General features: G+C 42.3%; 3 protein-coding genes across 6 annotated transcripts; 2 read left to right on the forward strand and 1 right to left on the reverse strand.

The window, feature by feature from the left end:
* Positions 1-6,200: 6,200 nt before the first annotated feature.
* Positions 6,201-10,116, forward strand: DUSP12 (dual specificity phosphatase 12). The gene is made up of 6 exons (XM_052703008.1): positions 6,201-6,486; positions 6,577-6,690; positions 6,763-6,881; positions 8,082-8,178; positions 8,864-9,050; positions 9,622-10,116. Exons 1-6 carry the CDS (start codon positions 6,236-6,238, stop codon positions 9,781-9,783), a joined length of 930 nt encoding a protein of 309 aa, XP_052558968.1. The 5' UTR covers positions 6,201-6,235; the 3' UTR covers positions 9,784-10,116.
* A 464-nt stretch (positions 10,117-10,580) lies between these two features.
* Positions 10,581-38,104, reverse strand: ATP6V1A (ATPase H+ transporting V1 subunit A). 3 transcript variants are annotated; one of them, XM_052702976.1, is made up of 15 exons: positions 37,992-38,104; positions 26,495-26,589; positions 24,248-24,376; positions 22,511-22,725; positions 21,678-21,815; positions 21,078-21,229; positions 20,074-20,236; positions 18,877-18,985; positions 18,014-18,136; positions 17,810-17,924; positions 16,427-16,490; positions 15,381-15,584; positions 15,005-15,099; positions 13,683-13,854; positions 10,581-12,814 (listed from the first exon to the last, which is right to left on the reverse strand). In XM_052702976.1, exons 2-15 carry the CDS (start codon positions 26,574-26,576, stop codon positions 12,722-12,724), a joined length of 1,854 nt encoding a protein of 617 aa, XP_052558936.1. In that variant the 5' UTR covers positions 26,577-26,589; positions 37,992-38,104; the 3' UTR covers positions 10,581-12,721. The 3 variants fall into 3 exon arrangements, with proteins under 3 accessions (XP_052558936.1, XP_052558945.1, XP_052558954.1); XM_052702985.1 differs by having other exon boundaries at positions 37,914-38,032; XM_052702994.1 differs by lacking the exon at positions 37,992-38,104 and adding an exon at positions 29,272-29,445.
* Positions 38,105-38,196: 92 nt separating this feature from the next.
* On the forward strand, positions 38,197-60,306 carry NAA50 (N-alpha-acetyltransferase 50, NatE catalytic subunit). 2 transcript variants are annotated; one of them, XM_052704355.1, is made up of 5 exons: positions 38,197-38,433; positions 51,643-51,776; positions 52,222-52,341; positions 53,983-54,049; positions 56,381-60,306. In XM_052704355.1, the coding sequence occupies exons 1-5, from the start codon at positions 38,426-38,428 to the stop codon at positions 56,559-56,561; spliced, it is 510 nt and encodes a 169-aa protein (XP_052560315.1). In that variant the 5' UTR covers positions 38,197-38,425; the 3' UTR covers positions 56,562-60,306. The 2 variants fall into 2 exon arrangements, with proteins under 2 accessions (XP_052560315.1, XP_052560306.1); XM_052704346.1 differs by having other exon boundaries at positions 38,198-38,433; positions 51,640-51,776.
* The last annotated feature ends 642 nt before the right edge of the window (positions 60,307-60,948 follow it).

Here is a 60,948-nt window from a genome sequence, read left to right on the forward strand (position 1 = left end):
ACACCTCAACTACATCTTAAAATTGAACACCTGAGATGTTTTCTGCCTTTTCTGCTTTGCGTTGACCACACTTCAGTGGAAGGGCAGCACTCAGTGCAGTGCATGTAAAACTCCTGACAGTACACCTGCTCTTGGCAATCGCAGCCCACTGGTCCTACAGAAAGGCCAGAGGGACGAGATCTTGACATGCCATTTAAAACTTGCCAGTTCAGAGTTGTGTAGGTTGCAGGCAGAAAGAGGAATGCAGCCTTGAGTAATGGACACCTGGGAGATTGGGCCCATATACCCCCAGTAGAGGCCAGCAGTCTGCTCTCCATGTCTGTGTCGTGGATTACTGCATGATGTGGATAGAAAATGTGGAAACACAGCTCCACTGGTGAGACAAGAGATAAGGGCAGGGGCAACTGCATGAAAACTTTGCTGAAGTTGTTCTGACGCTGTCCCAGGGTACAGCCATGATGCCAACACTTAGGCAGGGCTGACTTTCCATTTGGGACACATTGTGGAAGTTGTTTCAAGGGGAGGATGGACAAGGACCAAACAGATCATCGAATGGTACTGTAACAGAGGAAAATGAGAGTCTGGGACCACCAAGAGAGAGCTAGGTATGAAATGTTATAAACACAGTGCAGCTTATTCATTTTAATCCAGTAAATAGGGCAAGTTTGGTGGAAGAAATGCACTTTTAAAACTTCTGAGTCAGCTCAGTGACCTGACACTATCAGATTAGTCTTCTTCCGTGTTGCACTGCTGAAGGTAATATGTCAACATAAATCTTGGTTGCTGCAATTATTAAAGCCATAAAGTGAAGGAGAGTTATTAATACATGGTAGTAAGAGCTGCCGTGCTCTATTCTGTAACTGAGCATCAAATGTGCCACTGAGAAACTCTCCCTTTGGTTTGACATGCAGAGTCTGCAGTACTAGGAGCACAGAAACAGATAGAAACATCCCACCCATAAGGGGTTATTCAAAAATCCTCTGTTGGAGCCCCAGAGAGAGCTTCTCTCTCAGTTGGTAGCCATCTTTGCAAGTGTTTGAGGTTTCCTTCACGGTGATGCAGCAATCCTTCCTCTTGACACAGTAATGTTAATTAATAAAAATAGACACGGGAAGTCCTGTATAGATTCACAGGATCTAGTTCTGGGAACAGCAGTCTTACAGAAATCTGAGATTATACTTGTCTCTACAAGCAGAGCAGCATCCAGAAGGTTCTGTTAAAGGGGTGAGAGGTTGCTTTGTAGGGCTGACCAGCTTCCACCAGAAAGCAAAGAGCTGAGTAGCACTTTCTCTCTAAGGGGCAAGAAATTCCACTAGAGCCCTTCAAAAAAGCGCAAAGATGGTTCTCAAAGCTGAGGCTGCATTGAAATCTGAGGAGGATACAGAAACTCAGTGTTATTGACTCCTGTGAATGACTCAAGATATCGCTACCTATCAGCCCATAGAATCATAAAATCATAGAGTCATTAAGGTTGGAAAAGATCACTAAGAGCATCCAGCCATCAACCAACCCCACCATGCCCACTAAACCACGTGCTTCATCTACACATTTCTTGAACACCTCCAGGGATGGTGACTCCACCATCCTGGCACAGCTTTGCCACATGCCATCTGGAAGCTGCAGACTCTTCTTCTCATGAGTTGGTTTATGTGTACATGAGGGTTTTCCTTTCCATGAAGTTTCTCCTGCCCAGGCCTTCCCTCAGAGCACATGCTGAGGTGGAACGTGCTTAGTGGAGGGAGTGGGCAGCAGTCTGTCCTCCGATTTGTTTTGCCTTGCACCTGAGCTTGCCCAAGCAGCTTTAATCAGTCACAGTTTCCCAGAACCCGGGGGAGGACAAACGGTTAGAAATTTTGGTGGTGTAGGAGAAGACAAGAACTGAAGAGGGGAGGAGGCAGAGGTTGGTGGAGAAGGTTGATTTGCAAATCAACCTTGCAAACTGAAAATAACATTTATTCTATTTTGGGAGCTGTGAGCAAACTCGGGATCCATCACCATATGTTCAAGCTGCAGGTGGCAAGCACAGCAAAGGGAGGCAAAGAGAATATATTGTTCAGGGTGCACAGCCCCAGACACACAAAGCTGCCCCACAAACCATGTACTTTCCCCCACTACAGATTTTCACTTTGAAATTGCAGGTTTTTCACGTTCTCTCACCATCCCCAGCTTTGGGAAATGATGCACTCAGGGTGCGGTGCCTGCACCACACCTCCCTTCTGTGCATGAGCCCTGTCTGCCGCTTCTGTCACTGCAAAAACAGTCACAGATGCTACTGTTCACCCCCACAGATTTACAGTTTGAAGGCCCACAGACACAACTGAACATCTCTTAGTACTCATCCAATCCCTGTATAATATGTCCCTGCCATCAAACTCATAGTCCCTTCACTAACATATAGTTGCCTGCTGACTTTATTCAACACCTCAAGACTTAAATAACCCAATGTTTCACCATAGTAGTTTGCCACATCTGTTACTTAAATTTGCAGCTACAGGGCCATACAGTTTTATCTGGTTTTAACTTCCACCTCTCCTTCTTTTCAGTATGTTTTGTTTTGTTTTTTTTTCCCTGACAGATTACAGGGGCTTTTATTGGAAAGTAGTCTGAATTCTTTAAGGATTTTTCAGCAGGCCTTTTATTTCTAGCTGGTGGTAACCAGACAAGGAGGTTTTGCATAGATAATGCAGTTGTGTAGTTTAAAATAATCTAAATTAGACCTGTCAGAGTCTCCCTTAACCCATCCTCAGAGGTCAGGTTTATGCCACAGGGCAGTGAGGCAGCTCAGGGAACTGACCCCACTGAAAATTGATCCAGCCACAGAGGTCAAATTCAGCAGGGCTAGCCAGCTGGTAGGGCCACTACATACTTACATTCCAGCAACACAAGCATGGGAGGTGAGGCAGAATGACAGCAAACTTTAAGCTGCAGTGAACTTATGCTTTCAGAAGCCTTTAGGCTCACCTAAAGTACAAAGAGATGCCTTGGTCTGCCCTTTGGGCTACTGGGAAGCTCTACAACTCTGGAAGGTGCTGTGTTCCAACACAAAGATGACAGCTTGAAGAGCTGAGCATAGGGTAGCATCTTCAGCAGCTCTCTGCTGTGATCTGTCCCTCAGCATGACAGCTGCTCCCCAGTGCCCAGTTCTTTCCAGCTCTCCTGCTGGAAGGGGATAACAATCTTACCACCAGAATTTAGTCTCACGCTATCAGATCAAAGACCACCATTTTCACATCCTCCCTTCCATCTCCACGGCTAGATGCTGTCCTATAAGGATCCGGGAGGGCCCTGCGGACTGTTTTTGCCTACTGCTGTCTGGTATAGAGTACTGCAGGAACAATGCTCCCAGTGACAGATAATTGGGGCTTTCAGGCTCTCTTATCTAATACAGAAGAGGTAGGGTAATATTACACATCTCATCTGATGAGAGAACATTACCATACCTCTTTCTATGGTAATCATGACATTTTACCTCTCCTCAGAAACTTGCTAAGCAACATGCAGGCCTTTCTGTCTGTGCTGTGAAAATCTTGCAGCTATGTGATTGAGATAACTATGGAAAAAGATTTGAGGAGGAAGTGAAATGATTGGATATTTTGAGAGAAGAAGGAAAAGTTCTGGCTGTAAATGTGTTGCATGGTAATGTTTTGCACAGGTATCTTGCTAACACAGAGCATTCTCATCTATAAGAGTGTCTTGTTTTTGGCTGGGATAATTTTCTTCCCAGTAGCTTGTGCTTTGCTTTTAGGATGAAAATAATGTTGATAGCACATGCATGTTTTAATTGTAGCTGAGCAGCGCTGCACAGAGCCAAGGACATTTCAGCTTCCCACACTGCCCTGCCAGCAAAGGGCTGCACATGCACAAGGAGCTGGGAGGGGACAGAACCAGGACAGCTGACACCAAGTGGCCAAAGGCATGACCGATAACATATGGCATTGAGCTGAACAACAAAACTGGGGGGAGCTGACCAGGGGAGGCTGTTGCTGCTCACAGGTTGTGTGGGCATCGGTCAGTGGGTGGTGAGGAATTGCACAGTGCATCACTTGTTTAGTGTATTCTTATATCCTTGTAATTATTATTTTACCTTTCTTCTCTGTCCTATTAATCTCTCTTTATCTCAGTCCACAGGTTTTGCCTTTTTTTTTTTCCCCTCAATTCTCTCACCCATCCCGCTGCCAGGGGGGTCAAGTGAACAACTGCAGGGTGCAGAGCTGCTTGCTGGTTAAATCACAACAGTCCTTTAGGTGCTCAACATGAGGCTGTGATCATAGAATTAGAGAATTATAGATTAGAGGATCATAGGATGGCTTGGATTGAAAGGGACCTCAAAGATTGACATACCTGACCCCAGCATGTTAAAACAAAATTGTTATATACATATTTTTATTTTGGTAGTTACTCATTACAATGCTGTTGATTTTGTTGTTGTTTTTAATCAGACTTGTGCTTGTTCTCAGAATTGTGTTATGTAGCACCTTACTGTCTATGTCCCTGCTGTGCTGTCAATCATCCCTGTAGGCTGGATTAAGGTTATCACTTTGTACTGTGCAAACCTGTGTTGTTATATGATAAAAGTACAAACTGTGAGACTAACCTGGTGTACATACTTGACACTGCCATCATCTCTGTACTTTGGGAACCATCTCTCTGAAACATATCAACAATTACACTCTTCACCTTTTGTTAGCAGGAAACCAATCTGTGAGAGAGACAAGGGGAAACACTTTCCCCTGCTTCTTCACCATCCCCTTCCACTCCAACCAAGTTACAATGGTTCTTGAGAATTTTGAATGTACTCCAGATCTTCCAACCAGCATGTTCCTATTGCTGTGTCTCCTGAATGTGCTCCAGGTTTTAAGGTTAAGCAACTATTTAAGTGTATCACCCAGAGATCTGCCTTAAGGCAGGATAGTTATGAACGGCAGAGAGGGTGGGAGGATTATGGGCAGACACCTAGAACAATGGGCACCTCCAGTGCCTTGGAACTTCAGTCCCGAGCAAGTGCAGAATCTTGAAAAAATAGTAAAATATTTGAAAAAGGTATGCCATCCCCGTCAGTTCCAAAGAGACACTGCAACATGCCAGGCTTTGGTCTATGCCTATCAAGCTGCACTCATCCAAAATCATAAACACGGTACCACATCATCTGCAGGGAAAAAAAATTGACTCTACCCTCATCTGAAACCAGGACAAGGAGTAAAACTGAGTGCTCTGCCTCCTTTCACCGCTCAACAGTTCTGAAACTCATGATGGGCAAAAATATGGCTGCACCAAGATCTCCCCATAAACTTCCATGTCATCACTTGCAACAGATCTTGGAATAAAGGGAGATTACCGGAAGACCTGTTAGCTCTGTCTACAGTGGATTGGATTTTGGTTATGAATGCAAGCGATAGCCTGGCTATAAGTAAGAGACTGGAATAGAAACCTGGAGTTAGTTACAATTCCTCTTTTGCAGTTCAAATTCCGCTTGTGTGACAGCCAGCATAAAACAAGAGTTGTGAGACGGGTTTCACATTGGGCCAGGCATTTGACTTTTAGAGGCAAGAAGTTCTTCATATGTTTCACACAAGGCCTGTAATGAATTATTTGGTCTGGATTTGGTTTTATCTTGCAGCTAGAAGCATTACTAGCCTGGCAATTTTATAATAAAAAGTTTCCCAGAAATATAAAACCTGTGACATTAAAAATGTGCTTTCCGTTTGAATCCTAAACGAGAAGCCTCAATTTGGAAAGAGTTAAAGCCTACCAGTGTTTGCTTTATTCTGCAAGTCAACCTGCGTCACTTATGTAGATGCAATCACGTAGCAGATCTTACAAGCAAGCTGGTTTAATTTCCCAGCAGATTTTTCTTGTGGCTCAGCTCAGACGAAGAAAGAACCCTGCTTGTTGTGAGCAGCTGGGTATCTCGCCGTGAACGAAGGGTCCTCGCAGCCCTGCTTTAATCTCCAAGAAGGTGATTCACACACTGGTGCCAGTTCCAGAGGCTTCCCAGATAAATACTCCTTCAGGCTTCCTTTCCTCACCACGCTAACTTGAGGTGCAAGGATAGCAGAAATCTTGAGGAAAAGCATAGGTGCTGGATCTTCCTGCAGTGACTTATCTCACCTCTACCCAGTTCAGTCCAACACCCTGTTGCCAGCCCGCGTTCAGGCTCCGCCATCTTGGGACCGGCGGCGGCCGCCGGAAGCCGCCATCTTGTAGGCGGGGCCGCGGCCGGTGGCGGGGTGGCGGAATGGTGCCGGTGCTGCCGGGGCTGTACGTGGGCGGCGCGGAGTCGTGCTCGTCCTCCAAGGCGCTGGCGGCGGCGGGGGTGATGGCGGTGCTGACGGTAGACGCGGAGGAGCCGCCTCCGGTGCCGGGCGTGCAGGCCTTGTACATACGAGCGCTGGACGAGCCTGGCGCCGACCTGCTGAGCCGCCTGGACGAGTGCGCTGCCTTCATCGGCGCGGCGCTGGCTGGCGGCGGGGCCGTCCTCGTGCGGTGGTGAGGGCCGGGGTTGGTTGGTGTGGCGGGGCCAGCCGGCCGCCCCGGGGCTGCTCTGAGCCCTCGCCTCGTCTCGCCTTTCGCCTGCAGCCAGGCCGGAGTGAGCCGCAGCGTGGCCGTGGTAACCGCGTACCTGATGAAGAGCCAGGGGCTCGGCTGGGAGGAAGCCTACGCCGCCGTCAGAGCCGCCAAACCCGACGCAGAGTGAGTGCCCGTCCCCCGGCACCCCGGCCGGACGAGCTCGGTCTCAGCCTGCTCTCCTCTCCCGCACCGCAGGGTGAACCTCGGCTTCCAGAGGCAGCTGAAACTCTACGAGGCCATGGGCTGTGCCGTGGACAGCAGCAGCGCCCTGTACAAGCAGCATCGCCTGCAGGTGCTCACGGAGAGGTTCTCCGGTGAGTGGTGCAGCCTTGGGACCGGGGGATGCCTTGTCCAAAAGCCACACCGTGTCACTGAACCCTGAGCTTGGGATGAGTCAGGTTGCCCAGAGAGATGCCCTGTCCTTGGAGACGTTCACAGTCAGGCTGGAGTGCGCATTGCGAGGGTATAGGACTGGATGACCTTCAGAGGTCCCTTCCAACTCAAATGATTCTGTGAGTCCTGCTGCTGGCCCCTGTGCAGTGTACTGAGTGCTCGTGTGTGGCTGTGCCCATGGCAGCCACGCAGTCTGCTTTATGCTGCATTGGACAGCACCAGGCACCCACTTTCTGATGTGCTTTAAATTATGACAGTTACCAGTCGTAAGCTGTATGCCATGATCCGTGACCTTTGGCGCCTGCTGCTGTGGCTTGTAGCTGTATTTAACTGGCTGTGGATCAGGTAGATTCCTTGTGTCTGGTGTGCTGCGTGAGGACAGCATGGGGCTATAAGCAGTGAGCTGTGGTTCAGAGATTGTTAAAACAAAAAGGAACAACAATGCAGAAGACTCACTGCAGAGCTTATTTGCTGTTTCTCTGCACAGACAGCAAACTGGTGAATGTCCTTCCATAGTCATATATCTCAGGGGGGATGAGCATGATGTGTCTATTCTTAAATGCAGAGAAGCATATAAGAGGGATGCCATCATACAGAGCTTGCTGTTGCTGACTTGGATTGCTACCCTCAAAGTACCTGAGCCTTGAATTGGCCAGACAAATGTTCACATCTCTGATAGCTCATTATCAGGCTCTTTGAGGCATATCTAAGAAACAAATCTGTGATTGACTGTTTTCTTTGTCAAGATGCAGAAATAATGGCCAAATTGCTGTTTCCTGATTATTATTTTTATGCACCTAGCAAGCCAAATCTATCATCCCCCAAACAGAGCAAAAAGCAACCATTTACCTTTCTTCAGGCTAGATCTTGAATTCCTTTTCACCGTGTTAAATGAATCCCTATTTTATATGTGGTGGGATGAGGCTGTTTTGCTTTGAACTCACCTAATGGAATGGGTGAGGTCTTTAATCTATTTTTTGGATTTATTTTGCCAAGGCAAAAAACGGTGAAGAAGGTGACTTCTGTATATGGTGACCAGGGCAGAATGCTGTCTTCTCTCCCTGGAATGTATTGGTGCCTTTATCAGCCTGACTCACAACTCAGTACTGTCCCCTCTGCAGAACTTCAAGACTTACCCCAAGAAGTCTTTGCTGTTGATCCAACCAATGCACATCAGACTCCAAATACAGAAGTTCTGTATAGATGCAGGAAATGCAGGTACGGAACCTTTTGAATTTCCCACAAAATGTCATTTTGAAATGATCATGAGAGGAAAATAGCCTGTGTAAATTAGAGGCCATGTTGTTATTTTTGGAACAGGGATAAGATCTTGTGTAAGTTTCCATACAATGTTTGTGCCACAGAAATTAAACACAAATATGTTATGAAATCACAAAACTTGAAGTTGTGCAGCACTCGTGCATCCTAATTTGCCACATTATGCAGGCAGGTGTAATTCTGCTTGACTGTGCAAAGCTGCTTGATCTGCAGTCATATATTCAAGTTCGTTTTTGCAAATTGCTTTCTCTAGGGGAAAAAAAAAACAGACCCAATTTTAACTATTTTTTATACTAAAATACAGGTAGAAGATCCTGTTGCTCCTTATGTGTAGATATTTTTTTTTTCTCAAAGGTATGAGCTTAGTTTTAAAGTTTCACTGGTAGGGAATTGTTTAAACACAGATCTGTGTAAGAAACAGCATACAGTGGTGAAGTGGAGCCCAACACTACACAGACTGTAAGGTTTGTTAAGATGCAGCCCTAAATGGAGTCAGTGCCTGCCTATGAAAAGATAGGCTATTTATCTAGTTACTGTCAAAAGGTCCTTGTCCCTGTGCTCTCTAATCTTCACCCACCATTAAAAAAGTGTTCCACCTTTTTCCCCTCCCTGTCACGGAGAACAGGCGCGCTCTGTTTCGTAGTTCCAGCATTTTGTCCCACGTGGAAGGAAGTGGACCAACAGCCTTTGCTCACAAGAGAATAACGGAGTCTGTGCATCTTCGTGGCAGCGGCCCTGATAAGTGCACCTCTTACTTCATTGAGCCTGTGCAGTGGATGGAGCCAGCACTGCTAGGAGTAACGGAAGGACAGGTGAATGCATTTTTGGGATATTCTAGCCAAGGTAAAACGAACTGTTGCTGTTCCTTGATGCGAAGGCCCCAGGGCAACATTCTAGATCTCCCAGTCTCTACTGCATCAGTTTTGCAGCTTATGAACAGATTCTCAAATATTAGAATATCCCTGTATAAGGAAATGAGTTGGTGATCTTGCTGGATTTAGTACACTGGGAAGGATGTTTGACTGTTTTTTTGTGTTTTTAGTGTAATAGAGTTTGTGAGACATGTAAAACCTGTCATGGTCTTACACTGATCAAGGCTGTCAGATGTGTGAGATTGGCAAGTGTCCTGGAACCACACCAGGTTGGAGCAGCTGCATTTCCACACCTTCCCTTCTGCCAGCACAGCTGCCTATCACACATGGGGCATGGCAAGCTCCAGCCGTGTCTACATAGCTGTTGTAGGTTTTTTTTGGACTGTTTTTCAGACTGTTTAGCTTCTGTGAAATAATACAAGAGCTGGCTTTAGTGCAGGTTGCCATAACTTAATATACCATAGAATACATTTGCATGCATCTTACAATGGATCATTTGTTTTTCTTGCAGCTTTTGTGTCCCAAATGCACATCTAAACTGGGTTCTTTTAGCTGGTGGGGTGAGCAGTGTTCTTGCGGCCACTGGGTGACCCCTGCCTTCCAGATACACAAAAGTCGAGTGGATGAAGCGAGAACGCTGTCAGTTGGTAACTTCCAAGCTACCAAAACCTGAACTCATAGCCTCTTTCAATGGACTGACCACAGAGAAATCCTAACTACTGTGGGTTTGCCAGTTCAGAGCTTGAGACTTCAATCCCTTTGTAAGCAGAGGAATTACTTGAGCGCCTGATCTGTTTCTGCTTTCAGTGTATCTAAAATACAGGATGCATACATTCATATATATATATATATATGCACATCTACATATAAAATAAATGCATGTATATAAGGATGGTAATGCATGTCCATCAGAGATGTGTTAAGCAGTGGTCAAAGATGTACAAAAATGCCTGAACATGATGTTTATAGCAACAGACTGAATAAAAGTGTTATTTACAAATTCTAATCCTTATTTAAAAAAAAATAAGCTATCATGTTATTGTTTTAGCTTGTGGACAACCGTACTATTTGCCTTCTGCTACAGAAGTTCATGTGGTATACAGGGGAGGGAAAGACCGTAAGGCTCAGTGAAGTGCCATAACATGGCACTATTACCATTGTTGGATTAGCACTGAAAAGCAAGATGCATTTCTACTTCTCTTATGCTAAAGTTCTAAAAAATCTATCCCAAGAGCATGTCCTACAGTGTAATTCTTCTCTTCATGTAATGCCTGAGGAGACTGTGTAAGCTGTACTGAAATGGGGGACCTGAGGTTAAATACCTGCTAAGTTGTCTATCCCCATTTAAAGAGATCCCAAAATGATGAATTAAGATTTCAGGCAAGCAGTAAGCTTTGCCCAAGGTGGTCTGTGTATGCCACTGCAGCACACAGCTTTGGTTTGACATCACAAAAGAGAACAGGTAAGATCTACGTTAAATCCATTTTATTCTCATTGACTCCCAACAGCTTTTTAAATGTTTTTTTTTTGTTTGTTTTTTTACACAATTTCCAGCAACATACATTATGAAATATACAAGAAAGTAGGTGGTTGGGTTCTGCCCATCTTTTCATTCCTCCCACAGCTGTGGAGGGAAGACTTGCAGTACACAGTGAACATTAGAATCTCAACACTGAAAACTGAGACACAAAACAAAAAAGACAAAAATATATATGAAACTGTTTGAACTGGTCACACTTCAGGGCCAGGTACAGCACAATAAATATTAGAACTGTATTATCTTAGACATCTTCTGTAAAGTTTATAACATCCTCTATTTAAAGAGATAAGAACATCTGTTTTCTAGCATGAAATGCTACATAGTACAGTGGTGAAGGGTACAAACAATGAGGAATCCAGCAAGGGCTCAAATGGTGACCACTCATTCACACATGCTCATTGTTAAGTAAGCAGCATACACTGAAAGTTTGGTGAACTGTATGTAAACTTAACTGTTCACTACCAGAATATCAGCTGGAATAGTAGTTTATTTTGGGAGAGCTAAACAGAGTAAATCCACTTAAAGTTTCAACTGAGCTCTCCGTGGCAAACAGCGAGTTGATTTCATAATGGAAGTGGCAGCATTTGGTCCTTGGTGCCAAAATACCCTTTCACCATTGCCATTCAAAGCTGGCAGCTGGTGGAAAAAACACTTCAGTGTGGAATTAATGCAAAGCCCTGCCACTACCAGTGGCATCTCCAACTGTTACTGTTTCATGACCATAACAAGTTTAGATGTCAGCTGGCACCCAGCTGGGCATTACAGTGTTGTGCAACAAAGTATTAGATGTCATCAGACACAAGAGAGTCAAAGACCAGCAAGTATGGCAGCATCTTCACCTCCCTCTGCAGCAGTGATAGGAATGCTGGCACTTGGAATTTTGACAGAAAAGCTGCTCTACGCTCATTTCTCATCTCATACTAGTTTTGCCAACAAGCCCAAGACACAGCAGAGTTCCAGCTGCTTGACAGACTGTGCTTCCAGAGCATGGTGCAGAAGTCGCTAGCTTCTCTTGCATCATTATCAAGAAGGCAGAAGTAAATACATTTTGTACTGTCAATCTTTCCCCTCTTTAACCCCCACCCCCAGAAGTTTAGCATCTCAGAATCTTTCTACACAAGAAATGAGGACCATCTGTGCCACTGCCAAACAGGCACAATGAGCACAGGTGGAGCAGGAAGATTAAGCACCACCTGGACACTGCACTAGTAGGCAAGAGCTGGTAGAGAGCACCACCTAGGAAAGACTATATTCCTGGTCCACACATGTGGAATCTTGTTACGGGTCATAGTACAAAGCAGCAGTAACAAGCTTCACAAACTAAAGCAGCTGAGTGTTGTGAAACATTATGGGGTGAGTGGGAAGCAAGAAGGCAAAAATATTCTGGAATTTGAGCACCTACAGCTTCAATTTTAGCTGGTGCTCCATCCAACAGTCCTATCTGTATTAAGTAGGAAAATAAAGTTCTATTTCTCCAGTGTACAAAAGCGTACTGGCTACTCGCACATGCTCATCTTCTAGTCAGTCCTTCCTTGGAGAGATCCAGATCTACCACATTTCAATACCAACAGACTCAGCCAAAGGCTGCAGAAGGGACGCAGTAGGGAAGAACTTTAGTTATATCAATATGTCATGTCAGAATACGGTCAAAAATTCTGTTTCATGATAGTCACTTAGCAAAATGCTAGACCTAAATGCCCTTACCACTGCCAGCTCAGAATGTACCGCGTGACTGCATTGAAATCTACACCTCCTCTGCCAGTGCAGGTCAGTTGGTTGTGTTACCAAATGATCTGGGGGAGGGCAAGGTGAATTTTTCCCACCCTAGAAGTGTACAACAGCATTTCATCACTCAGCCAGGCCCACTCACACATCACTCACTATTTCAGACACACAAAGCAATGCCGAACACAAACTAAGGAATGTTTTGTAAAGACACTGAGTATGAAGAGGGAAACATAGGGCTATTTATCAACTCAAGTACTGTTGCATCATTCTTGTAAGGTAGGGAAGCAGAGGAGCTGAGATGAGGAATTCAGAGGACAAACCAGAGTGGTCACAGAGGTTCAGTCTAGTCTTCCAGACTGCGAAATGCATTCTGCATATCCTCAAACAGTTGAGCATAGTCTGCCTTGATTTTTGTTTCACCATCTTTGACGGGGTCCTGAAAAACAATACATCAAGTGTACAGACCAGTCTTGAAAAGCCTCTGATCCTTAAGACAACCCTGTTTTGCCACTGCTATATTGTTTTTAACCTCAGGATTAAACACCTGCAAACAGGCCAAATGTACTTACTTGTGTGGATTACACTAGTACTCATTGTCTTGCTGAGGCAGACTACAGAACACTTACATTCTTACGTTTCTTAGCCTGTTACCCAGGAAATAACACTTTCTTTCATAACTACTAGTGTATTAGAGGGCCATCTCTACTTAACACGCATTCATCTTCTGGTTTCCATTTTTCAGCCAAAGCTATGCTGCATGCTAAGTGTCTTCTCACAGCCAGGGTTTGTAAATGAAAGGATTACTTCCCTATCTCTACATAAACAGCTCTCAAGCAAGCTTACGTGCCCAGGTGTACCTTGTTCTGCTCTTGCTGTTCTAGAAATATATACTAGGGATCTCTTTGTTGCAGAAACAAGCCAGTACCCAGCAGGAGTAGAAGACATTGGTACACAAGAACACTTTACCTTTGCATGCAGTTATCTCATGGTATTTGTTCCTAAAAGATTGGTGATACTAGCGATGGCTCAAGAGAGTTTACACAAAACAACCATCATACTTTATATTCCTTAGCTGCTTCAACATCAGATTGCATTACAGGTTAATGTCCTAGCAGTAAATGCTAAAACTCATCCAGAGGATGCTGGCATTAAGCATAGGGGTAGGAAAGCTGCACTCTACATGGATGGGTAACCCAAGTACATAGACATTTATCTATGGCAACTGATAACCACTTCTAATTACAGCCTTTTAGAGGCACTGAGAACTCCTCCAGAGTAACCCAAGCTGGTTCCTTAGAACATACCTTGAATTTCATGGAGGTAAGTCTATAGAGGATTTCACTCATGTTCTCTCGGATGATGGACCACGTGATCTTATTGTCACTCTGGGCTGTGGTTTCTACAGCACGGCGTGCCATATCATAAAATGCAATCATATTGGAAAGCATTCCCACTGTTTTGTAGAAAGGGCAGAATCTGATGAAACAGAAGAGGATCTGTAAGGCACCTTGGAGCAATTAACAGGACTACTCTTTGCCCCTGCCTTTGCAGCAACTCTGAATTCGCACCTGAAATAAAGTGTTAGTCTACTTCATGTCAAAGGAGAGAGACAGCCTATTGACTGACCTATCTAAAAACCTGGAGCCTTCCTGAAGCAAGGTTTCTGAAACAGCATCCAAACACTGGACAAAATGGGACAGAACAGTAACCACTGCTATACAAGTCTGACATCTCAATCTGTGCCACTGCAAATGAGAAAGGGAAAACACTAGCAGTCAGCGGAATTCCTCCATCCTGTTTTGTCCATTATGGGAGCAGGCTTCCTGAAAACAGCATGGGAGAGCCTGACAGCTCTGCAAGTTTCTTTGCTCACAGGAAAGGAAGCTTTTCTATGATAAGAGCACTCCAGAAGCTTCACACAGAGTCGTTTTTGTTTTTTTGTTTTTTTAAATGGATAGGTGACTGTGATGGAAAGTACCTCACTATTATCTATACAGTATATCGTGATACTTCCTGTGCTTCTCCATCATATAAAAGCATGCCTTACCCCAATAACATAATTAAAAGCACACACCATACAGAATGATGCACATCTAAGTTTTTAGAGAATATTTCCAAATCTCCTGAGCTATCTGGGCTGGGGAGTAAGCAGAAGTTCAAAGCACCCCTTGGCAGGCTGTTAAAAATGAAAGGATAGTGAGGAAGGAAGTAAAAGTGCAGGAAGATGATAAACACGGCACTAGGGGAGAAAAAAAATTAGTAAGTTTTTAACAGATCAAACTTCTCAGTTACTTGCAATCATCTGCTGCTAGAACAAACAGGAAGACTTTGAGTGTTGCCTGTGAAAACAAAGTGGCTGTCTTCTCCTGAGGACACGCTATTGCAAAAACTAACTGAGCTGTATTCATTTCAGTGGTTGAAGGCTGAAGAAACTCAGACTGCATTTGGAAAAGGTCTGCGTGCCTTGGGGTAAAACAGTATGAATACTTTGTTCAATGGCTTCTGTTCTATCATTTGTTTATGGCAAGTAAAATTCAATTCTGCACTGATTAGCTTCCAAATAAAATAGCTATCGAAATCCAGACTGCACATGAACGAGGCAGCACTGTACCCATTTAGATCTTACCTGTCATAAGGTGTATAACCATTCTGTTGCAAGAAGTCATCTTTTATCAGCTTGGCAACCTCCAGAGTAATTTTGTCTGTTTCTGCCAAAGAAGCCTAGAAAGGTAAGGTCCACTGTTAGTTCAGTACTTATGTACATGAAATCACAGATTCAGAGTGGTGGGGCTGGAAGGGACATAAAAAGATCACCCAGTTCCAACCCCCAAACATGTTTCCATGCATTACCACCACCTTGTAAATCAGTAGAGCTCACCTAAGCATTGTGAAATCAAATTCCTCTCTAGCACACACTATGTACCTGTAAACCACCATTTTTATGGTACTATGCTAAAACAGTTCTCGTGGAATCCCACACTTTCTCACAGCTGGTTACTCACCTTCCCTACGAGCTGCACAATCTCTGCAAGATCCTCCTCTTCCTGCAGGATCTCTTTGGCCTTTGTCCTGAGAGGGACAAACTCTGTAAAATGCTTGTCATAGTATTCATCCAGAGCACGGGTGTATTTGCTGTAACTGATCAGCCAGTTGACAGAGGGGAAATGTTTGCGTTGTGCCAGCTTCTTATCCAGGCCCCAGAAAACCTACCAGAAGCCAGTGAGATCAGCCAGCATTCAAGAACAAAATAAATGAAAGCAAAACAAACCATAAAAACAAACAATCAAAACAACCCCCAGTATGACAAGCAGGTTTGAGCAAACAACACAGCAAAGGCTACCACAAATCTTCAAACAAAAGCCTGAGAAAGAAAACCTGCCTTTTACCCATTTAACTGTAGCAGTGACTTTCAAATATGAATCATCGAATGAATCATAGAATGGATTGGGCTGGAAGTAGAAGAGACCCCAAAGATCATCAAGTTCCAATCCCCCATATATTCATCTCAAAAAAAAAAAAAAAGAAGTTGAATTTAGGTTTATCCAGCTTGAGATTCCTCCTAATTGAGGAGTCACCAGTAGCAAAGAACACACAAGCCTAATTAAGTGGAGCCCTTTTTGACATAGCTCATTTTACCAAAACAGGGATGGGCAATCACTTGCGAGCTATCCTTCTCCCAGTCATCTGCTCTGAGGATTTTTTCCATGGTTTCAATGCACCTGCCAAAGGTAGTTCACTTTCCATCCTACCTCTGAGAGTGGCCACACTTAAACTGCAGCTCAAAAGGCTGCAATCGAGAAGCAAAGGAATATTCCTGAGCAGTCAGTGCTAGAAGGAATTATTACTTTTTCTCTCTTTTCCAAACACATCAGTTCAGAGATCTCACAAGAGATTTCACGTCCTACACTGTTGGAATACATCCTGAAAAGTTGTCTGTGTAAAATCAAAGCTCTCCCACCACAACCAGTGGCACTAATGTATTAAAGTACAATCATTTTGTCTAGGTCTGGCAGCTTACACAAAAGGGCTGCAGCATAGCGAGACCTACCTGAACAATGCCCAAAGTAGCTGATGTTACAGGATCTGAGAAGTCACCTCCTGGTGGAGAGACACTGAGCAGAAAGATATAGAAGGAAAAGTAAATCAGAATCATTGGCACACTTTAATCTGAACATATGACCACACAGGTCCATGATATACAAACAAGAAAGGCCAATATCTCGTAAGTAATGGACTACAAATTCTTACTTTAGTGAGAGTGGCAGCATATCTACTCAGGTGTGTGATATCAATTACAGTTATATCAGTAACTGACTGGCAATATCAAGGTATCATTTCAGTCAATTTAGTGCCAGGTTGTCACTCCAGCTTGGATTACCAAACCTATCTCAACTGGAACGGATTCAGGACATGTGCTGATATGGCAGCTTGAAACACAGCGGCAAAGATTTTACGTAAAATACCCCAATTTGAAATGATTTTAGATAATTATCAGATATTCACCTACACAGCAAGCACTAACTTCCTTTGGGCTTGACATGGCAATACCTGCTTCTCCAACAGGTAAAAGCTTCCCAAACTGAAAAGCAACTGCATTTGTTGTGGACAACAGAACTAAGAACAAATAATGGATTCTGGGAGAAGCTGCAGGTGCTAGAGGCTCTGCTAAAACCTATGGAGAAAGAGCCATTTTACTCACAGCATGTTAGACTGACCAATACAGCCTACAAGAAAGTGCCTGCCTACTGTGTAAGCTTCCAGTTTTCACTGCTGCAAGACACCTGTCATTACATCAAAAAGGAAAGCAGTGATGATCAGTTTTCTCTTCTCTTACAACAAAAGTTTCAAGTGCCTCTGCTTTCCTTCCTTTTGGTCACTCTTTCACTGCAGTAAGAAGTAACTCAGTATTGTCACCACAGCTACACAGGAATGCTTTTCAAACAAAGTCCTCATCTATCACATTAGCTGAAAAATTTCATGTGATTTGTCTGGGCACTACATGCTTTTCACAGCCGTGCAGTTTGAGATATCCTGTTCCTGTTCCCTGTAATTCTGCTATTTAGCAAGAGAATCATAATACATTACGCTCCCACACTGTTGCTCCAACTGTCCCCTCTTTCCCATTCTGAGCATGGTTTGACATACTTTTCAGTGACAGTGCTAATGGCTTTTTTCCTGGAGCCCTTTTCTCAGACAGCCATGACTGTGGTTCTACATCACACAGAACTACCGATCACGTTCATTCTCTCTTCTCCTGTGCACAGTTTAGCAACAGTTGAGGGTGATCAGACATTATGTATTTATGCACATTATACATTCCTAGCTCTGTAGCTGCACACAGCAACAAGACCCTCTTGTTTGAAAGCATTTTGACATACAAAAAGATAGAGGAAGAACCGCAGCAAATACAAAGGAAAGAAATGCAACTCACGCTCCAACAATGCTGACACTGCCTTCCCTTTCAGGATTTCCCAGACACTTCACTCTGCCAGCTCGCTCATAGAAAGAGGCTAAACGGGCACCAAGGTAAGCTGGATAACCACTGTCTGCAATTATGAACGTACAGAAACCGAGTCAAAAGCTCTGAGTTTAAAGGATGTATTTACAAGTTTGGATGAAGAAAAGAACAACTCACCAGCTGGCATTTCAGCCAGTCGTCCTGAAATTTCTCTGAGGGCCTCAGCCCATCGGGAAGTAGAGTCTGCCATCATACTGACATGGTAGCCCATGTCCCGGAAATACTCTGACAGGGTGATTCCTGGAACAAATACAACAGCACAATGCAGGATAGCAAACAAGATAAGTTATTCATGTTTACAGTCTGATGTCAGTAAAGACTGAAAGTTACTGTTCCTTTCCACAAGCCCATGATGGAATTTTTTTATTTTTTTTTTCCTTTTGTTTATTTCGCTCCACTCTTCTCATTTTTGCTTACAAACCATTCTGGCAAATCTTATGTTCCTGTGCATTTCTTTAAGGAGACAGGGCAATATCATTGACGCTACTATTTGCCTCACAAAGCCTCTTCTTATTGTAAAATGTCTCCTTCCTTTCTAAGTCACCAGAACATATAAAGATGTTTTATCTGACAACTTTTCATGAAAAACTATTAAGAAAAAAAAATCATCTGAGAGGCTGCAGTGGAAAAAAGTACTTCTTAGAGAGAGCTATTTCTACCCTTTGAGAAGCTGCACTTGTCAGCAAAAAGCTGCTCATGAAGAACACAATTACATAATTAATACATGGGGCAGAACTACAGGAGATCCAATGTGATTAAGTTTAATTTATAAGCAGAATTTATTCAGCATGTGGAGATCATAGTTGGGGATAAGACAAATCCATTTGTGATACTAAGACTTCATGCAGGCATAGCTTGAAAGGCTTGATTTATGTAATTAAGCAGGGGTCCTGGTACTGATCATCCCAGGAACTGAAAATACTAGAGCATGATGACTTGCTCCATACATGCAGCCTCTTTCAGCCTCCTGCAAATCTTACCAGTATAGATAGAGGCCTCTCTGGCAGCCACAGGCATATTGGAGGTGTTTGCTACCAGAGCTGTTCTCTTCATGATGCTTTCTACCTTGCCATCAACTTCCATTGTTAACTACAACGCAACAAAAAAGACACAACAAAAACTATAAAGATTCCCACAGATTTAACAATTTATTTATTTAAACTCTATTACCTTATATCAGGATAGCCTCCTCACAGCTAGTCTAACAAAGCAGTACTTAGATTAGAGATCTCAGGATTCTATACTGTTTTTCCTTCCAGAATGAGTTGTACACGTGCCTCAGCCTCATCCCATCTTCCGCTAACAGCAATGCCTTTTAATCCCACTGCTCATCACAAATAAACGGGTGATGACAAATCTACTCCAGGAAGTACATTATCCTCTTTCAGCCCCACTTTACTAGGCTGAAAGAGCCAAAAATCCTTAAATCCACTAGGAAACAGAGAGTTTTTTTCCTCACCTGTACTAATCTGAGTCCATTTTTGACAACTGGACGTAAGCCCAGGTACATAACTCAGATGATCTCTCATATGCACATGAACAGCAGAATGCATATCCTGACATTTGTGTAGCACTCTACTTACTGAGATTTACCTTCATCCATTGTCGCATTGCAAATCAGCACGTAAAAATTATTTCTAACAGTGGTTTCAACCTAACAGTTTGGATCTGCTCTTTATTTTTCAGAGCTCTGCACCAAAACCAACCCACTAACATATAACAACATTAAGGTGAAACTAGGCATTTTCAGCTTCCTTCAGAAAGTATTCTGAAGCCTAACTAGCAAAATTCGTATATTATAACAGCACATACCACCACCTTGCACCTTGTAAATACAGATGCCACATCTGGCATACGTGATTACGCTAGAAAAGTTAGAGATAACAACAACAGGAAACATCCTTGTAACGGTGCTAAATTATACTTAGGCATTCAGTTTGGGTTTCTTTTAAACAAGTTAAAAGGTATGCCCAAACACTAGGCCAGATGTTTCTTGAGAGGCCACTAAAGACATGCTTGTATATCCAAAAGTGATTTCTGCTGCTACAGTCAAAACTTACAGCCAATAGGATTTTTTCAAATCACTATGCCAATAAGGTATTTTATTCAGTTGCTGTACTAGTATAATAGCAAGTCTTTCCAAGAAGGTTTACTCTCCATGAATTTTCCATACTAACCTCAGGAAAATCTCTCAGTACTTCAGACATTTCATTTCCTCGTTCTCCACAGCCTACATAAATGATGACATCACTGTTGGAGTATTTTGAGAGAGACTGTGAGATCACAGTCTTTCCACAACCAAATGCCCCAGGAATTGCTGTTGTACCCCCTTGTACACACCTGAGTAAAGAAAAGAGACTCTTAGCAAGGAACTCAAAAACAGCTCTCTTCCATTTCAGAATATGTTTTCTAGTAAGGAAACAACTGCATAATTAAAAGCAGAACAACAGGATTCACATTCAGTGTTCTGTCTGAGAAGCACAGTGGTGTTTCACTAAACCAAAGACCAAAGGAATAAACTATCCTTTCTTTCTTTCTACTGCCTTCGAAATACATGAGGTATGCTGGTACAATAACTGCACTTGCAGGCTTGAGACATAGTGTACAGAGCTGGAAGCACTGATGGAACACAAACATTAAGAAAAGAACATCAGTGCTACTTAAATATGCATTACAAGAATGAGCAGAACAATATTTTAGGACAAAAAATTACTCCATTCTGCACCTTGGAACTCAGCCACTTACATGAGAATTTTGAGTTAAAATTCAACATGACAGTTTCTGTCAGTGGTAACTTCAGACTCATTGCAAACTACACATCCACAAGAACATGGAAGGAGATCCTACTCATGAGCTCAAATGCAAATATCCAATCTTGAAAGTCCTAGCTTTTCTGGAGGTTTGGTATGAATAAATCATTTTTACATTTGTCATTTATTTCCTGAATTAATGTAAAAGAACCATCCTCTTAAACCTCCTTTTAACTTTTCCCCACTTCCATTTTCCATTCATAGTTTCCTCCGTCAGATAGAAATATTATCAACTCAGCTAGATAGCTTCTTTTGAGATTATGCTGTGGTACACAATGAATGTCTGGGGTCTGTTCACCCTTAAAGAAATTAACACTATCCTTTCTCCCAAAACAGATTTCTTGTATAGGAACAGACAGAATATTACTTACGGGAAGAGGGCATCTAGCACCCGCTGGCCAGTTAACAAAGGATGATTTGCTGGTAACTTTTCAGTCACAGGACGGACTTGACGTACAGGCCAGACTTGGACCATAGTGAACTTTTCCTTCACACCTTCAAACTCCAGCTCTAAGACAACATCCTAACAAAGAGCACCAGACATCTCAAGTAAGCCAACAACCACACAGCAGATCAGCACGCAAATTCTCACCTCAACTGCTCCACGCTACTAGGACTTCAACGTGACCATAGATTTTGCAGATCTTAACACCCTATCACCTCTCCCTGAGGAAAAGCACGTTTCCACATTTACAATACTATGGGGGAACTTTTCATATTCATTGGATACTGTAGATGCCCACACAGAACGGCAAATATAGCATACGTAATTGCCACGTGTAAGTCATAAACACAGAAAGTAACTGCACAAGAAAAGCCACATAATCCCTGCTAGGAGGGCAACAGAAGCCAATTTGAACATTCTGTTGCAGAAAAGGCTCTGAAGGTGGCATCTCACAGAAGAGAAAGGGTCCTGTAACCTTATGAAAGAAACATGGAACACCCCAGTAACTGTTATTTGGGAGACTTACTGAAGTGTCATAATTTCCCGGTGGAGCAATGTAAGTAACTGTGCCCCTGTTCCGTGGGGGCAGCATGATTTTGTGTTTGATAAGAGAGTTTTCATTCACCACACCGTAAATGTCTCCACCAGTGATGTGGCTGCCAACCTGAAATCAGAAAGCAACTATTAGCCATAAACAAGAATTTCATTTTGAAAAAAGAATGCTGATGAAGAATCACATAAAATAACTATCAAGTCTAGCACCATTATGACTTCCTTTACAAATGCACTGCTACACGCAGTAGCCCATTTACATATGAGTATTTACATAACTCATTACTCTAACAGCACATTGCTAGCAATACTAAATGCATTCAGGAGCGTTTCAAGGCTTGGACTGTAGCATTTACTGGTTGATGCAAGGAATTCTCCTTGCTTCTTTCATACCTCTCAGCTTAATGTGCTAAGTAGAGAATCTGCTAACCTGCAGGACTGAAAAAGAAAGAAGATGCCAAGGGCTATGATTTTTTTCTAGCTCTAAAACTATCTTCACTGTATTCTGTTGTTATTCATTTTGCAGGTAACACCTGTTCCTGCTAGTGGAACCGCACTAGGCAGTAAATTCTTTATGGCACTGCAAACACATTAGAATTTTGCAAGTTTCTCATATGCAGCAATACAGGGAGTCACATGGACTAAGTTCTGGTGATCCCTGTCTGGTTCTCACTCTCACATATCCTTAAAACACCATATTACCTCTTTTCATGAGCTTGATTATTTGTAACTACAGTTCCTAGCAGTCACAGCCTTGGTGCTCTGAGAAGGAAGGAGAGAAGGGAAGACAGGCTTAGCAGGACCTACCCGCAAGTTTCTGGAAGGTGTGAAATCCCATTTGACATCTCGGCTCAAAGCTGACACATTGACACCTCTAGGGATATAGATACTTTTGGTCAGGGTGCTGATGTCTGACAGCGGCCTCTGGATACCATCAAAAATAGCTCCCATAATGCCAGGCCCCAGTTCCACTGAGAGGGGTTTCCCAGTGCGGAGTACAGGATCTCCTACGGATACACCAGCTAAAGATTTGCTGAGGAAAAGTTCATCCACAGAAATTACAGGGTAGAGGGCATCACACCCACATCATCATACCCTTACAGCACCTTTCTGACACTGATGTGATAGTTTTGATAATATATTACATATCATCATTTGGGAAGCACGTAGACATTATACTAAACTCCAGCTGAAATTGCTGAAGCAATGAAGTTGTTCATCCTCTGGAGAGGTAAAGTTGAGAGCATATGTTCTGAGTTACAATCATCAGTTCAAGTCAACTATATGCATAAATTTCTTGTTGTACAAGACAGCATGATGGCAAAACATCATCAAAGCATTTCATTTATCTTCAAACATGTTTTCTAGGTTTACTGTTAAAAGCAGACAGTGGCATGAAAAGATTTTTTTTTTTTTGCTTTACAGTTTGCTAGAAACACACATCACAACAGTTTTAGCCTTGAGCTTTGCAGAGCTTTTTTGACAGGAGTCTAATTTTAACCAGAATTTGTCATAGACCAGCATCTCCCTTCTCTCCAGCACTGAGTTGTCCCTCTTAGGTACCACCTGAGCTCCAAAGATGCTCAATGGGCCTCTCTACGAAGGGCCAGTAGTTTAACAAGCCCTATTAGAATAAGGAGACATTCTAAAAGCTTATGTATGACTCACAGAGAGATTAAATGCAAGTCGTATTCAGAAAGCTCTTGCTATCCTCTCATTAGAAATATAAGAGTAAACTGTACTTCAGTACTGGACTTGTTGGATGTATTGATGGAAGACTACTAAATATAACAATGAAGAGACAAATAACATTTCAAGTGAATAAGTACAGACACAACCCACTGACCAGTTTACCATTCAGCTCCCCAAAATAAAACACTGGGAGCCAGTACAGGCTTCTTCCTAACATCAACGGGTAGACAAAATCAACTCTTAAGTTCAGAAAAATATTGAGGGGGAGCGGGGGGGGAAGCTATCTAAGTTTCATGAATTGCTCTTATAACACTCTCTTATATGCTTTCAACAGAAAATACACTTTACATCAACTAGATTTTAAATACATGCTGTCCATCTCTCATCTGGATGAAGATTCTGCAATCACAATGCAGAAACAAGAAAGGAACAGATCATATCTGTTAGAACAGTCTGTGCAGAAGAAGGAGTCCTGCCTACTTTACATTTCCTACAGAAGCATGCCACAGGCAGAGTTTTCAGAAGCAAAGAAAAAAATACAACATACTGCTTGGTAGTTTTGCCATTCATAGCTGACACCTGTCAAATTTCTCACCAAGGAGCTGCAACATTTCAATGCAAGTGAACCCAAACACGTTGCTTGGTTTCCAGGAAAAACAACAAAGAAGTTTCCTTCTTACACAGCCAACCAATATAAGGTGTACCTCAAAAATATCAGAATTTACAAGAGATGTACAGAACAGACGCTGGATGCTGGCACTGGAAGTAACAACTGCTGATCTCGGTCAGTTTTGTTCATCTTCTTTAACATAACCACCACCACGTTCTGCCTGGTCCAAAGGGAAAGGATACATGTTTCTTCATACACCTGGACAGTTGCCAAATCACCTTCCAGCCGGATAATTTCCCCCACCAGTTCACTGTGGCCTACTCGTACCAGCTCATACATAGCAGCACCCGCCATGTTGCAAGCAGTGACCACTGTAGAAGACAGACACACAGAGATAATTTGTTTTCCTACAGTTAAAAAGAAAATTCTGATCAGAAGCTACTAAACTCTGGACAGCATGAGGCTAGCATTCACTCAGATCAGGAGTACACCTCTGATTTAACACAGGGGTAAACTGGCTGCCACAAGTCCTGGTGTTTTCAGGATATTTTACAATTTGTGATCAGTATTCCACAGCACAACAACACGCAGTGCACTGGGAATTAACAAGTTAATGCTGCAGCTGCAATCTCAGAAGAGAAGAGTGTACTACAGCTCCCAGAAGAGTTCATTATTCCATTTCCGTTTTCCATTCAGACAGAAAGATCAAACTGACTGGGAGTCATGAGACTGTTCTCTCCTCTTCCTGCTCATCTCTGCAATGTGTGCTCCCCAGCCACCTTGCCTACAGCATTAGGGTGAGGCCTTTGCTTTCAGTCACTCTCTCATTTATTTGACTTATGAGCTTCAATTCCAGTTATACTGTATTATATTGTGTTATCTCACATTCTGCTACCATATTTACTAAATTAGTTTTCTCCCTTAGCTTGCTGCTGTTGCCTCGTTTCTAAGGTCCTTTCTTCCACCACTATTTTGTTTTTAGGCCCATCTCCCTACCTTTTCCCTATTTCCCACTCCTTCAGCATGGGTCCCTCATTAGTCACAGTACTACGCCGAACTGGGCTGGAACTCTGACATAAAATCTAAAAGAAAAAGCTTTCCTATACATTTCATGGCTGATCCTTTATGCTCATAAGAGTACATTACCAGAACACGCCAGCACACAGAAAATTCACACTAATTCCTCTGACATATTGTGATAGATGGTGAATGTTAAGGACTTTAATGATAGTGGCCTCTGTAGACATTTGACTAAATTAAAACATATGAGAGAATGGTGAAAGTGCACCCAGTACATCATAGTTACAGAAAGATATGACTGGAGACTGGCATTTTCCTGTTGTTTATAAACTTCTATTTCTCTTCATAGCATTTGATGCTAACATAAAGTACCAGTGAACCGATCAACTAAAGGTATTTCCTAAAGGCAACATATATACTTATGTCTAAAGCAGTAGACATCTATACAGGTTTTAAGGAAATGCTATTTTGGTGTTTTATTTTGTATAAAAGTAATGAATGACTTAAATGTCTTAAGTTACACTTCCACAGATGAAGATTACAACACGTTTTGGACTTGAAGCCTTCTACCATCAGCATAATAAACATCAGGTTGTACGTAGACTGCTACTTACATGCAGTGTTGTTGCTTTAGAAGGAAATTCATCATGTCATTTGTATTCTATCATCCATTTTACATAAAGGTTTCACATCTTTACCAAAAAAAAAAAAAAAGTTTTTCCCACATCTTAAGAAAGCTGTATCAGTTTTAAACTGCATTCAATCATCACTTCTGCAATTAAGAAACTGGCTTTTTCTTTAGGTAGTCTCCAGCCAAGGTATCTTCTGGTAGCTTCTTATTCATCACAGAATCCCTACCAAAAAGATGTACGCTCTTCTTCTGTTCTCACACTGCCATGCTTTCCTACATCTCGTGAAGAGAATGCCAGAGGGAGAAGAAAAGCCAGTACACTCTGCATTTATGCTGATAAAACAGGAGGAGCAGTTCTCCCCCATACACACTAACATCGCCCTTGACCTTTGCAGCAATCCTTCAGCCAATGGTGCAGTAACACAGAACAGCCTGACACTGGCAGAGGACTGTGTATTCCAGAGAGCAAAGGGACAAGCAGGATTTCAATGAGAACAGACTAAGTATCACACACCCTCATTGAGAAGCCCAATGCAGACTCCTGACTAGGCGGCTTTATCTGAACCAGAATGCTTGCAATTTATTTATTTTTTTAAAACTTACTGTACCTCAATCTGCTTACTGTTCATTATATCTTTTAATAAAACTAATCAGCATTAACACCTCGCTAGTAAACAGCTCAATCTTTCATAAATCTTTCATATAAGGCAGCAGTCATTCTTAATATAAGCCCCAAAAAACCCTACCTACAAGTTATCACACTTCTTCCAAGTGAACATCAGGATTAATAATACATTAGATTAAACAGAACCTATGATTTCCCTTTCAAAATACCTACCAGGTCCTGACACTCCATGGACATAGCCAACAAAAGCTTCTCTGTCCTCATCACGGATTTTTGGTAGCTTGGAGAAGTCCATTTTGCCTGTTTAACTGTATAGAAGGAAAAAGAAAAAGTCATTTCTAAAGAATACACACATATGCAGTTCGTTCCTCCTCTCCCGCCTTCTGTTGTTTTCCTTTCGTTAGGAACAACACTGAAGAATTCTGAACTAATGTACCCTAAAACACTTTAACCACTCAGATCTTAAAGCTATGTAATAGTAAAAAACTACTTGTTTAAGCAAACAAGAACTAACATCCCTCCCAGCTGCAGGGAGAGAGCTGGAACATTACTCCCTAATATGCTCCACAGAACAGTTACACTCCAAAAATACCCTAACACTACCAGCCTACTTTCAAGTCAAATAACAGGCTATTTAAACAATGGAGAACATCTTCTGCCTTCTGCATCCCTCCCAGGGTCCTTCAAAATACAGAGTTTTTCTGGATTCTGAGTGATTCGTAGACAACTGCAAATAGAACAGCACAGGGATGCTTAACAGCCACCATTCTCTAAAAAGCAATGCTACAAAGAGAATTTCCACAATTATTATTTTTGCCACCTCAAACTGGTGGATCAGCATTTAAATAGAAAGCACATATTTTAATATCACACGCACTCAAAACTGCTCGACGTGTCTCACCGTTAGCAAAAGGTATTGTGCAGTCTTTGCTCTAAGTGAAACCTGTAGAACATCAGAGAAGAATAACAGCTAAGAAACTCAACTCACAACAGTTAAACAGTAGACTGATACCTCCTGACAGTTACTGAATGGAAAAGCTGAACAGCCGTCACATAAAAAGCTGTTCAGAAACCTCACGGATCTGCGTTTGCCCTGTAATTGGCAGTTGGGCTGTCCTGCTTCTGGTGCAGATAAGAACATGTAAGGGGTTTGTCAGCCCTTATCATGCTTTGCGTTACCTTGGAAACGAGTTAGAGAGCAGCAAGGCAAATGCCTACCCACTCCCACTGTATTGGCAAATGTATCGTACAATGCTGGTGGAAGGTGCAGTGTGGTAGCCTCTGCGTACCTACAGGGCCTATCTACCTAGCAAAAGCATGCCATTCAACAATACAAACCTTGTGTAACACAACTTCCATCGACTCATTTCCCAGCAGCTACCCCAACAGTTGACTGTGACTCAGTCGCCATCAGCCTGGTGTGGAACTGGTGAGTGGGAGCTCAAAGCCTCTAAGTTGGGTATCTGTAAGATCCCCCCTACTCCCTGTAATGACAGTCTATCCTTTAAGCTGCCTCCTCTTTAGGTCTAGAAGATGATTTTCATTTCACTGCTTATTTCATTGCTCATAATCCCCTTCTGACAAGTGGCAGAGGGAGGGCCTCACAAAACAGTCCGTAGTCCCTGAGCAACTGGTAAGAGCTCATTCTGGTTGACTAACATCGACTGTCTCCTCTTGCACTGGAAAACGCAGCTAGTCCTTCGAATCCACCCAAACACATAACACAAAACAACCTCTGGAGTCCTACTACTAAACCTCCTACGGGAGTACAAACAAGAAAGTGCTAGACACAACTCTCTAAGTGAATTAATGGCACTGTTTGGCAGCCATACGGCAGAGGGTCTCAAAAGGAAAGACTCAATCTACCAAGGCAAACAAAAGCCGGAAGAGCACTGGCCAGTTTCAAGTTAAATCAACATTCCTTCATATCCAAATCAAAACCTGAGGGCCAGTTAAAGTAAGGAATTCTTCCTCACCTTTGCTCAATCTCCTATGCACAACACAGACAGGAAAAAAAACACCATCACTCGCCCAGCCAAACTGACTCCTTCGTTAAGGGGCTGCACGTCTTTTAACCTTGAGTACAAATTAAGAAATGCTACACTGTTTGTCCATGGACAGTTTTCTTGTGCTTCTTGCATATCAGCATTACTGATGTTTGTTTCAGATGAAAAAATTCACAGAAAGCAGAAATGTTGTTTTACATACTTGTACTGTTACACATCTGTCTTGTTAGCAATCAGAACAGAATTCCCTAAAGCATGTTGGGATTTGCTAAGCATTGCTTCGTCTGCGTACAAACCCAGACACCACAGCAGCTAGCCATTTTGAAAGCCAACTGGTTCTTACAGCCCTTTAAGGGCCTCTCACCAACACAGGATTTGCAATTCACTCTAACAAAGACTACTAGCATACAAACATAGGGTATTAGCTCAATTTTAATTCCCATATTATAAACAAGGATGTATCTAGCACCCTGTAATACTTACAAACAGGAATCTTCCTCATCTCAAACTGTTCAACCACTAATTTAAGACACACTTTTAAGCTTTAACATGGTCATCTTCTATCTAACAGTGCCAGAAATTGAAATATTACTTGCTGCAGGAACATCTCAGACTCAAAGATGATTTATTAAGGTAATACCACAGTCATCATTGGAAAAAAAAAAACCCAAAAAAAAAAAACAAAAAAAAAAACCAGCAATCCTCTAGCAATCCTAGATTTCTATCTTGATTTCTCCCCAGCACAGTAATCTGGCTACATGGGAACCCCCAGTGGAAGTATCCTGCTCCCAATGCTGGAGAAACCTGTTTTCTGCTACAGTTTTAGTTTTGCTTCCATCATTTGATCAGTCCGCCAGGTTTCCCAATGATTTGCCTTACTACAAAGATCTCTGCAAATTAAGCTTCTAGTGAGATTTTTAGGAGCGTTCTTACAGCACTTAAGAAAATCCACGACTATTTACTAATATAAACACAGATTCTTACCTTGTTTTGCAAATTCAGGAGGGACAAAAATCCCCAAAAGGAAGCAAAGCCAGAATTCAGGAGTTAAGCAGCACCACTTCCCAAACAATTGTCCTTCTAATGCCCCTATGCACAGGGATGAGAAAGCCTGCTGCAGAGGGGAAAGAGATTTCTGACACACAGCAGAGGCACAACCACCTGACTTGATGAGTCATCAGTCTCTCTCCCACCAGCACCAGGGAATGCCGCAATAGCAAACCAAGCAACCTAAAGCCCAGCAGAACTCCCATCTACACCCTCCTTGTAGCACAGTACCAGACATAATAAATTACAAGAAGCCCTCGCCGTTCCTAGTAAGGACCTCCTACAAAGCCAATGACCTCAATGTCCCAGACGCCCCAAGTGCTGCATGTTAATACATGAAAAATCCTTGAGAGACGCACGCTTGCTGCTGGAATCACAGCTTGCCTACCAGTGCTCCAGTGTGATGTCTCTCTGCCAGTGAACACTGTTCCCTAACAGCCTAACAGACGACTGCTTAACAACAGGCTGCACAGGCAGGCGCCAAAAGCACTGCAATTCTAATTGCTTGAGTATTTAGAATAGGTATCAATGCTCAACAAAATAGTCTCGTCAGAGCCTACTGCTGTAACATAAACCCCTCCGCCTTGCTGGCAGAAGCATTGGTGTGTAACACCCAACACCTTGTTTACGTGGACTGATGTTACACCTCTTGTGACAGCCACTAGCTCCCGCTGTCACAGGCTGGTGGGCACTGACGTTTCCCTGCATACTGTACAAAAGACAAGCAGCTGCACATTCTGTCCTCCCAGAAAGCTGCACAATACCAAGAGCTCCCAGCAGCCATCATGAGTCTATCTTAATAGGTTCTAGGATAAGCAACGCATCAAATTGGCACAAAAGCCTAAATGCAACAGTCAAAGCTGCATTAAGTAGCACAAGATTCAGAGACAGAAGCATTATGTTAAACTGAGACAGGAGAGGTTTAATTTAGATATTAGGAGGAAGTTCTTCAAGTTTTTCACTCAGAGGGTGGTGACACACTGGAACAGGTTGCCCAAGGAGGCTGTGGATGCTCCATCCCTGGAAGCACTCAAAGCCAGGCTGGATGTGGCTCTGGGCAGCCTGGTCTGCTGGTTGGTGACCCTGCATATAGCAGGGGAGTTGAAACTAGATGAGCATTGTGGTCCTTTTGAACCCAGGCCATTCCATGATTCTATGATGTTGGAGTAAGCCAACAACCCTAGCTGGCTCAAACGGCATGTAAGACTGCACTTAAGTCAAGTTTTAGAATCATGGCTGCCAACACTTGCTGTGTTCTCCTGAACAGGTTTTAATACAGGATGTAAATCCCACTATCTGGATGTATGAGGAAGTGTTGCATGGATCCCATAAATAATATGGTAATCACTGACACAGATTTACTGTAAGCTGGACGGTTTATACTTCCCCTTCTAACAAATGATTTTTAAGAGGAAGTGCTAAAAAGAAGATACAGTGCCTAGGGTTACTAGACAAATACAGAAGTTAAGCTGCATTTTGAGAATCCAGGCTATTTTCTCAGAAGGAACAGCATGCCCAGAACTCTGGCACAGGTGTCTTGGAACAGATGACAAATAGTATCATCAGGACATTCACTCCTTCAGAATACACAGTTGTAATTTTACCACAGCAGAGAAAATTATTCCAGATTTCTCAGTCACCAACAGAATTTCTGGGGTTGAAGGGCACCACAATCTATGAAAATCATGCAGGATTTACCACCTATGCTCAGCAATGTGCCTTACTTTTCTCTTTATAAAAAGCATCATAGAGTCAAGATAGTAACTGTACCAACCTCTTAGCCCGAAGCTCAAGCTAGAACTATCACTGGTTCTTACACTCAACAGACAGCCTTCCATTTAAATACCCCATACCATTCCACTTGCCACAGGACACACAAGAGGTTGTCTCTGCTTGGCAGGTTGGGAATTTGCATCAGTAATGCTCACCTACATGCTATGGATCCACCTGCAACCATGCAAGGCAAGGCAATTTACTCTTTGTGTAACTTTCTCTTGTGTGCTATAAAGCTACTGCCCCTCATGTGAGGCTTGCTATTTAACATATGTACAGATACATTCAGGTACATTCAAGATTGAAAGAGGCTGCCACTGCCAGGATACTACACTTGTCCTGAGGTCTAATGCCTTCAAGAAAGCCAATGCTGTGCAATGTGGTAATTCATGATGCCCATCACAAGTTCCTACTACTTCCTCAAATACACAGGGACCTACACACCAATACATACAAGCTTCATACTCCAAGTAAATGTCATACCTTGCAAATTAGCCAAATATACATAAAGTACATGAATTTTTATAACTAATACATATTAAAAACCATAACAGATTCTCACCAACCACAAAATGCAGCTGTGAAACCTACCCAAGCAGGCACCATTCAAGCATCCAAGCTTTTAGCAGAAGCTTGGAAGATTCCACAAAATCACAGAATTGCAGGGCTTGGAAAGGACCTCAAGAGATCATCAAGGCCAACCTTGCTGCTAAAGCAGGTTCCCTGCTACAATAGTTAGCACAGAGAGGCATCCAGATGGCTCTTGAACATCTCCATCTCCACAGAAGGAGAGTGCACAATCTCTATGGGCAACCTGTGCCAGTGATCTGTCAGCCTTACCACAAATTAGTTCTCCCACACAACTGTATGGAACTTCCTATGTTCAAGTTTTAGGCCACTACTCCTTGTCCTTTTGCTAATCCTGGCTTCATTAATTTGCCTCCCAGCTCCCTTCAGATACTTATGAACATTAATCAGATACCCCTTCAGTCTTCTTCCCCTTGGCTAAACAGACCCAGGTTACTTAGCCTTCATTAGTATGGGAGATGCTCCAGGTCCTTAATCATCTTTGTGGCTATCTGCTGGACTTCTAGGAGATTCCCAGGGAGCCCATTTATTCAGTTAGCTCAAAAAAAGGACTAGAAAAAAGTTGTGTTTGAACTTGATTGAGAAGTTAACAGCAGCAATAACCTCGAACAGAAAGACAGCCAAGTCTTTCACCCTGTAACTGCTGTGACCCACTGAAGACCTGACCAGCTTAGTAGATTACCAGCCTTTTGACTTCAAATGAATTGGTTATGCAATACCTAGAATTGGTAAGGATCCTTGTTTTATCAATTAAAATACTCCTGTTTTGAGAGAAGCCCCTTTGTCCATCTGAACAGATCATCATCTGACTGGTTAAAAGCCACAGTTTTCCATAACACAGTTTTCTAACACTGATTCTTACCTCCCAGCCCAAAAGGCTTCTCCAGAAGAGCTTCTGAAGTTCAAATGGACAAGCTTCCCCTTCTTTCTAGTTATTACAGTGCTTCACAACAAACAATTTGGCACTCCTTTCAGACTGGAAAGCCTCCTGCCCCTTCTCTGACTTGATAAACTTTCACACAAAAGAAAGAGCTAATGCAACAGAGACCCAAGCTGTAACAGAATATTAATATTCATTTCTAAGTCCTATAGTAACCTCTTTTCTTATCTTGATCCTTTCAACTGCTATGGCTGAGTTCTCCAGCCGTCTGCTCTGCACAATGCTCAGTCACTTCCCCTAGATGAGCAATAGTTTCATTAACCTCACTAACACTACTGCAAAGCTGAAGCATCTACCCTTACATTTACTAAACAAAATACTCACTCAGCTTTTAGGTGCATTTGGTTCTGTTACTTGAAATATTTTTTGTTATTCTAATCTTTAAGATTACAAACATCAGAATGGGATGCATGCAAAGCTGTAAGCAATTACAGAAGCTTCACTGCAGCTCAGCAGGGTAACTTCTGAACGGTCAAAGATTCTTAGTTTACAGAACAAAAAGTGTACAAACTCACAAAGCAACTATCGCTGGGCTTACAGTTGGGGTCAGTTTTATATGCAGAAAAATATTGGCAAATTGGGCTTGTTAAAACATACCTGCTCATCTGTGAGCTTCACCACTACCTAACCTCTCACCCCTAAATGGGATAGCCAAAATGCTGATCCAGACTTCACAGCAAGCATTTCACACTGATGACTGCTCAGAAAGTTAAATGGAAAGTAGGGATATTATGGAATCTTCATTTTATTATGTGAAGTATTTGACAAACTAGCTTGCTAGAAGAGTTGAACCAGGAATGATTTTGTGTGAAAGCCATTGAGAAAGATCTAATACACTCAGCAGATAAAACTATTCTTTTACAGCACTTTGGTATAATGAAACACCTGGCTGGAATCACAACACATATAGGCATGGGATTCCAGTAAAAGGAAATTAAATTGAGGTTGACTTTTCCTGTAATGGAAAAACTTCATTTTTATACTTAAAGGCAAGTTAAACCACATTTGGAGATTTTATGTTCAATTACTTGAAACATTTACAGTTTCTTCAGACTAGCCAGAGCCCCTCCAATGTAAACTACATATTGCAGCAGCTGTCTGAATATCTATTAGTTGATTCAGATTTATCCTGTGATACCAAAACCTCTAAGATCTCATGGAACTCGAGAAAATTCAGAACTAATAGAGAAAATAAAGAACTAACTTTTAAAGTAAAAGCTGCTTATCAATTTTATCTGCATTTAGCCAGGAAATACCATTTTAGTCTTCCTGAAGAGCTGCTTTCTAAGGTAGTGTCTTCACAGTAAGAAAGAGAATAATAATATAAATATAATGATGAGAAGGGGCAAATGTTTGTCTCATTAATTGAGCTTTTTGGAAGAAGCATTTGCTAGACTAAAATATTTTTTTTAAAAAAGCAAGTAATTCTTCAGGCCTTTAAAGCAAACTTGCACACTTCACAGTTTTTATCCAGCTATAATAAACTACTTTTACAAAGGAACAATTCTCTGTCTACAAATCTAGTACTTTTATTTATAACCTTTCCATCCCTCCTCAGACTTAACCATCACAACCACAGAGTACTGTGGTACATGTTTAGGGCACAGAATGCTGGCCCAGTGTCAGAGATATACAGACTACCTGTCTTTTATGTGGTCTTAAACAATAGCAGCTCAAGCAAGTCAGCAGAGCTTACAGCATGTTAAAGATGGAACGCATTGAGTGGAACACTGTATCTTCAACAGCACAGACTTCTGCAATTTTCTTGGGATGCAGGCTGTCAGGAAGAGATAGTGGAACTAAATGGTTCTCCGGAACTCTCCAGTGCACCAAAATTTCAGCTAGACCCTCAGAATCTGCACAGCATGTGTGACCTTGTTAACCAGTTGAAGACCAAAGAATTTCACATCATAGAGATGCCTTCTAGGAACACAGTCGTCCCTTAAGAGCTTGCATCTGCAACAGGGGTACTTTCAGCATAAGTTTCGATTCACTTGACAGTTTAGAAGGAAAAACTCCAGGTCTTCACAGACATAGCAATGGCCTTTATGACTGTTTTTCCTCAGGAATGCAAAAAAGCAAATGCTAACACAAAAAGCCCAGTGTTAGAGATACATGGTCATGATGGCTGCTTTCATTCTAGTTTTAGTACTTCCTGATAATAAATATTTAGGAAATCCACAGTAAACCTTCAAAACTCTGTAAATTAGGACAAAAGAAACCATCAGTAGCTACCATGCATGCATTAGATCACTGTCAGACAAACTACTTCTGCAGAGTGGTCAGGAACACTGAAACTTACTGTTTGATAAACTCGGAGCAGTAAACAAGCTGATGAGCTCAGAAAACAAATTCAGCAGCTAAGACTGATCTTCACGTGCCATTTGGTTAAGTAATAGTAATAAAGTCTGCTAGACAATGACTGTCAGGATTTCTCCATATGGATCTTTGTTTTCAGAGTAAGCGTGTCTTTTTAGTAAAGAAATGATGCTAGATTACACCTAGATTATATACAGAAGTCTAAAAAGCTAGAGACAAATGGTCTTTTTTTTTTTTTTTCTTTTTTTTTTTTTTTAAAGAAGAGAGGGGTGTTCAACTTTGGGAAAACTTGAAAGAAACAAAAGACATAAACTATAGATTATATAAGGTAACCAAACCAAAAACATTTGATGCAGGTGGTAGAACTTACTGCCATGAGGTACAGCCAAATCCATTAACTTAATATAAGCTTAGCTTCCCATTTTCAAAAGGAGGGGAACAACGAAAACACTGTTTCAGAGCATAAAAAGTGCTTTCATGGCATCCAGAAGATCCAAATTAAGCTAGCTCTGCACATTGTATTTACAGGCAATCACCTCCTGCACAACTAGCTTAGCCTCTGTATGAATAGAGCAAGTTGAATCATTCAGCTTCCTATGTTGGACTAGATCCCCATTTCTCTGTCTCCTGTTGGAAGGCTGAAGAAGTCACATGCCTGAGGACAGTGAGTAATAGTGAACAAGCATGATATTCCAGCTGAGAACATCATCTGCTGTCTTTGATAGTGTTCCATTCTAAAAAAAAAAAAATCACATGGATGACATTCTCAATGCTTCCAAGTCTAAAGAAAACACTTTTCTTTGTGTTAATGATACAAATGGCAGGGAAAGAAAATCTATTTCAGTTCTTTGTGGTAACTGCTATGTAAGTGCCAACACTTTTCCAGGCAATGTAGTTGAAAACAAATAAATAATGAAGAATAAGTATTACTGACAAGCAATAGCGTCACTTCTTTTTGTTAATACCAAAGTAATTGAACAAATCAGGTAGGTTATCCTGTAACCCTTTTATACTTTCAAAAAAACTGGGGACATCTAATTACAAACACACCTTCAGCACAAGCAATTTAGAAACATAAGGGAAAAGCGTGGATGGGAGTTTTGGCAACACTGAAACTCAAAGAGACAGAATCACAGTATCAGAACACAAGAGGTAAAGCACAGAGCATCTGAATACATCTTCAGGGGAATCATCTAGTAATCTGCTGGTGTACAGCTCCTTTGGATGACAACACGTGAGACTCGTGCCCATGTGCATCTGTAAGATAGATACACGAAGCAGTACTTGGAAATCAATAAGACATGGAAGCACGCTGAAGTCTACAGGCTGTGCAAGCCTGGATGAATGAGGTATAAAACAGTTAAGATATATTTAGATCAAAATAAAAGCTACATTTAAGCTAACACTAGATGAAAATTAAGCTAGCACTGATTGCTTGTGGATGAACCTCAATAGTAGCACTATCTGTAGAAAACAGATATGGAAAATGGAAATACTGTATTTACAGGAAACTAAGAACTTGTGTTACTATTGCAACACGAGACTTCAACCCCCATTTGAAGAGTCAGCTGATGCTGGCAGACATTTTCCAGTCTTGTCTTAATTTTCCTTCCCTATGCTCTCAAACTAATGCTGGTTTTTATCATTAATGCCAGGCTTTGTCCCTTATTATGGAATTAATGCTTTTTCTACCATACAAACAACAGTTTTCAAGAAGATTTAACATAATATACTTAAAAGCACAGTGAAAAGTTACCTGCAACATTTTTGGCCATTCAAAAACTGATTCATGCTGATCTCAATTAACATATTCTTAAGTAGAAAGTAATTAAGTGCAGATATTAAATATGAATGCTTGACTGTGAACACCTTTAAAACTACAGGGTAGAGAAGCCAAACATTCATCTACCGTGGATTCTGCAGCGTCAAAGTCAGCGCAAACACAACAACTTACAAAAGGTGTTAAGGATCTGCCTTGCAGTTATCTGCCCTCGCCAGTGCCAACCTACATTTGCCACATCCTCACTCAGGTGTTGCCACAGATGGGTGGGTCAATAAATCACCTCCAGCATGCTGTCAGTGAGTTTGCCTTCACTTCCTCAAGAGGTATTTGCATTTGAAATGCTGCGATGGATCAAATAGCCCAGATACTCTGCTGAAGTATCACATCACCATGAATAAAAGGATCACCAACTAGATTATTCCAAGGAGAGCACAAATTCTCTCATCAGTGGAGCCTGGTAAAAACATAGGAGAAAATCACTTTGGGCAACTGCAGTGAAGGGACAGAACCTGAAACACATATGTCATATGCTGGCACATAAGCCAACGGTTTTCCCCAGAATCCAGTCACTAAAATTCACGTAAAGACAAGAAAGGATCTTAGGGGTGACAACTGGAACATCTCATTTAAATTCGGGCTTCACCACCGCCTACAGGAATGGGAAACGCATGGGATTTGTCACAGCACCTTCAGCTGAAAGCTGTCACTGGAGAATCGCTGCCAGCAGCAGCAGCGGGAGCGCCATGCCTGCCCCATAACCCTCCGTTCGCCGCAGTGCCCAAGGCACAGCGAGGACCAGCTTCGCCCATCCAAAACAGCAGGCAGAACGCGCACAGAAACTGGGAAACGGCTTGTGACAGACCGCGGGGATATGTGGCTCGGCCTACGTCGAACAGCTCAGAAGGCTCCCCGTCGCAAAATCCGGCGTTCCCCAGCTGCCATCATGCCGCAGGCAGGCGGGGCGGGAGCTGAAGGTCAAGGCGCAGAGGCCTCTCCCACGGACAGATCCCATCCCGCCGGCGGACGGCGACGGCAAAGCGCAGCACGGCGACGGCAAAGCGCAGCACGCACCCTTCAATGGGCAGAGCGGCGCTTCCCCTCCCCGCCGCGCCCGTTAATGACCGCTGGAGGAGACGAGGTGACCCCCTAGCGACCGCCCGACCCCTCGCAACCTACCCAAGGGGGGACGAGCGGCGGCAGGGCCCTGTTAAACGAGAGGGGGGAAGCGATAGCTCTCGCTTACGGCCGGCTTACCGAAGCGGCGCTCCGTTCCAGCGCCGGCGGCCCGCGGATCAGCTGATGGTGACCCAGCGCGCACGCGCCGTCCCCTCGCTCCGCGCGGCGCAGCCACGTGACCGAAAGCCCCGCCCCCCCACCTCCCCCGCGCCGCTCTTCGCGCGCCCCAACCACTCCGCGCACGCGCCCAACGGCGCGGCGCGTGCGCGGCGGGGGCGGGGCGCGCGCGCGCGCCAACGGCGTGAGGTGAGGGGTCGTGAGGGCGGGCGGTGGTTGAAGAAGAAGAAGAAGGAGGTGGCGGCGGCCCATGTGGAGCGGTCCCAGGAGCGGGAGGCTGAGCCGCTCGAGCTGCCCGGCCCGAGGAGCCGGTGGAGGAGGAGGGAAAGGCCCAAATCGAGTCGTCGGGCCCTGCGCGCTGCTAGCGGGGACGCAGGGAACGGGCAGGCCGCGCCATGAAGGGGTGAGTGTGGGGCCCGGCCGGGCGGTGGGTGCGGGGCCTGCATAGGCCGTCTCGCTTGGAGGCTTCTTCACCCCGTGGGAGTGGCTGTCCGTGTTCTTGAGGAGATCGGGGAGGCCTTGGGCTGCGGGCTGCTCCTGAGTGCTGGTCCGGCAGTGAAATGAGCCCTCGTGGTTCTGTGAGTCTGCCCGTCTCCAGCAGGCTGTTTTATTTTATCGTAGCTGACGCCGTCCGCCTGATTGTAGCGTGGGTTGAAGTCTTGAAGTAATAGTTTGTATGGATGGGTGGAAGGAGCGGTGCCGGGAGGCTGTCTTTACACCTCGGTGGCTCCAGAAGACCTTCCGGTGGTCAGGTGTGGCTGATGGGGCACCCTGCCTGCTGCGGCACCCTGCCTGCTGCCACCGCTAGGGAGCGAGATGTGAGCACCGGGCTGGGGGCACTTGGGTTGGCTTCCGGGCCAGGTGACCCGCGTGACCTTGTGCAGGTTGCTTTGAGGCGGTTGTCTCAGCCTCTTAGATTACCCAGTGCTCCTTGGTTCAGGGCCATCTGCATTCCACGGACCTTCCTCCCCCTGCCTCACTTTCTTCTTGGATGTAAAGGTGGTTTTCTGCAGCTGTTTCTCAAAGCAGCAATAAACCAGTCCTCTTGAAACTTGTAATACTCAGCCTTGCGTAACACTATTCCAGTTTCGCAGCTTAAGGCGGGGGTGAATGGAAGCCGAAGCACTTAAGCTTTTGCTAAGAAATGGTAAGGGGTTTAGCTTATTAGCAATTGGGGTGAGGTCATGCAGGAAGGCTGCCTGATAACAGGTACTTAGCCGTTTCCTACAGCTCATAAGCCACTTCCTGCATCGTGAGGGGCTGACGAGTATCTGTAGGAAAGAGGTTCACTGCTGATTGCAATTAAAAATGAACCAATTCATAGCTAATGCTGGGTAGGTGTGTTAAGATCTTGAACAATCTTCTGGAATGCTGTAGGTGAAATGGGGCATTTAGTGAGGACGGAGTGCTAAATGGCTTGGTCTTTGCTCAGTTCTAATCTGAGGACTACTTCCTTCCACCCTCTACTGGCCCAACTGAGTGACTGAGCTGTGGGGTTTGGCAGTGCTGCATGGAGCCCTGCTGGTGGGAGCCTGAGGGTGCTGAGGCAGATTGCAGCCTGAGCTGCCTGCTCTGCTGCCATGCTTTGTCAGAGGCTGGGTCCCAGCTTTGCTTGTGCTGCACAGGAGTTCTACCAGGGAACTTTTCTAACTTCTTTTTATTAAAAAACAGAACAAAAACAATACAACGATCCTTAACTTCTTTTGCTTTCAGAGCACCAGACTTGACTTATATTTCTTTGCCTTGCTTAAAGGTAGCTTTGTCACCAACGTGACTGGAGAATGGATGCCTTCAGGTTTTCTGCTGACATATTTCTGCTTTTCTGGTATTTCTTCATCTCTTTGAAGAGTATCACGTGCCTGTCTTTTTAAAGTACAGTTAGCATCACGCGGCAAGTTCTTGTGCTGGGTAAAATCTTCGTATTGAATCCAGGTGTTCTTTTAAAATTCACAGAGGCAAATGGGATGATAGAATTAAGCCAAAAATCCAGTATAAATGCAATGAGAGATGGAAAGGACTAGATGAACACATCAGAAAGAAAACATTAAATTACACTGGGTTACTCTTCTGGAACAAAAGCAAATTGTTTGTCAAGCTACAAAGATCAGGGTGCTGTTAGAAGGCATGTCCCAAAATAGATCTAAAGCTTCAACTCTGGCATATAGAAAGTAATGTGGTGTTTGAAGGGATTGGATCTGTTTTCAGTATTTAATTCAGAATTGTGGACTAGTTCTTTTGAACAAACTGACTCCATCTGAGTGTCTTTTTTTTTTTTCTGGGAGTATGTTGCATGGTAACATGCAGACCATGAAGCATAGAGAATTTTGGGAGCACTTCAGATGGAAGTCTGGGCTCTCAACACATTGCTTGCAGCCCTCTTTGTTAGCACTCTGAATTCAAAGTAACACGTAATGTGTTAATGGCACTTAGATTAATGTTTCTGTCCTCAAAGTATGCTAGGTTAGGTGACCTCTTTTACAGAGGACCTCTTATTTCAAGGAAAGTGTTTGTGGGTTTTTTTTGTTTGTTTTGTTTTTAATTTGATGGCTTAAATACCAGCTTCTGACTTTGTAATTACTGTTGTCTCTCCTGCTTTTGTGCTGCTTGGCTTTATGTTCAATCTTCCTTCGTCTCCTGAATGATTTTAGTGATTTAGAAACCCATTATGTTTCCCCCCTTTTTTTCCCCCTTAAATGTGATTTGTAAAACTAAGTTAATTCCTTAGTGAACTTAACAAATCTCTGGAGGGCCACTTCTTTTTTTTTTTTTCATTTATTGCATTCATAATTGTTATTGTTAGGTCTGGAATTTGAAAATCTACTTTAGACTATATTTGCTTGAGGGGAAAAATAGCAATGAGAAGGACTCAAGTTGTGTTGTCTGTAGTAAACTGTCTTTGTAGGCAGATGTAGATAATTCCCCCTATTCTTTATTGCTTTCACAGTGCTGATTCACTTGTTGCTCAGCAGCTTTGAATTTTGGTTACAGATTTTCTGATTGTTTTTAAGGAAGGAAAACAGGAAATCTTGCACTGATTCTTGAACACTTGCTGGTGACTGTCTGTGGCATTGAGGCTTTGCAGTATAGGTGTTTTCCTGATTTGTTTCAGTTCAGAAGAAGCCTGTGAGAAATCCAGCTTTTCCCCACTGTCCTTATCTCAGAGTCACATTACCCAGCTGATGTGATATGTGTGCTCCATCACATGCTCTACCCACTGTGCAAGTGAGAGCATTACATAGCATGCACTGTATATGAGCTGTGCTATGAGCAAGGCCCTGCACCTGTGATCCTGTGCAGGTGTGCTGTTTTGTGCTGAGGACCAAAGATCTCCTTGATTTTATCAGGAATTGCTTGTTGGTTGTATTATGTATTATATCTTGGCCACATGATGAAAAATTACTCAGACTAGGGAACCACTACCAGTGTCTTAAAAATCCTTGCATAGTCTTCTTATATATATGTATCAGAAGAGACTGCCTTCAAGCTTCTGTGTTACAGTTCAGTACACCTTATAGTCTCTAGAGGTTCCACTCGCTGCCACAAAGCCTTCAGACCAGCCCCATGCAGAAGGCAGCTGCTGCAATGGAACATCATGGTGCTGGCTTGTGCTACTTTAGCTGGCTCTGTGGAAGTGGCACTGCAGCTGGAGAACACTGAATGTAACAGCAGAGTACCAAATTCAGCATATTGAAATGCAGTGAATAGTTATAGGTACGTTCTCAGACCTCTGACTGCTTCACACAATTGTGAAGCAAATCTTTCAAGGCCCTGTAGCTGTTTGTGCTTCTCACAAGAACAGGGAGTATTTCTCTCTCTACTCCTTCCCAAGTTAGAGTTACAGTGTTTAGGCAGGTCTGTTGATTTGTTTGCCTCTACACAGCATGGTGCTAAGCTTGGTGTATATGGGAGGAAGCTCCAAGCTTATGAGAATTGCTGATTTGTCACATGCACTGGAGGCAGGATTAAAAAAAAAAAAAAGTAATTGAACTTAAAATTTATGTTTGATTTGGGAATTTCTCCTAGAAATATCCAGGTGTGAGTTGTACTTCCTGCATTTAATCTCTTGGTTAGTAAATTTAGACTTTGCTTAGTGTGCTTACAAGTTACTTAATCTCTTCTATATCAGTGCAGCTTACTGTAGGTTCTTTTAATCTAATTTATAACTTCTGCCACTTCAAGTTTAATTCAGTAATCAGCTTAAGACACACCATGAGATAGGAAGGACTGGCAGGAAGGGAAAACAGCAAGGACTGTGGTTGTTTTATGAAAGCATCCTGCAGCCTAATCTTTGCTCTTGTGTGGTGTTTGACTATTCACAGACTTTTTATGGGCTTGCAAGTTTGAAACATGCTAACTTAGGCAGTTCTTCTGTGAAAAATGTAGTGTCTTTAGTTAACCACCACATGCCGTGGATTCTGCTGCTGTCTCCTGAAGACAAGAGAAATTATGCGTCTTCCTTTTCCACTGACACGGCTAATAAGGAGTGATGGTTGAGCCAGATAAATACTTTTATACAAATGGAAATGATTCAGAACTTGAAAAGCCTGCCCATTTGGCAAATAGTAGAATTGTTCAAACCAATAATCTGAGAAGGCACTAGACCCTTTTTTCCCAGAAGAGGAGGGCAGGACAAGAGAAATCGGGTCTCTTTACTTCTTTGAGAACTGATAAAGGGGAAGTGCGTTGGTCCCTTGCATCCCTTTTTCTCTAGGTAGGGCAGGCAATTTCAGGATTACTTTCTGCTCCTTGTTAAAAGAGGGCAAGGGATGAAGTGACCCGTGTGTTCTTCCCGGGAGCCTTAGAAGAGCAGAAGTTTTTCCAGGAAAGAGACTTGAGGTGGGGATGATAAGAGAGAAGTCTGCAAAGAAGACTCACTCATTGTTAGAAGACTCTCATACTTGAAGACCTGAGAACAGAGAAGCGGAGCATTGAAATGGGGTAACTGTGTCTTTGTATCAAAGAAAATGTTATTGAATTCATTAAAGAAGGGAAATGAAATGAAGCTTTATAGAAGATAGAAGCAAACCCACTTTCATAATGCTGTCACTAGGGCACTAAACTAAGGTATTTCAATTTTCCTGGGGGTGGAGTTACTGTGTGAGTGATGAGAATAAGAGCAGCAGATGAGAATGCCATGCAGCACAGTTAGGTGTCGATGTACGAAATGCTTCCTGAGCTCACATGCCCTTCCTCTTCCCATTATTTCACAGACTGTTCATTTCTGGTTCTTAGCAGGCTTGAATCTTGACTCCTGAAAAATCTCATTTCCACCATCTTAACATTGTATTATGTTCTCGAGTGCATGGGGGAGGCCGATGCAGCAACTTATGGCTTAGGGCAATCTTCTCTAGCTGGTGCTTGGAGTTTCTGCCAGTAAAGACTGAGTTACATCGAAGTTTGCAGTTAAAGAATCCTTGTTTGTTTTTAATAAGTAGCCCTTTAGCACAAACTTTCCAGTTGAGCACAACTCATTCTTGAGAATTAGAAAGGAGAGGGGGATATAAAGCCACCTTCTATGCTTTATTAGTTAGTTGCTTGCAGTGATTGTTGCCTAGAAAGTACTGAAGGTAAGCACATAAAATTGATAACACATTTTTGTAATATATAATACATAATTTGAACATCTTATAAATAAACCTGGGATTAAAATGTTAAGTATGGGTGCTTGCTGTATTTTCTTTACTAATCAAATGAACACAAGCATTTGTGAGGAAAGGTGTTTCCATAACACATATAAATAGTTTGTATAAAGCAGGTAAATGCCTGTCTCTTGAAAGTCAGTTCTATACAGAGTGGTTAACTAATTATAAATACAAGAAACGTCTTTCAGCTATTCAGATTTGTGTAAATAAGGCACTTGGTGAACTCAGGATCACTTCTAATTTGAATTTGAAAGTAAACCTCTGCTGTCACTTGAAGATCATTAAGTATTTTATGAATATTAATTAGTGAAGATTCATTATTTCCTAGGATGCAAATAAGGATTATAGTTTTCATATCTAAGAACACTGAGGGTATGGAAGGGGGCTGTAATTTGTAAGCATTCCAGGAGTATTGGTTGTGGAGCCACAAAAAATTTGGAGTTATTTCAAACTGGTGAAGTATTCCTGCTTTGACTGGAATTGTGGTTCAAAATCTGAATGTGCTCGTGAGCTCACCTGGCTAATAAGGAAAAGTGGTTAGACCAGCAGTGGGGAGTTGGGATTTCTGGCAGCTCTTTATCTGCTATATGATCGCAGGCAAGTTGTTTCCTCTTTCACTGTACCTGGGACAGGCAGATGTAACACAATAGGCCTTCATGAAGTGCTTTGAAGAAGCAGCATTGTGAGCTACTAAGTGATGTTACGTACGGCTGTTTTTCTCTTCTAGATCAGCAGTCACTTATTTCTGTTAGTTCAAATTTGTCAGCTGCATGTGGTGATTTTTGTTCTTTGTATTCAGCTACAAAATGACATCTCTTGATTTCTCTCCATAAAGTTGATTTTTTTTGACACTTTTTGAAATGATCTCCCTGTCTTCCTCTTGCACTTGCATAACCAGGCAGCTGAGACTCTTCATGATAGCACTGCTGCTGTATCTTTAGGGTTGTTATTGTTTGGGTGGTCAGTTGGTGTTCTGTACAATAGTTTGATGTAGGTTGAAGAAGAGCAAATGTCTAAATATGACAAAGATACCTTGGCTGGAATGCGCCATGTACTTTCTGTTGTGAAGGAGAGGGGACTGGTATTGTCTGAACTGTTTTGTGGAATTAGATCAGGTGCCAGAGAAACCTCTTTGCATCTAGATCCCTTTGAACCGCACGTCTTGGGTGAAGTCTTCTGTTAATTCTGTTTCTGAAACTACTTAGATTTCTTTGTGCACTTCGCTGTGCTGTTGTACAATCCAGCACACAACTGGGGATAACTTGCAGCAGGATGTCAGGTGTTGTGTATGTGCTCTCAGCAATAAGTCACAGTAAAGGAGGCTGGGGCTCAGAATCATATTAGACTTGCACTTATCCTTGCAAATTCATAGCCAGCAGATCTTCTAAATCAGGAACATTCTAGTCTGCCCACAAGAACTAGACTAGCTTGTGTGCCTAGCAGGACTGCTCATCTATTTAAAAAATAATAATAACATATATTAAAAAAAAAAAAAAAAAAAAAAAAAAAAAAAAAAAAAAACCTGGAGAGGCTCTTTTGGCTTTGGAGCTGAATCTAAGTAAAGCCACACCCTCCAGGTCTACAGCTTTCCTAGCTCTGGTTTGGTTTTATTTTATGGGAGTGGATTATCCTGTCTAGACTCCTTCTTTGACTTGGAAGCCAAAATAGAAGCAATAAAGCAAGCTGGCTGCGTAATGGGGTGACAGACCTTCTCTGAAGTCCTTTCATTTGTTCAGGCAATCTTCTTCCCCTGCTTCTTCTCCTGCCTCTTCCACTGTACCTCAGTGCATTTTGCAAGTTGCAGATACAGTTCAGCTAAATTTAGAGCACCAGATGCTTTAAATAAGCCTGGGCCCAGCTATCGGTTACGAAGAATCTGTTGCAGTCAGGCACATCCCTCTGGGGAGGGACTGATACTGCTTAAAGCTGAATGAGGCTGAGATTCTTCCAGCATTAAGAAATTTGGAATTTCCCCTTTTTCTCACTGTCTGCTTTAAACTAGTGTACAATACTGGCTGTTCCTGTGACTGAATCATTTTTACTCCTGAACTCTTAATTCTGGAAATTAACTTATGAACTTCTTTATAGCAGCCCTGCTTTAGTATGCATCAAAAAGCAAAGTACAGCCTTAACAACAAAAGCAGATGCTGATCTCTCATGTAACCCCTATTACTTCCACCAGTCTGAATTTAAGCCATTATAGGAAAAGTAACTCAACTGTGTTCAAACTGCAGCTCTGTTAGTAGCTGCATGTGAAGGAATGCAGTTGCAACATCATTAATTGAATTGCATTTGTTCATACAGAAGGTGTGCACCTTTTGTTTTTCCTGCAAGTGCTTAAAGGACTTTAGGCTAACACATGTAAGAGCCAGAGTCTTAATGTTGATGTTCTGGGCATACATCCAGTTTCAGTAAGTTCTCCATGGCACTCATTTCCATCAGGATTTCGTGAATCACGCTTCACTCAGCTCTGACGTAGCTGGGCAACATTGCTGTGTGCCTTATGGACCAGAAACCAGTTCACCTCTGAGTGTGGTTTTTCTCAGTAACTGAGTCATATTATGTTGCTGAAATGCAAATGTAGGTTATGTCAGGAAGATGCTTCCAGTAGAGATGAGGAGAAGCTGTTGATGCTGTACAGGGTTTGCATTTAGACTGCTGTAAGCAGTTTTGGTTAGTTGTGTTTAAGGAGAATTAATCTGAAGGAGTTACGAAGAAGAGCTAGTGTGACAGCAGCAGGAATTAAGAGGCAGTGGGTAAGGAGTATAGACTCGCATCACTGGAAGAGCATATGGTTAGAACTTGAATTAATTTGAGTGGAAATCAGAAGAATGCATAACCAAGAGAACAGTGATGGCTTGGGAACAGCCTTGCAGCGGGTGTTGTCTGAGTGGCTCCGGTTAACTGGTGCTCAACCTAGGAAAGGGTAGAGCACTGCATGTAATAAGAGGCCTGATATGATGAGCTGGGAATCTGTAGTCCCTCCTTATGAAAATGAATTACTTAAGTTGGGGTGCCTTGGGATGTTCCATCTCTGAACCAGAAGCATTGATGCCTACAATGAATATAATTGACTGCTACCTCCTGTGTGGGATGCTATTTGGGATGCTAGTAATAACTGTATCTTCCTAAGAACATGATTGGAATAAAATAATCTGTTAAGGGATGACATCTGAGTGCTTCAGGTGTTCTTATATGCTTTGTGATTTAATTTTTTTCTTTGCAGCAGTAAAGATTAGGTATTTCTATTACAGCTGCTACCGAGCTGGAATACACAGCTGGCCCAACTGGGCCTCAGCTGATACAGTAAATTTATATTGCAGTTTTGGCTGAGAAGTAACTAGAAATCCTGTCTACTTGTAACTAGCTATTGCCTTTACTCCAGTGAAATGGAAGGAGTGACTATCTGGTGTACTTTCTTCTAGACTCTTACTCTTTTTGAGGCTGGGTGGTTTTAAGTCCTTAGGTTCAAAGTGCACATTGCTGTATATGTGAGGTTGAGATGAAGTGAATGCCAAATGATCCCCATGCTTCTCTTGTACAGTTATTTCAGAAGCAACTTCATGTGGGATAGGCTGGCACTTCTACTCAAGAAGCAGTTCTGCTTCTGGCGTTTTTTCCCCCCCTCTGTTGACAGAAGATTTTGCATGGTAAACCCAACCAAGGGACTGATGTGGGTTAAAGCTAAACTTTCCTTTTTTGGGGGGGTGAGGGGGAGGCAGGGGGGCGAAGTTTTAATTGAGGTTGGTTTACCGCCTTTGTGCCAGTAGGAGGGTGGAAATGAGTGGCTTAGGGATAACAAGATGCTTCTTCCAGCAGTAATGCTCACTTTCCCTTGTTTCTACTCGAGGCTCCAGTGGCACTTTTGCTGAGCTGTCCTCAGACAAAGTGAACTGCCATGGTGTATGTCTCCCTTTCTGTGGGCTCATTTAGTTTGCCTCAGATGGTTTTGAGCACAATAGATGTGGTGCTGATTTAATCAGCTAGTGCTGTACATAAAGGTAATTTATGGTTTGAATATGTAGTATTTAAACAGACACATTAAGGAAACAAAACCAATATGCTGTAGTGATTCTTAGATTTCTTTCATACTGTCCTCCAGGATATCTTGCTGGCCCTGCTGTAATTCTCACCCTGGGAAGAAACAGCTAGTGGTAGAGCACAGGAGGTGGATAGAAGGAGATGTTGGAGACAGCAATTAATGTTGCAAGTGGTGGTGAGGGGAGCCCAGAGGCTCTGGGAAATTAGTCAACAACACCTTTCAGCTGTGTGCTACTGGAGCAGTTTCTCTGGTCTTGCAGCCTGAGAGGTGGTGTCTTGCTCTGCTTCTCTGTTTTTCCTGTGTGGGACCTTCCTGATGAAGGCCAGTCTTCTGGCCATGTCTCCTCGGCCATGTCAGCTTTATTTATTGGAAATGTTCAATCCACTGTCTTCTAATGTCTTACTTTGCACTTCATCAGAGACTAAAATATTAGAAAGCATGTAGTACCTGATTGTAGTCTGGGGATTTTTGCTGAAGTGTTAAGGAGGAGTTGCTCTAACAAGTCTACCATAAGCTCATCATAAAGGTTCGGGTTAGTGTTACTGATCTACTGAGGCTTGAACCTACTTCTTAAAAATAGAAAGATATCACCAAGGTTAGTATAAAATAATTTTGGACAAGAGGTCTAAGCTTTTGGGAGACTAAATGTAAGATTTTTCTCCTTTCTTATTGACATTCTGCTTTGCAGCTCATCTGATCTCACTGGGCGGATGAGACCTGCTCCCTTTGGTTTCCACTTGGTGCAGAAGTCTTCTCTTGCAGTGCTGCTGAGATGCTTTACTCAAGCAGGATGCTGGACATAAATTTATCTGGGAGGGAACCTCATGCACTGTGGTCTTATTCTTGCCCCTTGTGAGACAAAGTAGTGGTGCTGCTGGCTGGGATAGGGGAACAACTTGTTGCCATTTGTGTGCCTGAAGAAGGCCAGCTGTGCTAGCTTGAACAGCTGCATTAAGCTGGTTGTAGAACAAGCATTACAGTTACCTCACTGTCTAATAACTATCATTTAACAGTATGCTTGTTTACAGTGCAGTATTCCTGTGGTGTGTACAGATCCTCTGTTGCTAGCTCAGTGCTTTATGTTAGAATATAATTCTCAGAGCCTGTGGTATGTGAAGAAAATAATTTCGAGAGCAAGATTATCTTCAGATGGATTTAGACAGGCTAGACCGTTGGGCTGAGGTGAATGGGATGAGATTCAACAAGGCCAAGTGTCAGGTCCTGCACTTTGGGCACAACAACCCCATGCAGCGCTGCAGGCTTGGGGCTGAGTGGCTGGATGAGTGTGAAGAAGAGAAGGACCTGGGGGTGTTGGTTGATGCTCGGCTGAACATGAGCCCACAGTTGTGCCCAGGTGGCCAAAGGGCCAACGGCATCCTGGCCTGCATTAGAAATGGTGTGGCCAGCAGGAGCAGGGAGGTGATCAGCCCCCTGTACTCAGCAATGGTGAGGCTGGACCTCCAGTACTGTGTTCAGTTTTGGGCTCCTCACTACAGGAAAGATGTTGAGGTCCTGGAGTGTGTCCAGAAAAGGGCAGTGAAACTGGTGAGGGGTCTGGAGCACAAGTCTTATGAGGAGCAGCTGAGGGAGCTGGGATTGTTCAGTCTGGAGAAGAGGAGGCTCAGGGGAGACCTTATTGCACTCTACAACTTCCTGAAGGGAGGTTGTTGGGGAAGAGGGATTTGGCCTCTTCTCCCAGGCAACAAGCAGGACACGAGGTAATGGCCACAAGTTGTACCAGAGGAGGTTTAGGTTAGACAGAAGGAAGAACTTTTTCTTTCAGAGAGTGGTCAGGCACTGCAATGGCTGCCCAGAGAGGTGGTGGAGTTGCCGTCCCTGGCATGCTCAAGAGGCATCTAGACTACGTGCTGCATGATATGGGTTAGTGCTAGTGGTGGCAATGGTGATGAGGAGATGGTTGGACTCGATGATCTTGTAGGTCATTTCCAACCTTATGATTCTATGATTCTACAGGTGGAAAAGATGGTGAAATTAAGGGCTGGAGGCAGTAGGAGTTGTGGAAAAGGGACAGTGCAGGCTGTTTCAGCAGAGCGTATTGATTTATAGCTAGAAACTTCGACAGTGTCTAATTGGTGCTACTTCCAGTATGCCTGCATAGGCTAAAATAGATAAAAATATGGAGAGAGTGGTCTCCTGTCATTCTTGATCACTGTTGGAGAATGTACTGTCTAGCTGTGATAAGAGATCTGAAGATTGCCATCCAGTTGGGCAGAACATGAGGCAAGCTGTAGTTGAGAAGGAAAAAGATTCAGCTTTTCAGTGTGGCATGGAGTACACAGAAAGCTGCTTGGAACAACCTGCAAGCACTGGTACTGGAGTGAGATGCTCAACACCAGGGTGCTTTTTAATCCATTTGGCAAATACGTGGTGAAAGATTAGGCTGTGGTGAAAGATAAGGCTCTGGTGTCAGCAAAGTTCACAATCTAAATACCATCCAGTTGTTTCGTCCATTCGTAGTTAAGGTATTTAATTGGAACGTATTAATCTAATGGAATTACACAATCATCAACAATTTGTTAATTAAGGCCAGTTGTCTCTCTAAAAGATAGGGCAAGCTTACAAATGGTTTAACTTCTGCATGCTCAGTAGGTGGCTATGACTGTGTCATATCGGAGAGTAGGCAGTCACGATCCTTGACATGTGAGGCTGCAATAGCTTTGCAGAACTGAAGGCTGTAAAAGAAAGGTGGGTATGAGGGCAAGTTATGCTTTATGAAGTAGCATTACTCCATTCCTGTAGTATTTCTGACCATTATGCAAGCTGTAGTATAATGGCTAGAAAACACTGCATATCTATTACCATCATTGATAATGGCACTAAAAATCATGTGATGTGGAGTACTAATTGTTTAAGGTTTGGGTTTTGTTGTTGTTTGTTTTCCCTCCAAAGGAAATTAGAGATGGAAAGCCACTACCACACATCACTAGAAATAATTTTGAAGTGTGGCATACAAAAGTCTTATAAAACTGCCTTTTCAAAATCATGCTTGGAAAATAATAATAATAATGCTGTGAATGGTGTCTGTAACAATGGTGTCTGTAACAACCTGATTGCCCTGTATGTGTTTGGTAGGACAGGACTGCAGATAAACCTGCAACTGCATACATTTCTAACATAGTGTGTATTGGCTTTGTTCCTGCCTATGTCTTCTGATGTCCAGATGACCAAGGAAGATTTTGATGGATTTGTTCTTTATTTTTCATTCTTGTAGTCCTTGAGATAGTGCTTTTGACAGAAAACTAGTTTTAGAAAAGGAAAAAGCTTGGGTTATTTCTTCTGAGCATAGTTTGGTGCAGTATGAGGGTTTCAAGGTTATTGTTCTGCTCTCAGTCAGCAGGAAGGATGACTTTAGTGATGATCATATTGATGCACATATCACCTTGGCAGTGGCACTGTTGCATATTAATAGGCTTAATATGAGTTTTCTACTGCACACAGTATTATTGTGTTATAGATGTATGGTGGCATTTCACTCATCTCTAAGTATAAACTTTATTCATTTCTTAATTCTGCCACCTATCAATACAAACTCTTCATTTTCTTGGTCTCTCCTAGCCTTCTGTCCTTCATGTTCAAGTTTTGTTTTTTTTTTTAAGCTTCTACAGAGGTTAGTATTCTCCTGGATGTTTTTCTGGTAATCACTCCATAAAGCAGCACATCTTATAAATATGTCAGTGTAAAGTGTAGCCTCAAACTTTGACAGTATAGCACTGATGTATATTGTATTTTTGTAGTTAAAGCAGCCACTTGATGGAAGCTAATTTTGTGGGTTAACACTGCGATTCAAATACGTATTAGACCGATCATTAGATGGAACAGTTCTCTAGATATAAAGCAACTGATCTTTGGCATCCATAGAAATTTTAGAGTGTGTCAATGTTAAGCATATTTTGATTTGTTCCAGTAGCCGGATCGAGCTGGGAGATGTGACACCCCACAACATTAAGCAGCTGAAGCGGCTAAACCAAGTCATCTTTCCTGTCAGCTACAACGACAAGTTCTACAAGGACGTACTGGAGGTTGGCGAACTAGCCAAATTAGGTACAGATGTTCTTGCCAGCAACTGTGGGCTGTGGTGTGCCGTCCTTAATGCTTTTCAGTAGCAGATTCTGCTATTTGGTCACTTAACATAATGACAAATAACTGCTGGAATCTTAAAAAGCTGCTGTCCCAGCCTCAAAGGGTTTATGTTATAAATAGCTTGCATTTTACTGTAAAGAGGTGTGTTTTCTGTTACAGCAGAAGACTTCATAGATGTGCACTGCCAACTTACCTCCTGAAACCATTTGCTTATTACAGTTAAGAATAAGTAATAAACACTGTGTTAGAGTACCCTGGTAATTTGCCTTGATGTTAGTCATAATGTATGACTTTATCTGGGTCAGGGAGTTAACAGCTGGGAAGGCGTATACAGGGTTTAAACAAAGGAGTTGCATGAATAGTTTGAGATCTGTGACTGATAATGCTTTGTTTCTCTCCCTGACAGCCTACTTCAATGATATTGCGGTGGGAGCAGTGTGTTGTAGGGTGGATCACTCCCAGAACCAGAAGAGGCTGTATATCATGACACTTGGATGCCTGGCACCCTACCGACGGCTAGGAATAGGTGAGGGGGCTCTTTTGTGTCTTGTCATCAAACAAACAAGGCTGTCTGGGCAGCCTTTTAAATTGCCTCGTAGAGTTTTTTGCTGCTTTAGCCAAGATATCTCAAGATGTACTTTAAGAGCAGTAATTGCTTTGGGAAAATAATGACTTATAACATGTTCTTGCTTTCCTGTCTTTTGGTGGTTGTTTTTGTTTTGGTTTGGTTGTTTGTTTTTGTGGTTTTTTTTTTTTTTGGTTTTTTTTTGGTTTTTTTTTTTTTTTTAGAACTTTATTGTTCAGGATTTCAAATTCTTTTAATCATGCTGTTTTAGTTCTGTGATGTCAACTTCTATAAGTAGGAAATTGAAGCAGAGAGATATTCTAAAATAGTTTGTTTAAAATATAGAGCCTGTATGCATTTTACATGGGATAGTTCACTTGGAAGGGAGCTACCTGCATGCTTTCTTCCAGGCTAACTGGAAGTTAAAGCATGTTGATGAGGGCATTGTCCAAATGTCTCTTAATGCTGACAGGCATGGCCGATGAGCCGCCTCTCTAGGAAGCCTGCTCCTAAGGTTTTAACACCCTCAAGGTAAATAAATGTTTCCTAATATACAGCCTAAACACACCACCCCCACTACCCTGTGCAGTCTTGTGCATATCTTGTCCTGCCATCAGTTCCCAGGAGCATGACCTGGCACCTTATTCTCTTTCCCTTCCTCAGGGAGCTGCACAGATTGAGGTTATCTCTCTGCCTCTTCTTTTTTTTTTTTTTTTCCAAGGTTTTACTTTCAAGAGCCTTAATATCCTTTTTATATTGTGGAGCCCTGAAATGCATCTGTCCTTTATTGTGTTACTTCTTCATTCTTTTAAATTATATCTTTTGTTTCTAGTTACTGCTGCTCAGAGATAGTACCCCTTTAATGTCTGTACAGCAGTAAGTTGTTTTCTCTGTTGCAGATCTGTGGGCCAAGTTAATCAAAAGCTCGTGGTATTTGCTATTTGCTTTGGAAAGATAACTTAAAATATTTTTAATAGGCTTTTGTCATTTAAAAAAAAAGTGGTCAATATTCTCACTAGTCTATGCCTTGCTTTGACCATATTTGAACTACATTATAGTTCTAGAATGTAGTATTTAGAGAAGGTGACTTATAAATATGCTTCTGAGCAATTGTTTTTCTCCAAAGAAACAATGAAATTCAGCAGAGTTTTGTGTACAGAAGGATGGTGGAGTACTCATACGCTGTATTTTATTGCCTGCTCTAGTAGCTTTTCTCCAAGTGCAGCAGTAGGGGAAAAATTATAGGCTATTGGAGGTCCTTCCATGAGAGATTTCACAAACAAAACTGTTTTAAGCATCTTTTCTTAATAATTAAAAGGGTATCTTGTTCACAGTGAAAATTTTTGCAGCACATACTTCTTACAACTCTACAACTTTTTTTTTTTTTGTAATTCATATTTGCTGCCTGAACTTCAATTCTTACAGATGACGTCTTTCGTATTAAATTCTGTTTTCTGTTTTAGAACTTCATGGCAATGTCATCAGCACGAGATCTGTCATTTTATCCTACTTACGGTTAAGTGTTCCAGAAAGCAGTTGGTGATCTAAATACAGACATGATTGTGCATTTCTGATTTTAAGTCTTTCTTTAACTTTCGGCAGGAACTAAAATGCTGAATCATGTCTTAAACATCTGTGAGAAAGATGGCACTTTCGACAACATCTATCTGTAAGTAAGAGTTGCACCCATACTTCTATGGAGAATGAGAGATGTACATGGGATCAAATGGAGGGAAATCCAAAAGTGTTTTATAATCTCTTTGTAGGGTTATGAGACAACTTTCCTCATGAATATTTAACAAAAACAGCAGAAGGGAGGATGTGCTGTACTCTGGGTTTGTTGTATGATGCAGAGAAAACCAAAAGCTTGCTTGCTTTACTAAGGCTTGCTTTATTTTGAAATTGTTTTAGTTAAAGTGATCATCTGTAGCAGTGTTGCACTGCGTGATTTGAAGAAATAAGTTGATTTTTTTTTTTAATACTATCCAGCATTGTCCTGTAGTAGAAAATTCTGCATACAGTCTTAAGTTATTTGCTGTTGTCTCTTACACCACTAACATATGGATTAGAACGTCAACCCAGGGGTGCTTAACAGGCACTCTGTATTTGCATTCAGTAGCAAGGCCTGACTGCTTACTCTAGTTCTTGCAGTGTGCCAGGTCACCTGTTTGTGCAGCAGCACAGTAAACTAGGTCAGTTATCTGACACAGCTGGGGAGAACTTCTTAGTGTTTTGCTTCTGGGGTTGGTTGGTTTGTGTCTGTTTCCAAAATATCAGCCACATCTCTGTAAGCGCTTGGTGTGATATCGACATGGGAACAAGCTGGGGTAGAGGACAGGGCTACTTGAAAGGGCTGCCTTAATAGTTCCCTGTAGAACAGTTTTGGCCAAAATCACTTCAGAGCCAGCTCTCTCCTTGGCCACAACTTCCTGGCTATACTGGCACATTCACAGGGCGCTGTGAGGATAGTCCTACAATGTCTGTGGCTTGGATGCACTTAAGATGTGTTTCCACGGTAGCCTGAACTCTTGCCAGGACTTTTAAAGATGTGCAGTGAAGAGTGTTTTGGACACTGATATCACTGGAAAAATGCATAACTTTCTCCTCAAACTGAGACCTTCTCTGCCAAGAAGGTGTAAATTCTTCCAAAATCCACTACTGTTGTATCTTTTTGCTTGCTCTGTGAGAGGAGTAGGTATTTTAAAGAGGAGTTTGGTCAGAGCTGCTTTTGGTTTGTATTCCTGCTATCCTCTCTTAGAGGAGATAGTAATGAATTCTCTCAGATGCCTTCTAACAGGTACAAACTTCCTTCTTTGTTTTGTTTTATGTTTTTTTGCATATAACTGTGTGCACAGTGATAGAACTGTTTGCTGGTTTTAGTGCAATAAAACAAAACCTTTGTAATCCTTCTTGTAGCTTATCAGAGTAGTATTTTGGAATGACAGCAAATAGGTTTCACAGTCAGGCACAACAGAATTTTTCTGTTGACCATTGGTTTTGTTGCTCTGTTATTTTGTGTAGCTACAAACTGAACGTGCAGCTTTGGCCCCTAGTTTGATGTCATTGTTTAAACTTGTTATTTTGAAGCTTTATTTTAGGTATTTGGTGTTTATTGGGCTTAAACTAATATTTTTTTGTTTTGCTCTGCTTTAGCTTCTGGAGTTGCTTTGTGTCTATGGTTGTGCAGCCTGGTGTTTGACAAAGTGATTCATGAGCTTGTGCAGTGTCCGCTGGATTTTGGGAGTGCTTAGTGAATGTCTTTTGCTGAGCCAGACTGGTTTTTTTGTAGTGTAACTTTTGGGAATAAATGCACTGGCTGCTTAGAATGAAGAACTAAGGGCTGTTTTGGAGGCCTTCAAATTGTGGGAATACACTGGAGCAAGATCTGTAAAACTCAGGGTTAAAAGGGAAAGGACTTTTGTAAGTCTCAAGGGCTGCTTTGTGCTGCCATAGCTTTCTGTGAGGAGTGTGGTTAGCAAGGAGTAAAGAGTTAAAATCTTATTCAGTGTCATCATCAGTTTTGTGTTAGAGCTGTCTGAGTGATGAATCCTACACGTTGCTTTGGGTCATATAAGAAGTGTTTCCAAAGGAAGTTTAAAAATAGTTACATTTTCACTTTAGAGCCTTTACTGCTGTATGACTTTGTTATATATATTTCCATAAACTATCCATCACTTCCAAATAAAGAAAATTTGAAATTACTGAGCTATCAGTATTTAAGTCTCAGCTATTTGTGTTCCTCAGAATAGCTTTCCTGAAGGGAAGTATTTGCCATTTCTCATGATATTTGCCACAGATCATCCAGGAACCACGTTAGGATAACCTGTGGGAAGACCAAAACTGCAAGTCTTAGAACTACAGTCATCCCTCTCTAGATAGATAATTCATTTCTTTCTTCCTTCATCCTTTTATTCTTTATCCTTTGTTCACAGCACGAATGCACAACTTTATACTGTGGAGAGTTCTGATACCTGTCTCTCTGTCCTCCTTTCTGTCCTAGGCACGTCCAGATCAGCAATGAGTCAGCAATTGACTTCTACAGGAAGTTTGGCTTTGAGATCATTGAGACGAAGAAAAACTACTACAAGAGGATAGAACCCGCAGATGCTCATGTGCTGCAGAAAAACCTCAAAGCCCCTTGTCTTGGCCAGAACGCAGATGTGCAAAAGACCGACAACTGAACAAAACCCCAATGAACACTTTCTTGCACTTGCTTGTCGCCAAATAAGGAAAGAGAGGCCTATTGATAATTTTTTTTTTAATTACACACCTTCATTGTCATCCTCTTATTTTTAATTTTTTTTTTTATCTTGACCTCTCTCCAACAAAATGTAATGCTTCTTCCAAGGATTGTCAGATCATGTTTGGGGTTGTTTTTTTTTTTTTTTAAGGTGTTTTTTTTGTTGTTGTTCTGATTGAGGTGGGAAGAGGTGTGCAAATCTCTTTAGTTTGAGGTGTGAAGGGCTTGAGCAGGGTATCCTGATGACAGGTTTCCTTCAGAGAATTCTTTCGATAAGCAGAATGTAAATCTGAGGGGGAGAAAAGGAAAAGCAATATCTTGTCCTTTTGACTTCTGTATTATTTTTATAACCAACAGGGTACTTTACTCCCCCAGCCTTTGAGTGTTATTTCAGTACTTCCCACTCTTCTTCCTAGTTCCCCCCACCTCAAGAAAGTACGTAGTTCTTCCCAATATTTTTGAGTATGGCTTTTTCCTCCATCATTTGCTGAGAAGGGCAGGCTACTTTACCATACTTTTTCACTCTGCCTAGGCTGATATTTTTGAATGTTGTGGGTTTTTTTTTTTTGTTTTTTTGTTTTTTTTTTTTTTTTGTTTTGTTTTTTTTTTTAAATCTCACCCAAGCTGGTGCTACATTTCTTAACTGACTGAGAGGAGGGTTTAGAGTGGACTTTGGTTTTCCTTATCTCCATTTATCACATTCTCAGCAGATGACTGACAGAGTAAGAGCTAGAGCTAACGTTGGCAGGAGTAAACCTATAAAAAAAAAAAAAAAATCCTGAGGCAAGATCCTTGCTTTAAAATTGGGTGAAGTGCTGTAGGGCTCATTGAGAGTTTTATCTGTACTGTTGGAATGGGAAGAGTGACTGTAACCACTTCACCCATATTGATCATGTAAGGCAAACACCTGTCTCCAGATAAACTTGCTACAGATGCTAAACTTGTGGTGACAAATCTGAAATGAGTCAAGGGTTGAAGAAACTGGGCAGCAAGGCTGAGAAGGCAAACAAGAATCTGACCCCCATCACACTGCTTTGCAGGAGTCTCCTGGATTTTTTGGGGATTGGCTTGGCTTGCTGTGTTTATGTGCTTCTTCAGAAGAAGGTGGTTTAAAAACAGTATGGTTTGCTCTTTTGAAGATTCTTTTCCTTCTACCCTTCAGCCATAATAATGCAGTTCTCCTCTCTTCAAGTGGTGTTTGTGGAGCACTGGAGAGAGCAGTGTGTACTAGACCAATTTGTGGGTTTGGAAAATAGGCTGAATGGCTTCTTCCTGGTGCTGTAACCTCAGAAAAGCTACAGCAAACTCTAAGCTCTGCTTTGCATCCTATAATGCTTTCTTTGCATGAATCAGTGCTCCTTTCAATGCACTGTTGCCAGCAATTCTGTGTATGCCAATACAGATACCAGCTTAAGCTTGGACTGTTCTCCAAGCATCTGGGGAAGTGCACTGAGCTGAGACAACACCACCCTGCCCTGTTTCCCAAGTAGATATTGAACTGCCTTCTTTTCCTGTTTGTTTTCTTTTAAAGTTTGAACCTGCATCTTGAATTCATCTGCTTTGAAAGCCTGCCAACCTCTAGTGCGCATTGCAGCGTACATCTTGTTAGCAGGTGCTGTCCAGTCATTTGAAGGTGAGTTGGGAACCAAGGATTTCAAGATGGGAGTTGTGAAGAGGCAAGGGATGGTACCCCTCATTGCACACTATATGGTCCTTTATTGCCTGGAGGGGTGACTATACAAGCTGCTCCAGAATTGCTACTACTTTCCCAGAGGTGTGTAGTGTTATTGGAATGCTTCTTGACAGACCTGTGCTGGAAAATAGCTATTCTGTTTGCTAGGTTTGCACTAATTGAGTCTTGGTGGTGGGCAGGTCACTAACAACAAAAGCCCCTCTGCATGGCCTGAGCACCTGTGTTTGCAACACTTGGTAGCAGACTCTGGCTAGGAAGCAAAAGTTTCTTTGTCCAGAAGCAACCTAGTTTTGACAAAAGCTTATTTTTAGTACTGCCAGGACCTGCTTGCACTGGTTATGTTGGCAGTTCTATATCTGTCTTGAGGGGGGAAATGTATTGAAGCACAATTAGCTTGTCATATGCCAACATAGTTTCCCTGGCCATCTGTAGACCAAACCAAGAGAAGTATGTGGTGGGAGAGAGATAGTATTGTACTTGAGGATGTTCATGCAGCACAGCTGTAACTTAGACCATAGCTGCCTCTGGTGCCAAGCGAAGTGCTCTTCATTCTTCTAGAACTAAATGGTAAGTGTTTGGGTTGGGTAGATGGGTGTGGGGATATGAATTCTTAGGATTTGCTGTTGTCGTAGGCTTCCACAAATCAGTGTGTTTTGCAGACAGTTTTCCTTCAGGTTTAAAAGTACAAGTCTGATGTCTGAACTTACTTGGAGTAACCTTTGTTTCTGTCTCTCTTTGCTTTGGGCTGCCATCATTCTATGAATGTATCCCTGAAAACAATTCTTAGAGCTCCTGTTTCGCAGCAAACCTGCCTCATTGTAACTTCTGATTAAATGTGTTATAAGAAGTGGAAGTGAGAGTGACCACACACGTAAGACTCCTTTTCCAATCCTGGAAAACGGTTGTTGAATCCAAGGTTTAATCTCGGTCTCTTAGAAAGCTGTGTTCCCTGTACATGGATGAAGGAGAGTGCAGGTCAGTAGTTCTGAATAGCAAACAGTTGTATTGGTATATTGGCCGAGTTGGACAAGAGAATGCTGCATCTTAGTACTGTTATCCAGAGTCACTGAAACTCTGAAGTATGAGCTTACTGCAGAGAACTTCAGTTACTTCATATTTTGCTGCAGCAGGACCTCTTTCTAGCTTGAAAATAACTGTTTATGAACAAGTAAACTTTTTTTGAAGTTGGGTGGGAGTTTCATTGGAGAAAAGAAAAAAAACACGCCAGCACTTCTGTTCTGGATGAGGATCTAGTGAGAAAAAGGTATATGCAACTAGCAGCTTTAGAGAGTTAACTGTGTATTTACATATTATTCCTGAATCTCTGCAATTGGTTTTGTTGTACGTGGACTGAAGCATGATATCTACAGAGATACTCCTGCTGGAGGACACCATGGTACAGGGGGAAAAAGATTCATCCAGGAGAGATATCCCTCTTTTTTGGGAGGGGGAAGGGAGAGAATTTATTTTGTGTATACAGAAACTGGCTGAGTTTACATGATGCAGCTAATGGTTGAAGTTGCCAACTAAATATGACATACTGTTACAATTGAAACAAACTTCTGTGATATTTTGTTAATTCTTGATGGTGCCCTGTGATGTCTAGTACAAATTTGATCTCCTAAACATCCACTGTTACATTCTCCCCCATGTTGTAATCCAGGGTCAGCTGCTATGCATAAAGTCTGTGTTTCTGTAAAGTGTTTGCTGACTTGGATGTTTCTTTTGAATCTGCAACTGCTTTCTGATTAATCTGGTTAAGACCACCCCTGGTCTCTTGAGTTTAAATCTAGTTAAAGGTATGCTGTTTGCAGTTTGCAATTGCATTCTCAACGTTACAAATTAAGTTGCAGGGGAAGCAAATTCTTTACCAATGAGTTGGTCCGTTATTATCTATATCATTGCCCTTGTACATCAGAAGCATGTTTTTGTTTTTCTCAGACTCTTTAGAAATACTGTTCAGAATAAACGTGCACTATTTGAGTTATGTCAATTATGACTTGTCATGTGCATTCCTTGCAGTCCAGCTGTTTCCTTCTGAAATCAGATATAGAATTACTCCATGAAGACTTCACAAACAGTGAGCATTCCAGACAAGAGCTGAGAGTGGGGCTGCTGTGTGATGGATGCCACGTGTCTGATGGCTGAGGAAAGTGGGGGTGGGTTGGCTGTTTTCCCTGAAGTCATGAGCCTTTCTCAGAAATCCTGTGCCTTGGGGGATGAGGGAAAGCAGAGAGAGCAACTGTCCTGAACTGTTTTGGCACAGTTTTGAAGAAGACCAGGCATGAGGAATTCAGTGCTTTATAGAATCATAGAATGACCTGGGTTGAAAAGGACCACAATGATCATCTAGTTTCTACCCACCTGCTATGTGCAGGGTTGCTAACCACTAGACCAGGCTGCCCAGAGGCACATCCAGCCTGGATATAATTACAGTTAAAGATAAATTTACTTATATATTTTAAATCTGATTTAAAAAATCAGATTCTATAGGTTGAATATCTAGTGTTGAAGTGAGTGGCTAGCTATCTCCAGTGTTGACAACAATCTTAGGAAAGCTAGGGTTTGTACCTGCTTGTGTACAGTATGTGGCAAATGTTAATAATATTTCTTAAGAAAGGTGAGTTACTGCTCT

This window comes from Tympanuchus pallidicinctus, unplaced genomic scaffold (assembly GCF_026119805.1).
Source record: "Tympanuchus pallidicinctus isolate F22 unplaced genomic scaffold, pur_lepc_1.0 scaffold10, whole genome shotgun sequence".
Taxonomy (NCBI): Eukaryota; Metazoa; Chordata; class Aves; order Galliformes; family Phasianidae; genus Tympanuchus; species Tympanuchus pallidicinctus.

Coding starts and splice junctions, on each gene's coding strand:
- DUSP12 (XM_052703008.1), top strand. CDS start 6,236: ATGGTGCCGGTGCTGCCGGGGCTGTACGTGGGCGGCGCGGAGTCGTGC. Junction 6,691..6,762: donor GCCGCCAAACCCGACGCAGA/GTGAGTGCCCGT, acceptor CCCGCACCGCAG/GGTGAACCTCGGCTTCCAGA. Junction 6,882..8,081: donor GCTCACGGAGAGGTTCTCCG/GTGAGTGGTGCA, acceptor TCCCCTCTGCAG/AACTTCAAGACTTACCCCAA.
- ATP6V1A (XM_052702976.1), bottom strand. CDS start 26,576: ATGGACTTCTCCAAGCTACCAAAAATCCGTGATGAGGACAGAGAAGCT. Junction 22,726..24,247: donor CCAGGTGTATGAAGAAACAT/GTATCCTTTCCC, acceptor GCAAATCTTTAG/CTGGTGTATCCGTAGGAGAT. Junction 15,100..15,380: donor TTGTGCAGCTCGTAGGGAAG/GTGAGTAACCAG, acceptor TTACCTTTCTAG/GCTTCTTTGGCAGAAACAGA.
- NAA50 (XM_052704346.1), top strand. Junction 51,777..52,221: donor TGGCGAACTAGCCAAATTAG/GTACAGATGTTC, acceptor TCTCCCTGACAG/CCTACTTCAATGATATTGCG. Junction 54,050..56,380: donor ACTTTCGACAACATCTATCT/GTAAGTAAGAGT, acceptor TTTCTGTCCTAG/GCACGTCCAGATCAGCAATG.